Source organism: Drosophila rhopaloa, unplaced genomic scaffold (assembly GCF_018152115.1).
Source record: "Drosophila rhopaloa isolate 14029-0021.01 unplaced genomic scaffold, ASM1815211v1 contig_160, whole genome shotgun sequence".
Lineage (NCBI taxonomy): Eukaryota > Metazoa > Arthropoda > Insecta > Diptera > Drosophilidae > Drosophila > Drosophila rhopaloa.
The window spans coordinates 455,273-513,311 of NW_025335040.1; the positions used below are offsets into that span (position 1 = coordinate 455,273).

Below are 58,039 nucleotides of genomic sequence, written 5' to 3' on the forward strand. Positions count from 1 at the left end.
TTCGGCAGTCGGATTGGACGAGGGAAACGAAAGCAGCAAGGGCGGCACACTGCCAGTCAGGGGAATCCGGGGGAATCAGGGGATAAACCTAGTTATAATCAATTACTGTGTAATTCCCCACGACTTCTACTTTGGGCTGGGTCGGAATTCTCCTACAGCGACAAACCGTCATAAACTATTGAAAGATAATGATGGCAGTAAGAAGTGTACAGGATGCCATTCCAGATCACCAGTTTCGCGAGTAACACAGCACATTCTTGGAGCTTTCGAAAACAAGCAGTACAGTTCAGCAGTCTTTCTTGATGTCAAAGAAGCTTTTGATCGCGTTTGGCGCGATGGCCTGCTGTTTAAGTTAAAAACCCTCCTGCCAACCCTCCTATCTTCTCCTAAAATCATATCACTTAGAACAACATTTTATGGTGGATGTGAGAGGCGAAAGGTCGTCTATCAGATCCATTCGAGCTGGCGTACCTCAGGGTAGCATACTTGGTCCGGTTTTATACACCATATTTACCGCTTACCCTATTGGCTACATATGGTGATGATACAGCCTTTATTGCCAACTCCATGTGTCGAATTGGACATGTATAGCGAATGGACGAATCGATGGAACATTTCGATAAACAGGAATAAGTCCCTGCACTGCAACTTCTCTCTCTCAGTTATACCGCAATCTTCCCAGGCTCAGTACTTGGGCTTGATTTTGTACAAACGACTTACGTGGAAGCAGCACATAACGAAGGTAACAGCAGCCTGTCGTACTAAGCTTCGGAAACTAAATTGGATGCTTAAAGGAACAAGTAAACTCAGCCTCAGCAACAATATGTTGCTATTGCAGACTCAAATATCATCAGGGTCCGAAGAGTGCAAAACCGGGCGCTACGTATGGTTGGGAATGCACCGTGGTATGTAAAAAATTGTTACATTTTCTCATTTCTGTTATGTTTCATGTTATTTTTTTTTCATTGTTTTTCTATGCGTTTTTTAGCTATTACATAAATATTAGTACAAAAAAAAAAAAAGAAAGTAAGTGTCTGTAAATATGAGCGCAATTTTAAACTTCTGTTTTGTAGTCTTATACTTGTTTTATGTAACATTTCTATGGTAAAGCGTTTTCTGTAATGTTGTTCTTGTTCCAAAATAGTCGTTGCTTCAAAATTTGGGGAGTGACCGCTGGTGTTACAGTGGGCCATAAGTGCTGTTTTTTGTATATTAGCTTGGTGTCTTAATTTGAAGTCTGATCTGTGTTGTGATAATCGAGTTTTTAGTTTGGATTTAGTTGTTCTTACATATATGCTATCACATTTTTCACTTTTATCTCCATTGCATTGTTTTTATATACAGCATTGTTTTTGTCCAACATTTGTATTTTGGACTTGGTCTAGTTGAATATTGGTCGCAGGGTATTGTTGGGCTTATGTGCTATTGTTATTTTTCGTTTATTGTAACATTCTGACTTTTTAAGGCGTTCTGATAGTCTTGGTATATATGTTACGGACATGTATTGTGTAGGTTCTGTACATTTTGTCTTATGTTCTATGTTTGGGAAGTCGTTGTCTTTTAAAATCTTATTTCATCTTTGGTTTCTTCATAAAAAATTTTGTCCGAAACGGCTAGCATCCGTTTTATACAACCTATAGTTGTACTAATAATCATTCTTTTAATAATTCGTCGTGATGCTGTTGGTTTTTTATACCATTTTAGTTTTAGAATATTTTCCTGTCTATGAACCATTGATTCCAAATATGTCAGTCCTCCATCTTCTTCCTGTTCCAAAGTGAATTTTATATTTTTATTGAAAGAGTTTAAAGCGTCAAGTGTGTTTTGTATTTCGTCGTCTCTTACTATTGCGAATAAATCATCCACGGACTTCGTCAAAAGTCTTGGTTCAAAGTATTGTCTAATAGCTCTTCCATTACTATGTCTGCAATGATTGGTGAAGCACGTGATCCCATCGGCACTTCTTTTAGTTGTGTGTATATGTCGTCATTAAATTTAAAATATCTGTTATCCTGTATGCAAAATTGTGTTATGTCCATAAACGTTTTTTTCGGCATATTTGTATGTTCTTTTCTTTTTGTCCATTTTTCTATAATTGTGTCTAGTGCAAGGTATGCTGGGAAATAGTAAGACTACATGAAATGATATTAATTTTTCATCATCACAGATATACGTGTTGCTGATTTTTTCTTTAAATTCCACTGAGTTTTTGATGTTGTAGTTCGAGTCTTTGGAATGTAGTTCTTTAATGGGTTTGAATTGTATTTACAAAGTCCGTGTGATTGAGCATATAGGTCTTAAGGGAGTTCCTTCCTTGTGGATTTTATGTAGTCCGTAAATGCGTAGGGGTAATCCCGTTGTCGTGACTAACTTATTCCTTTCGCTCCGTGAAATAAGTCCTTTTGTGAATAAATTTTCCGCTAATTCATTGTTTTTTGTTTGAAGTAAAATCCGATATGTGTTCCTGTACTCCAAAATGTTATTCATTTTTTGATTGTAAGTATCCTTATCCATAGCAACTGCCTTGTTTCCTTTGTCAGAAGTTAAAATTAATATCTCGTCATTTTCCTTTAAACATTTTCGTGTCTGTCCCACTGTGTCTAGTATTGCGCGATCAGTTGCACTTTCTCGAACTGACGTCATGTGGACTCTAGTAAGGAAAGAGAATTTAGTGCGTGACTCTTCTTGTTGCTCTTTACCTGTAAGAGTTTGTACCAATTTCTCTCCGTCCACTACATACTTAAAGAGAGGGAAATACTTCTTTTCTATTGGTATGGCAAACTTTGGACCCTTTGCAAGAAGTGCTTACACGTCTGGAAAGAACTCCACATTCGTTTTGTTGACAAACCAATCGTTCGTTTTGTTGTTGTATGTGAATATATTATTCCGTTTCTTTTGTAGTTTTCTATACTTCCTCTCATGTCCCTCTTTCAATGTTGTTAGTTTATTCGCGACATTTCTCTCGCTCTTCAGTTGCCCTGAAGACGGTTGCCGAAGTGAATCTGAAATATATTGAAAAAAAATAATAAATAAAATTTAACAACTTTAGTTTTAAAATTTTTTTAATTGTGGACCTCGAGCTGGAAAAACTATTTTTATTAAATCGACTATATTTTTATAATTTAATGGAATTTTTATACCCTTGCAGAGGGTATTATAATTTCAGTCAAAAGTTTGCAACGCAGTGAAGGAGACATTTCTGACCCTATAAAGTATATATATTCTTGATCAGCATCACCAGGAGAGTCGATCTAGCCATGTCCGTCTGTCCGTCCGTCTGTCCGTCTGTCCGTCCGTCCGTTTCTACGCAAACTAGTCCCTCAGTTTTAAAGCTATCTGCTTGAAACTTTCCCAAAAGTTGTCTTTCTATTGCAGGTAGTATATAAGTCGGAACGAGCCGGATCGGGTGACTATATCATATAGCCGCCATATAACTGATTGATCGTAAATACCATAACTTTGGTGTTTGTAAAGTTAGGAAGTTGGAATTTTCTATGGGTTTTATTTTTGACCAATCAATCCGACCTACCAAATTTCATAAGGATCGGCCGACTATATCCTATAGCTGTCATATAACTGAACGATTGGAAATGCCATAAATTTGGTGTTTTTAAAGTTAGGAAGTTGGGATTTTTATGAGTATTAAGAATGCATCATATGAATAATTTTGGAGAATATAATCTACAGAGTATTCTGCAAGGGTATATCAACTTCGGCTCCGTCCGAAGTTAGCTTTCCTTTCTTGTTATACCCTTGCAGAGGGTATTATAATTTTGGTCAAAAGTGTGCAACGCAGTGAAGGAGACATCTCCGACCCTATAAAGTATATATATTCTTGATCAGGATCACCTCCTGAGTTGATATAGCCATGTCCGTGTCCTGTCTGTCCGTCTGTCTGTTTCTACGCGAACTAGTCTCTCAGTTTTAAAGATATCGAATTGAAACTTTGCACACACCCTTCTTTCCTTTGCACGCAGTATATAAGTCGGAACGGCCGGGATCGTACGACTATATCCTATAGCTGTCATATAACTGAACGATCGGAAATGCCATAACTTTGGTGTTTGTTAAGTTAGGAAGTTGGGATTTTCTATGGGTTTTATTTTTAGCCAATCAATCCGACCTATCAAATTTCATAAGGATCGGCCGACTATATCCTGCCATATAACTGAACGATTGGAAATGCCATAACTTTGGTGTTTTTAAAGTTAGGAAGTTGGGATTTTTTATGAGTATTAAGAATGCATCATATGGATAATTTTGGAGAATATAATTTACAGAGTATTCTGCAAGGGTATATCAACTTCGGCTCCGCCCGAAGTTAGCTTTCCTTTCTTGTTATACCCTTGCAGAGGGTATTATAATTTTGGTCAAAAGTGTGCAACGCAGTGAAGGAGACATCTCCGACCCTATAAAGTATATATATTCTTGATCAGGATGACCTCCTGAGTTGATATAGCCATGTCCGTCTGTCCGTCTGTCCGTCTGTCTGTCCGTCTGTCTGTCCGTCTGTCTGTTTCTACGCAAACTAGTCTCTCAGTTTTAAAGCTATCGAACTGAAACTTTGCACACACAGTTCTTTCCTTTGCACGCAGTATATAAGTCGGAACGGCCGAGATCGGCCGACTATATCCTATAGCTGCCATATAACTAATTGATCGGAAATGCCATAACTTTGCTGTTTGTAAAGTTAGGAAGTTGGGATTTTCTATGCGTGTTATATTTGGCCAATCAATCCGACCTACCAAATTTCATAAGGATCGGCCGACTATATCCTATAGCTGCCATATAACTGATTGATCGGAAATGCCATAACTTTGGTGTTTGTAAAGTTAGGAAGCTGGGATTTTCTATGGGTTTTATATTTGGTTAATCAATCCGACCTACCAAATTTCATAAGGATCGGCAGACTATATCGTATAGCTGCCATTTAACTGAACGATTGGAAATGCCATAACTTTGGTGTTTTTAAAGTTAGGAAGTTGGGATTTTTTATGAGTATTAAGAATGCATCATATGAATAATTTTGGAGAATATAATGTACATAATATTCTGCAAGGGTATATCAACTTCGGCTCCGCCCGAAGTTAGCTTTCCTTTCTTGTTTTAATTTAAGTCTGTTATTTTAATTTCTTTTTTGTCTAATGATACTGGTAAGCCTTTTGAATTGTTTTTGACATAATTATATGCTTTTGTTTTTTTTCCAGAAAGCTTTGAGCACAGGAACCGTAGATTTTGTCTCAGAAATGTACCTTTGCGATGCAGCTGGCGGTACTCTATTCCACCGTCTATGAATAAGTGCAAATGTATGTAAGACTGTGTAGCAGATCAGCAGAATAACAGCAGGAACAGCAGTAGTAGCAAGAACAGCAGGAGCAGCAGAACAGCAGAACAGGAGATTTACAGGGGGCATTCAGCGGAGACGACAGCAGCAGAACGGAAGCAGAAAAACGACGCAGAATAGAGCAGAATAGAGAAACTTCGCAGTAATCTTGTATTCTTCCACAATATACTTTTCATCTATACTTAATATTAATAATAAAAATTCAACAAAAGACTGGTTTGACGAAGCCAAGCTCGAACTGGTTGACTATAATAATAACCACAGCAAGCCCAGAGAATGGCCCGGCAGAGTCTGAAAGGATCCCTCAAATGCTGCGGATCGGAAGCCCGAACCTGTAATAGACGTCTACAAGGCGGGCTGGGAGTGAACTGGTGGAGGTGAGGAAATCCCTAGATGTGCACACGGACCTCACAAGAATGTGAAGGGGGATTCAATAACAGATTCAGACTACCGTGGTAGAGTGTCGACGGCAAGATGTCGTTAACAATCCTCATAGAAGATGTTCACGTTTATGAAACTCACTGGCTCTATTTTAACTTTGCCTTGATACAACCTTGCTCCCTCGCGTATATGGATTGGACCTCCTTATCTGAGGAGTTACGCACACCGCCATTTATCCTTAGGGATAAGCGAATGATCTCTGTGTGAACTTTTCTCTCAAGAGCGCTGCATTTTTGAATGCGCCTAAAATTCTCTGTGATTTTAAAACAAACTCGGCCGAAACATAATCAATGTTTATCCAAAAAATAAGTAGCGGAAAAAAGGATTCTAGATGTAGACAAGGACTAAGTGCAAACTTAGACAGCTATGGAAGAATTAGATGAGGTCAAACCGATCCTCTTTCAGATGGTCATATGTAAATTTATGTTATGTTATATTTGATTGCTACCGTTTTTCATATAGTTATCAAACGTCTAAAATTTCCATAACGTATATTACTTAATTATTTCTTCGTTTTAAAAGGTTAAAGTTAATAATAAAAAAACTAAAAGAATTTTTGAAGATTTTTAAATTTTCTGGAAACTAAAAGTAAATGTTTCATATTCATACACAAATGTATTTGTTTTTGTTTGTTGTAAAGGATGAAAAGTGATCGAATTATTTACACATTTTCTCTTTTTGACCTCACATTTGACTTAAATGATTTTAAGAACAAGATCGTATGTAACGAAATGATAGCTACTAGTAGCTATTACGTGCCGAGGGCGATTGGATAACATAGTTAATTGTCCAAGCTTAACAGTGATTCTGGGAAATTACATACCGAACCTACTCAGTGCTTCAGAGACAGTGGGTTAATTTGCTAGTGGAAAAAGGCCTCGTGGGTGGTGCCAACGTATTCATTCGCAAGAAAATCGATCCGTAAGTGATATGCGGTGGCCGTGAGCAGTTCCTCCAGCAAAAATTGGCTGCGGCGCAGGAAGTTAATCTGCAGGTCAAACGGGGCCGTTCCTTAATCAGAATGCGGTTGCCATTGGCAGTAGCGGGACTTACCACGGCTAAGTTCACACGTGCCGGGCTTACAGCGGGGTATAACCAGTGGGAGGGCAAGCTTTTATTACGATGAGTACACTCGACTTGACAAACCTACATATCCAGAAACCATAGAGATAACGAGAAGGGACATTCAAGACTCCCGTATATAATAATATAATATAATTAGGAGCTCCCAAAATTCTTTCCAGGCGAAAGACGAATTTTATTGCTCAAGCATACATTTTTAGCTAGGCGAGTCGTAGGCCTTTAAAAATAGTCAAAGATTTTTGAAACACCACTGATAAACACAGATTTACACTAAACATATATTTTATTGAATGAAATTACAAGATATTGTCTCTGAGCTTTCCTTTATATAGTTATTTTTTAAAATACCTAAGTACTAAAGTGGTCATAAAAAACAGAATCCAAGGGTCAGAAAATTTCTGTTAGCGTAGGCTCTCTGTCATTATGGGGGGTAGATGGTTTCCACAACGAGGAAAATTTTGTGGTACAGGAGGCAAATCATTAGTAGTACCTATTTGAAACACCAAGTTCATGCCTATTACAATATGGTATTGAAAATGACAGTGAAAAAGCCAAAATCCAGGATTATCTGCTCTAAATCGTAAAATAGCATATCCATTATTTGGTACAGCAACAGTATCCTTCAGGGAAGGTTTCAGGTACTGTCTTTCCAACAAGCCGCGTTGATCGAGGTCCAGAGCGTGTTTCAAATTCATGCGTTTAATATGCGTATCCGGGGAGCGTCCAAGTCCTAGTACATAAAAAGAAGTACCGTGCAAATGAAAGGGGTGGCTTATATTAATCTGTTGAACTTCATCCACAAGCACGACCTCGACTATTGCGTTAAGGGGTATATCGATTTTATGAGTACATTGACAGTTTTCGCCACAATCTACTGGTCGATTATCCCCATTACAGTAATAGTCTTGGGGAATGTCATTATATTGTGACAGCATCGGGGAAGGTGGCGATATGTATGATACCTCATCGATAAGTGATATGAGATGATCAGCGTCTGAAGCGACTATAAATTAAAAATATAATTATAATCGATTCGTTTTTATGTGTTATTGCTAATTAGTTTCTGTTTATAAGAAAGTTTGATTCATTTTGCTTGGGAGAATCATACACTTTAATCCTTGATCATTGCTATGAGAATGAAACATATTTTTTACAGCATTATTTTTTTTTTAAAAATTTTGCAGACACAAAATTTATTCATGATTAAATTAGGTTAAGCTAGGTAAAATGTTAATAAATAATAAAAACTAAGTTAAAAATTATACTACAGTTCTTACTATCTAAGTCAACGGACTAGAACCAAGTAACCGGCGGAACATGGTCGCCACATGTAGGAAATCGCGGCGGAACTGGTGGTAGGTCGGCTGGTGTTCCGATATGAAAGATGAGGTTCATGCCTATGACGATATGGAAAAGGAAGTGACAATGGAAAAGCCAATAACCTGGATTGTCTGCGCGAAACCGCATAACAACATAACCATTATTCGGTACGGCTATAGTATCTTTAAGAGGTGGATTAGAAAAATCACGCTCAAGCATGCCCATTCGGTCCAGCTCCAGAGCATGCTTTAAGTTGATTTTTTTTATAGACTTGTCCGGCGATCGACCCAGTCCAACCACATAGAAAGCAGTACCATGCAAATGAAATGGATGACTAAGATTCACCTGCTGGACTTCATCGACCAACACAACTTCAACAATAGCTCCAAGAGGTATGTCAACCATGTGTGTGCATTCACAGTTTGGCCCACAGTTTGGCGGCCGATTGTCCCCGTTGCAGAAGTATTCGGGCGGTATGTCATCGATTTGAGATAGAGGGGGTGCCGGTGGTGATATGTATGATATTTCATCGACCAAAGATGTCAGATGATCCCCACTAGGCACAACTATAAGTAGAGGAACGTGTTGATAGTGACGTGGAGTGGTTAATACCCATTAAGCAATTAAATACGAGTGCAAACATAAAAATAAATTGTTAATCACTGAAATGGTTAGTATTTTGGTCACCAACTTGAATGCACGTACCTAAAAATCGATTGTAAGTATTTGGTATAAATAGAGTTTTTGGCTCGTACACATAAAATCTGAAAGGTAAGAAGATTTTCACATCAGGGCGTTCAACCAAAACACCCTTGTCGACCCTTTTCGCATTCTTTAAGTTCGAAACGCAAACTGCATCTGGCCGTTTACGATCACAAATGGCATCCAAAGGGTTGAGAATCTGTGAATACGGCAGAACACTTTAGAATCACGGATCTATGGTTTGGATTGAAAGTTACATATGAATTAAATGAAGGGAAAAATCCGTGCATATTTATATAGCGTCATACTTATTATGTGCGATTGTAAAAATACATAAGCAAATATTAAATATGCGTAATTCATTACAAAATATCTGTGTTCTTCTATAAATGCTTTAAAACTATCAGATGCATAAGATATACACGATTGCATTTATTTTTTTAAAATTTATTGTAAGGATTATACATACAGACATACATACATATAAAATATATTGTTACCAGAAGTTAAAGAGTACAATTTACACATAGGAAAAAACAATGTATTTCGAGTTTGAATACCAAGGTTTTGTTAATTGACTTTTACCAGCTGCTGCTAGGTGTATCGACCAAGAAGTTATAAGTTCAGTTTGGCATTAGATATAAGAATATTTATTGAAGCAATTTAAAGTATATTAATAATTAATTGCTTTTTTTATTTTATATGTAAGCATATGTACATTTAACAATTATAAACAAATTTAGATGACAAAACAACCACATTTGAATCAAATGTGTATAACGAGAGTTGAACAACAAATTTAACCAGTAGCTGAAAATACTGAAATATATTTCACACAAATTTAGGTTTCACAAATTCAAAATCTAATCTCAAGAATAAAGCGCGCTCCGATTTTCGCAATCTTTTCTCAGTTGTTTTTTTTTATCGATCCAAAACAATATGTTTATGTTTTATCCAAAAAGTATAGTATAATTTTAGTAAGATGAAATTTGGCTTTCATAAACCACTGTGTTTAGATCGTAATCTTGATTTGTATTTGCAAATACCGAAGCTCGTATAAGAAGCTGAAAATATTTATTAAATTAACTATTTTAGGGTTTTATTTTTCTGTACAAAATATTAGATCAGTTCATACTTTGTGTTTTTAATATACTTTGAAAATAATGAAGCAGGCCTTTTATTTTAAATTTTTGTTTAAGTGGTGCGCGTATGGCAGTATCAAGAGTATGTTTCTAATTAAGTAGAATTTTTTTTGTTTCTGGTACCTAAAAAAAATGTTTAAAATATTCTGTATGCTAAGTAATAATTGTTCTTGAAATTGTTTTATCTCCAAATTTAATTTTCTTGTACTGTGCTGCAAATTTACTTTTAAACAAAAATATATCGTAAAAAATATCAATTGATTTTAAAATATTTTACATTATCCCGCTACTGTTATTTTGAACACAATATTATTGTAAATAAAAAAACTGTAAGTAAACGATGTTTACAAAGTTTACAATCTAGCCAACTCAAATTAATTTGCAGAAATATAATAAGAGTGATCGGTTGTTTGCAGTCAGTTTTTATATTACAGTGAAAAATTAACGTGTTTTTCATAAAATAAATTAATGTATTGAATTTGTAGTTTCTACAAATACACACATATTATTACATATATACATTTGATAGTACGCTCCTGGGTGATAAAGTCAAGGGAAATGGTCAATACTCCTCAGAATATTGCCGTCAATATACAATTGGAGGTTGGCAGTGTGCTCACTACTGGAAGGGGAAATTGTGCTTTGTGCTATTTTTACATAAATATATACAATCTTCGTAAATATATTGTGATTGATTAAGATTTTTACAAACTGTACAATCAGTATGTAGGTCTTTTTTAGTTCCTAAGAAATTTGTTTGCTCGTTTTCTAAATGCCTTGCCCTGTGGCTTCTTTTCGGAGTGTGTCGTCACGGTTTAGTCTTAGTTTATTGGTATGGGTGGAGTGTGGTCGCCACACGTTGGAAATCCTGGTGGCACGGGTGGCAGATCAGCGTTAGTGCCGACTTGCAAAATCAAATTCATTCCAATAACAATGTGGAATAGAAAATGACAGTGGAAGAGCCAGAATCCTGAAAACATAATGTTTAATAAGGTACACCAAAAAAAAAGTTAATTATATTTAAACTTACCGGGATTGTCAGCTCTAAAACGCAACACAACGTATCCATTGTTTGGCACTGCAATTGTATCCTTAGTCGGTGGCAAATTATACTGTCGATGTAAAAGTCCGCGCCTGTCTAGGTCCAATGCATGCTTTAAATTAATTTTCTTCACGGAAGAATCCGGTGATCGACCAATACCAATGACGCTAAACCCGTATCCATGCAAGTGGAAGGGATGCGACAAATTGGGCTGTTGAACTGCATAAAGAATAATTATTAAGTAAACTATTTATTTCTTTTAAGCTTCTGATAATTTTTTGTAAGAAACAATGGCATACAAGTTTAATTTTTATACCCTAGCAGAGGGTATTATAATATCAGTCAAAAGTTTGCAACGCAGTGAAGGAGACGTTTATATATATATATATTCTTGATCAGCATCACCAGGAGAGTCGATATAACCATGTCCGTCCGTCCGTCTGTCCATCCGTCCGTTTCTACGCAAGCTAGTCCCTCAGTTTTAGATCTATCTGCTTGAAACTTTCCCAAAAGTTGTCTTTCTATTGCAGGCAGTATATATGTCGGAACGAGCCGATCATATAGCTCCCATTGGAATAATCGGAAAAAAAATTCAAAAAATTGTAACTTTGTTGTATTTTTTTTTGTTTTTGAGATTTGATAATATTTAAATATTATGGAATTACGGTTTTGATTAAATTAAAATCGGATAGCAATATCATATCATGAAGCGCAAAATCGACATAGGTTAATTGATTTTAGTACTATAGGCATAGAAATCGAAATGTAGTCAATTTGTAATAACTGCAAGGGTATATAAACTTCGGCTTGCGACTCAAGGATCAATCACGGGCCCAATTCAAAAATTTTTCAAGTAATTTTATTCCCGTTGCTCTTAGATTAAAAGCGATTACAGCATGTTTAAAGGGAGTAACAGGTAAAATTATAGTAAAGCTTTTATAAATCAATGTAAGCTTTTCTAATAGATGTCGGTTTGCCGAATTTTAATCTGGCCATAAGGACTTTTACCATACTGTAGATTAATGAATGTGCAAAAAATTCCAATTTTGTAACTAAGTACACAATATAAAAAAATAACAGTTACCTTCATCTACTAAAACTACTTCCACAATTGCATTGAGTGGAATGTCAATTTTATGAGTACACATGCAGTTTGGTCCACAATCCGCAGGACGATTGTCTCCGTTACAAAATTGTTCTGGGTTAATATCATTGTACTGGGATGTCAGTGGCGCTGGTGCCGATAGGTACGAAATTTCATCAATAAGTGAAATTACATGGTCGCCGGTGGGTGCCACTGAAATATTTCGGATTAATGATTTTGTTTAAAAAAATGTATTTCATTACATACCTAAAAATCTGTTATATGTGTTCGGTTGGAATAAATCTTCGGCTCGATATACAAAGAAGCGGAACGGTAGGAAAATCTTCACATCTGGCTTCTCTGCCAATATTCCACGATCAATCTCAAGAGCGTTTTTGAGTTGGCTGACACATATTGCATCATTTCGTTGACGGTTGCATTGAGCGTCCAAAGGATTCATGACCTTTTTAATAGTTTTGTACGTTTTTGTCGGTCGTAAGACATAATCGTATTTTGTGTTTTTTATGTACAGGTGCGATTAATCAAAGTTTAAGTGGTTTGGTTGTGGTGATAATTTACATATTGGGGATTAAGAAAAATATAATACACAATAGTTGATTATAGTTATAAAAACTGTTGGGGGTTTTACAGATAGATTTTCATATACAAAATAATATAAAGTGATTCAAAAAGTATTAACCTTATTAAAAACGTATTTACAACACAGAACGCTATAGTCGTGTTTTGCGACTTTGAGGTACCCGTTACATAAACTCTATCGCACTACCCCCAAAAACAAGTGATGCATATTGGTTGTCGTTTTATTTATGTTCGGATTAAAAAATTGTTTGAATACGACGGTAGATATTTTTAATACAAAACTTATTTATGTGTTACATAAATCTCTTCCAAAAAAATTTTAACAAAAAATCTAATATCGGTTTCAGTGACACTACAGCTTAAGAAAATTCAGGCTTCGGGGTGGAAGTGTCGCTGCACTAATCCACTCATATCTATCAGACAGACATTGCAACGATTACAGTAGACCATATTAATCTACGAGTAACGAATATAAACGACACCAATCAATTAAATTATGTTAATAATGGATTTTTCTAATCACATCTGCCACTTCATTTATTTCCCTTTATTCATAATAATTTAATTCACAATAATTTAAACTTCTCGAGCATAATTTATACTTTAAATACTATAATTTAATACTTTGTTTATGACACATACCCTGCAAAAATTTAGTCAGCTATAAACTTTAATTATTAAATAATTACCAAAGAAATAAAAAAAAAACACTTTTAAATTTATATTTTAATGTGTTTTAATGACTTTGTACACCTGCAGAATCGTCTTGCCGAGGTACTTTACAATATCCTTAAGAAGCAATTTCCTGCATATAATTTTTTTTATTTTTAATGTTTGTCAACAAACCCAGCTGATTAACAGTACAATCGTAGCACACTCAGTTCTGACTAACTCTGAATTACTGTCACACTAGAAAGATTATAGTTTTTCCGCTGACGAATTTGTTTTTCAATCTGAGTACTAGACTTTATGCATTTAGACTTTACAGAGTACATTTAGTATATTTTGAGCGCATCAATAAAAAAAATTGTCATACACAACGAAATGAACAACTACGAGGGCAGTCCAATAAGTACTTAGCCTCATCGCTCGATGGCGTCACTACCGCAAAAATTGGTTTAACGAGTTTCAACGTGGTCGCACGTCGGTTTTTAATGAGCCACGCCCCGGTGCCCCGAAAACGGCTACCACGGAGGATAACGTGACAAAAATCCACGATCTCGTATAGGCAGACCGCCGATTGAAGATACGCGAGATAGCTGAGACAAAAGACCGCGTGGGTCATATCCTGCATGAAATTTTGGGCATAAGATAGCTGTTGGCGCGATGGGTGCCGCGTTTGCTCACTCAGGACAACAAACGCAACCGTGAGACCACTTCAGAGCAGTGTTGGACGCTGTTTAAGCGCAATCCAAAGGAATTTCTGCGTCGTTTCGTGACCGTCGACGAAACATGGATCCACTGGTACACACCAGAGACCAAGGAACAGTCGAAACAGTGGACTTCACCCGGCGTACCTGTTCCGAAGAAGGCGAAAACTGTCCCATCGGCCGGAAAGATGGTGGCCACCGTTTTTTGGGATTCACAAGGTGGGATCTATATCGACTACCTGGAAAAGGGCAAAAACGGTCACGGGGCTGTACTACGCCGAATTATTGTGCCGAGTCACCGCCGAAGTGCAGAAAATACGGCCCCATTTGGCGAAGGAAGAAGTGCTCTTCCATCATGACAACGCACCGACTCACACTTCCGGTCTCGCCAAGGCCAAATTAGTCGAATTGGACTACGAACTGCTACGCTATCCACCATATTCTCCAGATTTGGCCCCGTGTGACTTCTTTTTGTTTCCAAACTGGAAAAAGTCACTCGCTGGACAGAAATTTGCGTCGAATGAGGAGGTCGTCGCCGCCACAGAGGCCTATTTTGCAGACCTCGAGAAAACGTATTTTTCAGACGGGTTAAAGAAGTTGGAGCATCGCTGGGTCAAGTGTATCGAGTTAAACGGTGATTATGTTGAGAAATAAATCGCCACTTTTCCAAAATTTTCGTTTTTCTTTTGGAGGCTAAGTACTTATCGGACCACCCTCGTATGTATGTAAGTTAACGCAAATTGAATTAAATTAAAATGCCGGGTACTGGAGCAGGTAAATTTGTTTCGAATTTGTTGAAATTATAAAAAAAACAGCTCTCCACATATACAGTCTCAAAGCGTAAATGGATGGCTTGGTTATTCATCTGCAAGGTGAATACGTAGACGACTTAAGAGTTGTACCAGATGACCATGACAATGACGGAGCAGCAGTTTGTACAATGATGCAAATCCTCACACGGAAGAACAAGTGACCTCACCTAGACTACTGATTTCTTATTCATTTATATTATTTCGTTCAGAAACGCAATTACCGCTATATAATCATTGAAGAGACATAACTTAGTTACGAGAATAGCACAGGATCATGGTCATCTAGAATATGCAATAAGAAACACTTAAGGACCCTTGTATAAATAGTTGAATGTTAATTTGAAACATGTTATGGCCAATAATGGAAATGTAAGAATTTTTGATTTAATATGTATTTCTTTTAAAATATAAAGAAGATCTTAACAAACTTGATTTTCACCATCTTCCCATCGTTATACTCAAAATTAGTGCAATGTTATTAGGCAGTGTTGGGAAAGTTTCTAGATTTTTTGACATAGGTAAAGTATATATAAACTTAGATAAGTTAAAGGGTACATACTTTTCCAAGTATGTAAAAAAAATGTACAATAATATAAATTTATAAAAAAATGTTTATCGTTTGGGGTGAACAAGCTTTTCTCTAAGTTTCTGCTGTTTTTATACGGATATAAATAAAAATAGGTAAGGTAAAAGTTACCACATTTTGTTACCTAGGTACGAACCTAGGTATAACTATTTAGGTAGTGCCCAACACTGTTAATTCGCTTCCGTAATACGTTCCAGTAATCCCTGCGTTGTGTTTCCTATTTATTGATTTTTAACTGGATTATTCTGCCCACATTGGGCTAAGGCTGAGTCCACACAACGTCATTTTGTGGAATTATCGAGTTAAGAGTGAAACTCCGTTTCATTGCATAGGTCTAGCATAGGGAACTAGTGATTGGTAAAATTGGAGTTAGTTAGAGCGGCGTACGATTCTGTTAGTTTTTTTGGGCCATTATTCTACAATTGGTCGACAATATTCTGATACAAGTACAAATATAATTGTTGTTCTTGATACCAATTCTTTAAAAATACTCTTCGGCTGGTTTTCATATATTTACGGGTTTTCTTGGATCTGTCGAGATTACTATAGATAACGGAGCTAACGAAATGAAGCAAAACTACTGTTTACACTGTTTTCGGCTGCTCTTTGTTTTGATTTTCAAATAAAACTAACAAAATCAGGAAAAACAACACTAAGGCTAAACAAAAATAACATAGTATCATTATTAACAGCAAGGACAGCTGAATTGTATAAATGTATACCATTATTATAAAATATGCTATGGGTACTTGAAAGGGCTGAATTGAAGAGTCGGGTTTGAATTTCAGACAAAAGGCAATAGTTTCTATGCTGTAATATTTTAAGCGGGGCCATAAGTTAAGCAAAATTAGGATCATTCTATTTTTTAGATATTTTATATTCAAGTACCGTCATAGCCAAACAAGTAAAATTGTTACAGAGCCTATTATAGCTAAGCCGAAAATAAATCTGCAGATTTGGTTAGATAGATTGAGGGGACTGAATCCACTATTGGGAGAAAAATATCCACTTCCACGGTTCATGCTCTACTGCCGTCTTACCTAGTTTTCTTAAAGATGAGGTCATTCAGTTATAGGTGCTTACTATACATTTATACAAACATGGCCTATTCAATTATCAGTTAGCACCAAATACAGCTTACTCAATTTTATATATGGGGCATTCCACGCCAACGTATGACCCCCGCCCACATAATTGGTCTTAACGGAAAATGTAAAAAATGTGCTTGAATTCACTTAAAACTTCACTTAAAACTTTACTCAATGGTTTTAGGGTCGCTGAACACGAATCTGACATCAGATTTTTAATATTCCAAATGGCCGATCCAATATGGCGACTGATTTCGAAAATCATATCGAATTTTAATAAAACTTATTACATGGGATTTTTTTGTGCTCTTAAGCGATCCTAAAAACCCCCAGTGAAGTTTTAAGTGAATTCAAGCACATTTTTTTGCTTTTTCCGCCATATTGGATCCGCCATCTTGAATCTTTTATTTTGCAACTCAGAATATTAAAGTAGATGTAATTACCTAAATTAAGTACTCATACAACTATTTAAGACCAATTATGATGGCGGGGGGTGCTATTGGTGCTAAAAGTGTTGGTCATATTTGAACATTCAACGATTCAATTATAGAAAATATTAAACGCAGTATCGATTATTAACATAATAAAATTAGTAAGTATTTGCGTAAAAATCCACTGTGCCTGTGTTTATATTGGTGTTTATGCTGTTTTGAAGACATATTCTTTTCGTAATGATTTTATACAATAAGTTAAGAAAGAAACCTGAGCAAAATTGTGTTTTAAATTTTCGGTATAACTGTTGATTTATTTTTAGAAAACAGATTCATTTTTTTTATGTTATTGGTATTTTTAACCGAACTGATACTTACCACACCTTGTGGAATTCCCACATCATATGTTGGCGCCACGGAGGCAGGCTGATAAGGTCCTCGAGCGTACCGCAGAATAGCCAGTTGCTGAGCTCGACGAATACCACACTCACCAAGACCACGTAGCTGTATCCAATATGCACCAACAGGTTGATCCGCGGTTATAACGAAATCGTAGCGCTCACCTAAAATGTAAAGTAATTTCGTTTTGTTGTATAGTATAAAATGAATTAAGTCATACAAATTATTTGTTCATACACTTAGCAGGGGCTACTAAACTTTTCTTCAGAATTGTCTTTCAAAAATATTTTTACAAAATTTGGTAAGAACTCACTGCAATGCAGTGAAGGAGACATCTCCGACCCTATAAAATATATATATTCTTGATCAGGATCACTTCCTGAGTTGATATAGCCATGTCCGTCTGTCCGTCTGTCTGTCCGTCTGCCTGTTTCTACGCAAACTAGTCTCTCAGTTTTAAAGCTATCGAATTGAAACTTTGCACATACCCTTCTTTCCTTTGCACGAAGTATATATGTCGGAACGGGATCCGCCGACTATATCCTATAGCTGCCATATAACTGATTGATCGGAAATGCCATAACTTTGGTGTTTGTAAAGTTAGGAAGTTGGGAAGTATGGGTTTTATTTTTGGACAATCAATCCGACCTACCAAATTTCATAAGGATCGGCCGACTATATCTCATAGCTGCCATTTAACTGAATGATTGGAAGTGCCATAACTTTGGTGTTATTAAAGTTAGGAAGTTTGGATTTTTTATGAGTATTAAGAATGCATCATATGAATAATTTTGGAGAATATAATTTACAGAGTATTCTGCTCCGCCCGAAGTTAGCTTTCCTTTCTTGTCTTGCTTTGCTTTTATTTGAACGGTTTGTCGAGCTCACCATAACAGCTATCAGTTTTTCAAACTCTGATAACAAATAGTTTAAATAAATTGTTTTTTGCTGACATCAAGGAAACAGTAGCCGTATGTAATGAGTATTAAATGAAATGGAAATGAAATATTTGAAATTCAAATCGGCAGTATTTTGTTTGATTTCAAAAACAGCTAATGTTGAAATCAGAATCGGAAAACTGGGAACTCTGTATCTTTTACCGATATAAGTTCCTGTACCTTTTATGTGTAACTGTCTTTAAAGTGTGCGAAACATTATATATGTTAAAAGCTGTAAGAGTGTAAAACTAAGAAAATGACCAAGCGCAACATTGAACAACATTGATTGTTACGTTTTAAAAAGCATATTTATATAGTTGCCGATTGATGATTTTAAAATTTACCACTTACATATGACAACTATGATTATAGTTTACCCTTACTGCAGTAAAGCTAACCAAAATGACCTAATGGTATTTTATACGTTTCTTTGACCGAATGATCTATATCAGGGGTGCTCAAAATTGCCTTGCAGCAGTGCCCTTACCAACACGAATAAAAACAAAAAAGGAAAGCTAACTTCGGGCGGAGCCGAAGTTGATATACCCTTGCAGAATACTCTGTAAATTATATTCTCCAAAATTATTCATATGATGCATTCTTAATACTCATAAAAAATCCCAACTTTTCCGTTCAATCAGTTATATGGCGGCTATAGGATATAGTCGGCCTATCCTTATGAAATTTGGTAGGTCGGATTGATTGGCCAAATATAACACCCATAGAAAATCCCAACTTCCTAACTTTACAAACACCAAAGTTATGGCATTTCCGATCAATCAGTTATATGGCAGCTATAGGATATAGTCGGCCGATCCCAGCCGTTCCGACATATATACTGCGTGCAAAGGAAAGAAGGGTGTGTGCAAAGTTTCAATTCGATAGCTTTAAAACTGAGAGACTAGTTTGCGTAGAAACAGACAGACGGACAGACAGACGGACAGACGGACATGGCTATATCAACTCAGGAGATGATCCTGATCAATAATATATATACTTTATAGGGTCGGAGATGTCTCCTTCACTGTGTTGCACACTTTTGACCAAAATTATAATACCCTCTGCAAGGCCTTGCAAGGGTATAAAAACACGCAGACATGTATCGACGCCGTTTTATTGCTGCAAGATGAATACTGAGAGAAAGAAACACGTTTGATTCTAACAAATGATTTTATTTACAAAAAAAATGTTTTTTCGTGCAACATAACCTTGTGGCAAATAAGGCATTGATTTTTAAAATTTCAAATTTATTGCGAAGTAATCCAATGTATCATTAATTTTATCAACACTTATCAAACGAAATGAACGCGTCGCTGGTCCACAACCAAAATCAAAAGTTCTATCAAAAACGTAGCAAGGAAAGGTGTCAGTGAAGAGTCGAGAGCAAGACAACAACAATTTGCATTGTGAGTTGTTGGCTTAGCTCGCTCTCATCTGTTATAGACAGCGACACAAAGAAGAATCCACTAGTGCCCAATGTAAGATAGGCGAGTGACCGCAGGCATGCCTTCTGACAATACAAAAACAAAACAAAAACCCGCGTGCTTATGGGCTGAGCACCACTGCTGTTTTTCTATTTATCAAAATATTCCTTTGATATATAGTAATTATTTACTATATCAGAACTACGCTTTTAGTTTTGTCAAAATCGGACAACATGCCATAGAAACGATGGCAAAATGCAGCACAAAATTGGCAAAGCTTCATTGTTTTTAGAAATATAGGCATAGAAATCGAAATGTAGTCGTTTTGTAATAACAGCAAGGGTACATAAACCCTGGCTTGCCGAAGTTTGCTTCTCTTCTTGATTTTTATGTGTTTCTCTGAATGGTTCCGAATTAAAATACAACAAGAAATTAAGCAAACTTCGGCAAGCCGACTTTTATATACCTTGTAGTTATTACATAACGAGTGCATTTTAACTTGAATTGGCGATACAAAACAATATCTCACGACAAATCCGTGGTGCTAAATTCATTATATATTCTTGGAAGGGGCTTAATATCAGTAGAACACTATGTTTTTGTTTAAAATGGTACATACCTGAAAATGAAATAATTGTGTTGACATCAACCGGATGGACAGGCTCACCATCGGTTGCTATAACCGTCATGCCGTGACCCTCAATCGTTACTTGTGCTGGACACACTGAAGCAAATGCATTAATCATCCGGAAGCGGTATCGACGTCCTGGTGTAATTGTGAATATTTCTAGTGGTGTATTAGTCATAAAGCCTGTGTTTGGGTCGCGAAACTGGCCCTTGCCGTTGATCAGCATTGATTCTGGATCTTGGCCTGTGTTTACCGCCAGTCGTCCGGGATACCGCTCTGCAGCATCTTCGTGCAACCAGTCACTGATAAGCATGATATGAGTTGTTAAATCGAAATCATATAAGTGAGAATTTGGGTCCCTTGATGGTGGCTGGCGAACGACGACGCTACCGTAAAGTCCATCTAGTTTCTGAAGACCAGTATGAGCGTGCCAGAAGTGTGTCCCGGCGTTGCCTGTCCATTGGTAACGGAAGGTATTACCCTGCTGTATGGGGCACTGGGTAACGAAGGGTACACCATCGTAGTACTGCGAACCACGTTGCCATATACCGTGCCAGTGAATAGTTACTTCCATTCCCTCCATGTGGTTCTCCACATCAATGACAACTTTATCGTTTTCGCATACTTGAATACTCGGGCCGGGTATCATACGATTTGCAGTCAAAATTCCACGTTCAACGCCATCAGCTAATACACACTGGCAATGACTCCAAACCGTATTTGTTGCGTTTGGAGTGCATACTTGGCAAGCTCTGAATAAAAAAAAAATTAAATTGTTATAACAAATTTTCAAAATTGTTTCTTTTTTGTGTGTATACATTAAAATTAATATATTGACGTTTTATACGATCGTCTTATCACAATGAAGGCTCAAATTATATTTTTTTCCCTGATAACAAATAAAATCTCTCAAATTTAAAAATACAACAAAATTTTAGGACTTTTTTTATTATTTTTATTTAAATGATTTAATGCAATGAAATTGTAACTATCCGCTTCATTAAGAAAAATAATTCAAAATCGGAGCTGCCAGCTAAGTTTGTCCGTGCGTATGAACATGGAGATTCCGGGAGCTAAAAGAGTTGAGATTAAGCTTGCAAATGCTTATGATGCTTATGTACCCACAGATCTTGATAGTCTGTAGAGACATGGTAATTTTTTTAGCGGGATATCAATACACAAAAAAAAGAATTGCTTTATTTTTAATGACATTGGCTTACAGATTAATAGGTACCTGATTGTCGTCTTTAGAGGACAACTAATTTTTATCGGAATTGTTTCGGGTGTATTCTTTTCAAATATTAAGAAAATCTTTTTCACGCTCAGCGAACGAACGTGCGAAAGAGCAGTGCCGTGGTATTAGTTTAATTTCCTAGAACGCCAGAAAAATTGGCTAGCAGGGATATGGAGGTAGTAGACTCTGTGGCTTGACTTAAAATTGTGTCAAAAGTGATCGAACGCTCGCCGGCGAACAAAGGTTCGTCGCCTTCCACGCGCAGTTATCGCAGATCTGGGAACTTCTAAGAAAAAATTGGAGGTCAAAAACATCGCAGAAGTGTTGGCGGAACAGGGGCCTAGAATCTAAAAAAATTGCTAAACGTATAAAATCTCCGACACTAAACTGCGGAACTGCAAAACGCTGTGAAGGTATTGTCAACCAATATGGTATCTCTGCCGCATAAATTATATCTGCAATAAAAATGCCATTTATGTGGACTTGCCAGGAACAGTAAAAGTCCTGACAACTAAGGGAAAATAAGACTGATATACCAAAACCGGCAGAAAATGAATAAAACAAGAAAGAAAGCTAACTTTGGCAGGCCGATGTTGATATACCCCTGCTGCTGTTACACTTATTTCCTACCTGCAACGGAAGGAACCCTTTTGTCAAAGTTTCATCCAAATAGCTTTGAAACTAAGGGACTAGTTTGCGTAGAAATACCCTCTGCAAGAATATAAAAATATGCTTTAAGTGCCATTCAGATCTTTCTTCAAATAAAGATTAACCACTGTAAGGTTTCCGTACTTCTATCAAAGCAAAAAATGTAGACGTTGCAATTAAAAAAGCGCATATTATAAATTAAAATCTTTAACTTTGTAGAACAAAAAGTGAAAATGGACATTAAGCCTTAGCCTTTAAGAGGTAGAATCAGGGCTAGATAAGACCGAAAAACCTCTTTGAAAAAATCACACCGCCTGAAAGTCAAATAAATCTGACGGGAAAAGAGATATTTGAGAGCTTCGCAGCTCAAACTATATTGCCATTTGCTAGAGTTGGGGTGCCTTTATTGCTGACCCCACGACTGTGAGACTGTTTGGACTTGCTAAACATTTAATCTGGGAGATTACAACCTCTTTTCGAAAAGCAAGAAATAGTCCCTAACGGTTAATAAAGACCGGTCAGCGGAAGAGCGAGAATACCACATTGCAAACTATTTTAAAACAAGAGAGAACGCTAAAGTCGGGTGCCCCGACTATCAGATACCCGTTACTCAGGTAAAGGGAGTGCGAGGGAGATGGAGATAGAAACTTTGATCACGCATAACTTTTTAACGCATGGTCCGATTTGAAAAATTTCTTCTACATTTCGATAGGTATTGATAAAAACAATAAAACTGCATTTTTACTTTTACTAAATATTTAAATTTTTAAAATCGTATATTAGCGATTGTGGGCGTTAAAGGGGGCGTGGCACCTTTTTGAAACAAACTTGCGCTGCGTAGGAACTCCTAGAATCTGCATGCAAAATGCCAATCTTCTAGCTTTTATAGTTTCCGAGATCTCAGCGTTCATACGGACAGACAGACGGACAGACGGACATGGCTATATCGACTCGGCTAGTGACCCTGATCAAGAATATATATACTTTATAGGGTCGGAAACGCTTCCTTCTAGCTGTTACATACTTTTGCACGAATACAATATACCCTTTTACTCTACGAATAACGGGTATAACTATTATTCAAACATCGGGAACATATATGAAACATATCGGGAACAAAAAGAGAACAGAAGCTTGTGTAAGTTCCGTATGGTAAAGGGACTTCGCCATATGGAGGCCAAGAACGTCGTTTCGGTAAACTTTAGCTTTGTATACGCATGCTGACGATTTATGATCATGGCTGTTGCTCTAAGAGACAGTCCAAGAAGCCGTTCTAGGACTAGCCGTTTAGAAAAAGGAAGAAAGAATGAAGACTACTATGACTCAATGAAACATAGGAATAAAATATTCCTCACTACCGGGGAAAACTCACCACCCTTCCAGGTGATCAGAAGAGTTATAAGTATAAGATCAGGTTTTGATAAATACAATTTTTTTTATCTAGTAAAAATATCAAACCGTTTTTAATTTTTTTCCTTTTGTTCAAATTGTTTGTTCGTTTTTACAATGCAAAGAAATTTGTTCTGGGGCTCCTTTAAAAAGATCGGGGAAAACATTTATTAAACAGAAAGAATATAACTCGAAGGGCAGCCAACTAAACCTAACTAGCATAATTAAAACAAGAAAGGAAAGCTAACTTCGGCCGGAGCCGAAGTTGATATACCCTTGCAGAATACTCTGTAAATTATATTCTCCAAAATTATTCATATGATGCATTCTTAATACTCATAAAAAATCCCAACTTCCTAACTTTAAAAACACCAAAGTTATAGCATTTCCAATCGTTCAGTTATATGGCAGCTATAAGATATAGTCGGCCGATCCTTATGAACTTTGGTAGGTCGGATTGATTGGTCAAAAATAAAACCCATAGAAAATCCCAACTTCCTAACTTAACAAACACCAAAGTTATGGCATTTCAGATCAATCAGTTATATGGCAGCTATAGGATATAGTCGGCCAATCCTTATGAACTTTGGTAGGTCGGATTGATTGGCCAAAAATAAAACCCATAGAAAATCCCAACTTCCTAACTTAACAAACATCAAAGTTATGGCATTTCAGATCAATCAGTTATATGGCGGCTATAGGATATAGTCGGCCGATCCTTATGAAATTTGGTAGGTCGGATTGATTGGCCAAATATAAAACCGATAGAAAATCCCAACTTCCTAACTTTACAAACACCAAAGTTATGGCATTTCCGATCAATCAGTTATATGGCAGCTATAAGATATAGTCGGCCGATCCTTATGAAATTTAGTAGGTCGGATTGATTGGCCAAATATAAAATCCATAGAAAATTCCAACTTCCTAACTTTACAAACACCAAAGTTATGGCATTTCCGATCAATCAGTTATATGGCAGCTATAGGATATAGTCGGCCGATCCCGGCCGTTCCGACATATATACTGCGTGCAAAGGAAAGAAGGGTGTGTGCAAAGTTTCAACTCGATAGCTTTAAAACTGAGAGACTAATTTGCGTAGAAACAGACAGACGGACAGACGGACATGGCTATATCAACTCAGGAGGTGATCCTGATCAAGAATATATATACTTTATAGGGTCGGAGATGTCTCCTTCAGTGCGTTGCACACTTTTGACCAAAATTATAATACCCTCTGCAAGGGTATAAAAAGAACTAATCGCTTATTACTTTTCTGCAGGCTATGTAAAACTTTTTTTAACCGTCAAGAAATTTCCATTTTGTAATTAGAAGGTAGAATTTTTATTTTGCCAACTTGTACTTTTGTCCTTGTCTAACACCAGCCACTACAGAATTGTTTTTTTCACTTTGTATGTAATTGCCAACCGAACCGAAAACAATGTTTTTAAAACGTTTTAATCAAAGAAAAGGCTTAAAAACGCATTAGTTTAAAATAAAAAAAAAAATACGAAATGTTTCTTCGAATGGTTATTTTTATTTTTGTGCACAAATTTCAATAGACTGCTGTTATATAATATATTTAAAAGGTTCCTAAACGTCTCAAAATTTTTAAAAATTAATTGTATTTGGCTACTGTATCAAAATATATTTTTCGTGTTAAAAAAATGCAGATTGTTTCATATGGAATCACTTAGGTCATTTCTAGTTTTCCTTCGGAAGTGGACTTGATAAATATTGGAACTAAAGTTTATGTTGCTAGCTATAAGAAGCTGCACCGAAAAGGACATAAAGTTAAAAGGACATTAAGTTTAAATACTAAGACATTGTAAAAATCTAGAGAAGAAAAATGTAGAACGAAGTTTTGTTTGTAGTTTTGTAACGAACGTAAATTATTTTTCAGCGAAACAAAGAATATGTGGCCCTGTTGTGATATCCAAACACATCAAGGAACCTCTAAGCGATTGGAAGCTTTTTAAAAAGACTTCACTCTGATTTCCAACACTTATCCAAGTTGGATCTCCTACTCAGCTAATAGAATGGCCGATATGCAACAAATGCTTAATTCATTCAATTCATCTTTTGATGAGAATGCCACTAAAATATCGTCAAAAAATATATATGATATTTATATAACACGAGACTTACTGAAAAACGAAGTAAAGGCTAGTCGATGGATCCAGTTTGGAATTATATTCTCTGCCGCTTTGCTATAAGTCATAAAGCGACTTCTTCAGCCTTAGAACTTTACTCGGTTCGCCAACTCTAGTGAAGCCCTCCTATTGGTTCATGAAAACTTGCTCAAACAAAGCATTTTTTAATTTCGCAAATGGGACATACATTTGATGCAGGAACCACTTATACATCACTTCAAGCGCCAATATCATCTTGACAGAAGAGTATCTGACTACCGCAAAAAACGTTTCAAGGCAATCGATTCCAATCAACTGCGCGCTACATGTCGCAACTAACCTGGGTTTAAATGGTTTACAATAGCCGTGTTTTTCTAGTTTTACTCCGAAAACCCATTTAAAACCAATTCAAACTCATCCAAGAATTTGGCGCTTCCTTTATATTAGCAGGTATTCCTGTGAAGCAGCTTGATAGTGCGCAGGGACCTACGAATCATAACTTATTTTCAACGTCACTTATTACCTGAGTTACATGAAGAATCAGCAAAGTATTGATAAACGTTCTCAGAAGCTTTCCATTACTTTTCTTGACTTTGGAAAATATTATCTATATATCCTTGCTATTAGTAAGTAGCCTACCATGATACACTAGTCAGACTCATCATGGCCGGAATGCATATAACATGCAGGCTGAGTGGCATGCTTTGCTGAGGAGTAAAGGACACCGACATTTGTCGTTTAATCAAAAATGTATCGAAGAGTTTGTCTTTCTGATTCCGCCTTTCTGATTTGTCTTGGCTGATTCCGGATAACAGCAAAATTATCATGATGTCTTCACATGTAATTTTGAACGCTTCACGCTTCCTATGGGAGCTATATAATATAGTCGCCCGATCCGGCTCGTTCCGACTTATATACTACCTGCAATATACTACCAGAAAGACAACTTTTGGAAAAGTTTCAAGCAGAGAGCTTTAAAAGTGAGGGACTAGTTTGCGTAGAAACGGACAGACTGACGGACAGACGGGCAGACGGACAGATGGACAGACGGACGGACGGACATGGCTAGACCGACTCTCCTACTAATGCTGATCAAGAATAGGGTCGGAAATGTCTCTTTCTCTGCGTTGCAAACTTTTGAATGAAATTATAATACCCTCTGCAAGGGTATAATAAAAATTATTTAGCAAATGATTATAATTATTTCTAATTAGTTGTACCAAAAATGGTAAGGGAGCATTTTTTTAAATTATATTTAGGAAACTAGTGTTCTAAAATGTTGTCTTTTGTTCGAAAATATAAGGTAATTTTATACTTACGCGCCCAATACGGTGTAGTACTCCAACGTAAAGTGATAATAGCAAATTCTCGGAGGCTCGCCCTCGCGACAAGCACGAGCACATTCATCCGGAGCAGATAGGGCAGGATTGCGACGCAGCTCAGCAGTTGCGCTGGTTGAGAAGTCTAAGTGACGAAATGGAGACTTTGGATTGGGTTCAACCACGGTGCCTGTGACCTTATTAGCTGGATAACGAGCAGAGGTTGGCAGACTTCCGCGTGAGTTTAGGTACCCGCTACCAGCGGTCAAGGATGGCTTACTACCAGCAATGCTTGAGGCTGGAATGCCAGTCCCAAGACTATTACTGTTTAGAGGAGCGGCGCCGGGATTGCTCGCACTTATTGAGGGGTGAGTCTGGACAAGGCCGTGTGTTGCCGAATAAAAAGGTGAATCGAATGGAGTTGAACTACTGGGAGTAGCCACATGTTGCTGCCAAAAGGACCCCGATGGTGTTAGATCCGGTTGATTTTCTGGATAAATAAACGATGAGAAATCCAAATATTAATTAAGGCAACAGAACCTTTATAAAATAAATGAGCCTAGCGCGCTTGGTATCGCTGTAATGTGAACGCCATCAGATAACATTTTAAGATATGATGAACTACAGATAGTGCAGATTTAAATGTGATTAGCATGATTGAAATCAAAATCATAGAGAGCGATGTGATAAACAAAATATCCGAACATTTATATGCAAATCGACAAAGTTTCTTTATTTTTTTATATGTACAACTAGTAATATAGTTTTCTTTCGATTGCAAAAATACTCTTTTAAGCTTATAAAAATTGATAAGCTTAATCACAAAATGTATGGAAAAATCGAAATCGAATAACTCCGCTTGAATTTTATAAAGGATCAGTTGAAATAACGGAATTTTTAATAACTCCAACATACATAACATCCACTTAAATTCAAGGGGATACATTTCGACTTTTAATTAGAAATTTCGATGACTATTATTAAATCGTAATAACAAGTGTAAGGGCATCGCAGCTTAAGTCGGGGGTTTCTGATAGAAACTTCATTTCTTTTTTGTTAATTTTCTTCTGCGCGTTTAATTCCTTTGGAATTTCACGGAGATACTAACTAATTTATTCACGATGTATAAGTCGTCCGAGGCTTATCGTTTAATAATAGACGTAACATGCCAGAACATGGCTCGATCAACTTACCTAGTGATTCTGATCAAGAATATACATATATACCTTTTAGGGTCAAAAAGTCTCATTCACGGTGCTGCAAACTGTGCACTGAAAACTTTGAAATATATTGTTTTACACACTTTTATACCCTTGCATAGGGTATTAATTTCAGTCAAAAGTTTGCAACGCAGTGAAGGAGACGGTTGCGACCCTATAAAGTATTTATATTCTTGATCAGCATCACAGGGGGGACCGTCCGTCCGTCCGTCTGTCCGTCTGCCCGTCCGTCCGTCCGTTTCTACACAAACTAGTCCTCCGTTTTAAAGCTTGAAACTTTCCCAAAAGTTGTCTTTTTATTGAAGATAGTATATAAGTCGGAACTTTGCACACACCCTTCGTTCCTTTGCACGCAGTATATAAGTCGGAACGGCCGGGATCGGCTGACTATATCTGACTATATCTGACTTCCTACTATTTTGTTTCTCAACATTTTCACTATTCTTTTTAAAGTTTGCTTTTTAGTGGTCCAATTTTCCAGATTAAAAGTTCACTAGTGTTTGTTTAAGGTGAACAGATTTTAAAATAATATCTTTAAAGCTCTGCCATGCTACGCATGCTAGAGGCACAAAAGAATGACTGCAGAGCACAACTTCTTAGTGTGCCAATTTTAAAATTGAACCGTATATTTTTTTTTATTTTGTTTTCGTTCCTTGTTATAATAAAAGAATATAAGCCATCCTCGTCCTTTAGTTTTGATTTTGGTGACTGCTTGGGAGTTGGGTTCCTTTTAAAGGGAGAATATGGAACTGTCCACGTATGATTGCCTATACGAAACACTCTGAAACACTCTTTTAAAAATGCTAAGCAAAGAGAGAGACCTTTTTTAGTCTTTTACCACGCGAGCGGATAAGACGTCGACGGAAACTGCCTTTATTGGAATGTGTTAAAGGCCCTTAGACAGACGGGTTATGTCAGAAAAGGCGTAGAAAGTCAAAAGTGAGCGGAAAAATCGACTAGAAAAAAATGAAAAGGCGTTCAATACAATGTACGATAAGCAGCAAATACAATAAGCGGCTAACCGACTCAAAGCCATACAAGAGCCCTCGTCTGCCTAATATACCCCAGTTTAAAGTGTGTGCCCTTTAATTTTTTCGTTTGTGGCCGTTGGAAAGTTATTTCGAATGTGCAACGCAGGTTAAGAAAGCTGCCGAAAATTGTGTTATTCGAGACGTGAACCGGAGAGAGAGGTTCCATAATGGTCTGCTCGGGTGATGGGGAAAAAAGCATAGCTTAGAATAGTTGGAACAGAGATCGATGACGGGGAGTTGTTAATGCCGACAAGAGCAGATGGGAAAGCTATAGAGGATAGGGTAGAAGGGCCGTCATTTCAGGAGCGGACCTCAACTAATCTAATATTTTTTTGCATGTCTCTTATAATTTTTCCAGTCATACAAAATGAAATGTAAGGAATGGAAAAGAGGGAAAGTTCCGTTAGTTTTAGAGTGCTACTTGTTATTTTTGGTTCCTGAAAAAACACCATAAAACCATTATACACTGATCTAAGCATCATGATTGTGGGACTGATTCCGTCCATCTTTTAAAAAACATAATGCTACCATATATGCCAATTGGGAAATGTCCTTTAAGTGAATGTTCCGACAAAATAACAATCCCAAGCATCCAAAAATATCGATGTAATGTCATGGGCAGCTCAATCCCCGGACTAAAAACCGATCGAAAACTTATAATGGGATGTCAAGAGAGCTGTAATTGTAAAACCAGGGATCAAATCTCAGCTTTGGCAAGTGGTTTTGCAAGCTTGAAATGAAATTCCTATACAGCGGTAACAGAATCTTATCGATTCTATGCCACGCCGCGATGCAAAATAAAGGATATGCTAATAATAGGGTCAAAAAGTCTCATTCACGGTGCTGCAAACTGTGCACTGAAAACTTTGAAATATATTGTTTTACACACTTTTATACCCTTGCATAGGGTATTAATTTCAGTCAAAAGTTTGCAACGCAGTGAAGGAGAAGAAGAAGATATAATATATTTAATATGTTTTTAAATTTAAAGTAGCCACTGTTATTTTAAGGAACGGCCAAAATGATGAGATTTTTCTGTTATGAGCCCTGTAGTGCAAATCTTTATAAAGAAGTACTAAAAAATTTTCTGAGCTGTTAATAATAAATTTATATATTCTAATTTTCATGATTTGGTTAAAATACATTGTGCTTATCAATTGCTAAGTCTACTACTATTTTTAATGACCGCAGCTGAATAAATCTCTCCTTCCGCTTTTTACCTTGTAATAGATGGATACCGAAGTTTGCTTCCTTTCTTGTTATTATTTCATTTTTGTATTTGTCCCAATAATGCTTTTTTTTTTAATGTCAATGTTATTGTTTTATATTGTATTAATGTGGTTTAATCAATAGTGTTGCCCTCTTTTTGGATTTTAAAGATTGCTAAAATACAAGATCAGTACTAAAAGTTTACTCAAATTTTTTGCTCAGTACGGACTATTGACTATTGGCACCACGTGACACCACGGAAATTAAGCTAAATTCACTAAGACAAATTTATTTTATACAAATGAAATATTTTCTTGGTTTTCTAAATTTTACACTACTGTATAGATTTCATTGTATTTATATAATTTAACCTGTGTTCCTATAGCCCTATATTGTTCGTGTCATATAATAAATAGTGTGGAGAAGGTCTACTTAAAGGCAGATTGGAATAAAACCAGTAAAATATACACAATTCGTGTGACGCTTTGCAGCAAAGTGAAAGTTAAGACAATGGACCGCACCTCGCTGCCGAGTGAAACAGCCAAAAAAATTAAAAAGGTGTGGCGAACATAATTTGACCTTCAAAGGCTACTTAATAAGAAATACTGCGCCAATAACGAAATCATAAATATCTGCGTACGCATACATATAATACACAAGACACTATTGTGTTTCAATCCGAACAGCTTAGTTCAAAACCAGAACGCCTTAATATTATTAAGTTAATACTCAGCTCGCCGTGAAAATTTCGTAAAGTTTGTACGCAAAAGTAACTGTAAAAAGGGTTTGATCATACATTGAATGCCTTGTTAACGAACTTTCCGAACTTTAAACATTTCAAAGGTAATGATTGAGGTCAGCCACTCACATAAAAAATACATTTGTATGCGAAAATGATTTGAAAGTACCCATTGAGGCTCCGTTCACACTGTTACTATTGTTTGTCCGATTATTAAATACATGTTCAAAAACGACTCCACCCAGATGACCTTACTTTCTTTTAAGAATTAAACACTACACTTTTTCATATTTTAGTAGATCTTATAGTAGAGTGCGCAAGGAGACTTTTACATTTATATAACCGCCGAATTGATCATCCAAAATGCTAGGCTAGGCTTTTGTAAGGAACATTTGTTTATACGAATACTAGTGAAACTACAAAATTAAAGCTTTTGCGCTATAAAAAAATCTCTGCTTTATTTGATCCCTTTAAATATTGTGTAAAAAGACAGATTTTCTGCAATCATAACGGCCCTTTCTATAAATTTATATCCGTTTGTCTAATTCAATTATATTAACTTGCTCTTGAAATTTTAGCAATCTTGTGCCCAGACACTTCAAACTTAAAAATCACCGATTTTGCCTTTATAATTCCCTAATTGTTCTAAAGCTATGCACCATAGGCCCACTTGTTACACACAGAAAATTTCTTGTAAAGGATATTTTCTAGAGAAAGTCCTAAAATAATTTTACACTAGCTGAAAGTCAAGTGAAACATCTTTAAGTAATGTAGGATGAATTTACTTTTGGAAATGTTAAGGTTATAGTTAATATAACTAATTCACCTTTTTTTAGTTAAATTACTATTTTATTTACAACTTTCGTAATCGAAGCCATATATAAACATGGGTTGGGGATTTTTCACTATGAATTGTTTTGTAAGTAGAAAAAAGTGAAAGCAAAACCCTTCGAAGTACATTTACATTTTTAGGCATGGAATGCCTTTGTCTCGTAAAATCTTAACTTACGCAATAAAAGTTATATAACATAAAATGTATTTTCACTAGATCTACATTTTTTTAAAAAGGGTGTTATTTTGGGTAATAACAAGAAAAATCGTTGGCATTGTGCTTCTTTTTTTTAAGAACTTCCACCTAATTCTTCTTAATCAGCGCCTTAAAATACATGCATTCTAAAAATTTTAAAATTGTTGGAGGTCAGCCCTTTTCGGAAGCTTATTAGTTACTTTCATATATGTGCCGTAGATACAGTTTTCTCCTTTTACCTATTCAAAATAGCTTTCTATTTCGTGGTTTCGCTTAAGAAATCTTAGTCCCTGAGTACTTCTTAAAAAAAAATGTGAGTATCGTGGTATCGACCAATACTTTTATTTGCGAAGGTCTTAACAAACTTTATGTTTAATATTCAAATACAAATATTTATTTTTTTTGGTAAAACAAATTAAAATAAAAATCTTTAGTTTGCGAATGGGACAAAAAACCCTATCATTTCAAACAATGAAAGCTATCTTACCTTATAAAAGCCCTCCCTAAAGTACATTTGTATACTCAACGTATAGACTAAAGATATCTGGCCCAGTTGTCTCCATAAGTCGCGAGTTAGATTGTCTTTTATTTTCTTTGGTTCGTATGCTTACTTAGTCTGTGGCTTTGCTTTTCAGTCGGTTTGATATTGTTAATTTCTTGCAAAAACGTTCCGGCACAACTACATACATATGTAGCAAAATTAGTAGTTTTCTTGTCGGCTGTCGTCAACTAGTTTTTCTGTTCCATTTCGTTGAGCTGCAAAGAGAGCTTGATACAGAGCACGGGCACTTAATACACTTAAAAGTTTCTGTATGTACACTGATATGAATTACATATGTATACAGTTTCAGAGTTAACCAGAAAACTTGCTCCTCAACTAAGTCTCGTTTTGTAAGTTATTTTGACTGTTTCTTTTTTTGACCTAGATTGTCAAGATTCAATACGAGCTAAATTAGAGGTAGAGAATATTTTTGAAAAAAAAAACATTATATTTATATCTGCTTAAGTCGCTTATCATTTTATTTACATACATATGTACATACTTAAGTACGGAAATATTGGCGTACACAAAAAACAAAAATAATGATTTTTTTTAATTTGTCATAACATTTTTGAGCAGATATAAGGCGCATTTATTTGTCAAATAAAACCAGCTAAAATGACGTTTATATACCCCTGAAGCTATAAAATATTTATCTATGAAAGGACAATAAATAGATAGATACGTAAATGAAACAACGATGGTTACCGATTTTCCAATAAATTGTTCGATCGTTTCCATGTCAGCTATGTGATTCGATATTTTGAAAATTAAAAATGTACTTTTGAAACGTAAATGAAACAAAGATGGTAAGATTTCCCAATAAATTTTTGATCGTTCCCAAATCAGCTATGTAACTGATTCGATATTTAGAAAATTAAAAATGTATTTTTGAAACCGTAATAATATGTATTTCTCTTGTTATATGCGTAAGTGCTAGAAAACCCTATTTTGGAAATTAAAAAAATAGCCCTGAGTATATGCGTACATTATAAAAAAGGGAAGCTGTTTGCTTTCAAAAAATTTTTGTTGATTATTGAAATTATAGCTATATAATATAGCCTTCCGATCTGGCCCGTTCCGACTACTACCTGTAATAGAAAGCATTCTTTTGGTAAAGCATGATTCAGATATGTACCTAAGTTAAATAAACACATAGAAACGGACGGTCGGACGGATATAAATTGTATGTCTCCTTCACTGCGTTGCAAACTTTTGGCTAAGACTAAAAAAAAACCCTCTGCAACAATATAAAAGTTGTTTTTCGACATATATATACAAAACAAATTTAACATACATGCAAACATTGTACATACATATGTATACTTTTAAAAAAATAGTTTGACTTATCCGACAGGTATTGACACACTTTTCGGGTTTGCAAACACAAAATTCGAACTCGTTGTTTTATTTTGTGAGAGGAGCTCCTGAAACTTTTTTACTTTGATCATACAAACATAGTCACATTTGTTTTGCAAGCATTTACCAATGTACTTAAATATGTAGAATATTCACAAACATATACATACGTGTATTAACTTAAAGTTTAATTTGTGGGACTAACTTTTTCTTTTTCTGTCTTGCATATGTACATATATTAGTATTCAAATTTGTAGCTTAAAGTTGCCTTGAATCAGTCATACTTTTAAGCTGGACATTTTATACCCGTTGCAGACCGGTTTTAAACTTGATAAATCTGAAGAAATATTTTTATGGGGTGGAAGTTATTTAATTTTACCTTTTCATTTTATTTGAAAATGTCATTCATGTTGTTTACTAACTTCGGACCATCTAGAGTAAGATAATTTAGGACGATATGTACATACACACAGTGGACGACAGGCGTCTACATAAGACCCATATTTTGCAATCTATCAGAATCAATTGTTATTTTTTAAAAACTTATGATGCAGTTTGGTAACTTCGGAAACACGAAAACAAATTTGTATTTAAATAAAAACCTTGAGAAATGAATGCATTCGACGCACAGTGGCACAATAGTACAAAAAAACTTAAAAAAATAAAACTTTTGACCTTTCCTACAAATTTTTAAAAAAGTGTAAAATCTATATGGTTGTAAGGCAAACATCCTTGGTAATTTTAAGACTTCTATGTTTAAAAATATACTTGGTAACCCGTTACCACGTTAATATTGTAAAATTTTAAAGATTTTAATTTAAAAGATTGAAATTGGCCAAAGTCTGCTTCCAATATTCAGGTACAAATACAGGATGTATAATTAAACAACTGTTTTAGGTTATCAGCTTAAAAATATAAATGACACAAAAAAAGGCGTAGAAAAATGTTAACTTATTCTCGCCACAGAGAGGTACTAATATTTAAATTCTTCCACCTACAAAACACCTTAAGCTCCGAATTACCAAAAAAAAATATATCCCAACAGTCCATAAAATATTGGCGCATTTTTGTTTTAAAGCCTCCGTCTTCCTCTAAAAGTACATGGAAAAGCGCTGTAAGATACCAGTAACTCAGTTGGGCAATTTCGAAATAAAGATTAACTGCACTCGTAGCAAAGAGCGAGCAGCACCACGTCTCCTCTCCACTATCACTTCTTTCGCTCTCTTCCGCTAAAAACTAGTCCACAATCCACCAATTTTAAAAAAAAATGTTTTTTAAATTAAAAAAAAAAACTTTTTGATTTTAAAACATTATACTGGGAAATAAGGGAAATATTTTCAAACTAAATGAGATATGATGAGTTTATAAGAAGGTGTTTTAAGTTTTTTTTTAGTTTTTACAAATTATATCTAAATTGCGATACGAATATAAACTTCCTTACTGATCACTGATCTTTAATTTTAGTTGAATATAAAATTGGAAATACAATATTTTTATCGAATTCTGTTCAGATTTTGTAAGACGACCAGGTGTTACAACAAGTCTTAAGGTAGAGAAGTTTGTATTTATTTTCGAAAATCAGAAATTGCTAAATAAGATTACAGGTCACTTGAACTATATTGATTATAATCTGAACGTTTTCTGCAAGTTGGAAAAAAATATTATATACCAAGTACAAGAAATCCGTGTTCCGTTAATTCTGTTAATTTTGTATACAAAATTGCTAGACAGGTATTAATGTCTACAATGTCTTGGTAACATGTTTCTTAGTCAAAAAAACTATTTTCTTGAAATTTATTTTAAACAAAGTTTGTTGGATTTTATTTAGCCGTTGCATCGGATGTATTATATCAGCAGATCATAAGCTGCGTCAATGCAAAATGGATTCCGATGTTATTTACTTTAAACTTTTTGAGCACTTTGACTAAACTTAAACATGGCTTCAATACATTTTAGCAAATACGTTTTAAGCATACTTCGTCTTATAAAATTAGTTTGCAGCCCTTACAAAAATTTAACGTTTGAAAACTAAGTGAAGGGTGTCTAAGCACATAAATTAAATTACTGGACCAATATAAGTTTATGCAATTTTCACAGTATTGTAGTGAAACTTAAATTATAAAAAGAAAACGTTGTTTATAGATGTATTAGTTTGGCACACAAAGTTTATGCGTAAAACAGCCGTTTACGGTTATATGCATGAAGCAAAGCTTTTATTTTGGATTTCTTTGTTTTTTTAATGTTGGTACATGTAAGTACATTAACATTTTATATGAGTTTATTAATTATTATCGGCTAAATACATAAATAGATCTTACACAAAATGAAAAGTAGGAGTAGTAGATACAATTTCGGTAAATCCTAATAAATTGTTCACAATAATGAACTCTTGAAGCTGTTAATCACACATAACTTTACTAAAAAGGTTTATTTATTAGTTTTCATATTAAAATTAAGTGACTATCAATTGTTATATTAATCAACAGTCAAACAAATTTCACATTTGGCTAATAGCGGATGTAAGCTAGCTTCCAAATGCTTGGAGAACTACCGGTTTTTAAAGCTTAACGAAACGAAAACTCAATACTCGTATGTGTTAACATCTATAAGTCTTTCAACAAGTACGATATAAACATTCATCAACGATACTCTGAGATGCAAAATTAAAAATAATATTGGTTATATTAACGATCTCTGTCTGATACATTTTTTATTACGTCAATGTAAAAGAAGAACAAGAAATTTACATAAATATGCTTTTCTTTTAACAATTTGAAAAACTAAATTTAATCTGATGTTTACAGGGTACTTAAGGTCTTGGGAGACATTGATCGTACTCCTTTTTTGTATTTTGTAACTATGTACCGGTTTTTATGTCGAGCTGTCTTAATTGTAGCATTCTCTCAACTAGTCGCCAAAGTGAATGTAAGCTTGCCATAGTAATTTACCTATTAAGTCATTCATATTTCAAAAGCTTACAAACATATGCGCCATGAATTTTGAACTCTTTTTTGAAATATTTTACAGCGGAGGTATCTCATTTTGAGGAGGGACGGGCAAATAATTCTTAAACGTTTTTCAGTGTTTGATGATGAGAGCAACATATTATCAACATAAAATAAAATAAATATAGTAATATTACAAATATCGTGCATATATCTACATAGGAAATTCAATAAGCAGCAACGAAACTTGCCATTGAACATTAGGTATAAAAAATTGATTTATCTTTTCGGATTTGTAAAAAAAAATAAGTTAAAAAGAGAAAGCAAAAAAAATATGAACTTAAAACTATTAAATAATTGCTTATTCCTTTTTTCAACAGTTGTTGATAGTTGTCTGTTTTTTACCTTTTATTCGTTGTTTTAGTTGAGAGCTGCCAACGCGTACTGCAGATGTTTCAGGAAAGTTATAAAATATAGCTAGGAACAAAATTAAAGTCTGATAAAGTCCCTTGCGCTCCATGGCCTGCAGTTCAATTTTCACAATTTTTTCACTGAATTTCTTTGCGTTGCGAAATATGTTGGAATGTGCAATTATATTTGGGGCAGGATAATCACAACATAAGTCAATATTTTCTCTTATATGTAAGTATATATACTAAACGATAGCTGCAACAGCCTGAACTAATTTCGGCCTTATGAAGTACGCGCAACGCGTTTAAGCACCAAACTGAAGCAGTAGCTACATACGTAAGACTATATAAAATGTTTAAAACAGAAAAGTCACTGCAAAACGAGCTTACGAACGAGTCAGGGAAAGGAATGGCTGAGTGAATCATGACATGGCTCAGAGAGCGCAAGAAATTGCAGCAGCCAACTTGATCACGATCTCAGAGCAAGTTCGCCGAGTTTAGAGCTATCACAGCTCACTAAAGCTTTACAAAGCACAAATAGAAAAAATGAAGAAACGAAATAAAACGCGCATTTATTATGTTTTTGTTGCTAAAAACAAGTCATGAGAGTGTTTTAAAGTAGAGTCCAATAGATCTGAATTATTATTATATATTATTTTTATGGCAAAACCTATTGGAGTCCGTAAAATAATATATACCCACTAGTTATGTTATAATGCACTTTTATATTTATATTTAGTTTATTTATGTATTTAAAAGGTGTTTTAAAAGGTAATGCTTATTGAATTATTTTATTTAGCTTAAAGGATTAGTTATTGGAAATAACTTAAGTAAAGAACATATTCCGGTATTTCAGATAAACCAATCCAAACCAAATTAGCTGGAATATATGATGTATGTATGTACCTACCAATTTCGATTGAAGGAGTTTTAATTTACACCCCGATATTACTATACTACATCTGAAAAAGATAAAAGCATTTTCCAGAAATTTCAGCACAAGCACAAGCTACTTATTCTTTAAATTCTTATTTAAACTTTTCTAAATGGCAGCATAATAAGCTGCAACGTTGCAGTTTTATTTTTAAACCATTTTCTAGGGCGGATAACTAGCTAAGAAAATGAATAGTATACAACTAGCTAATAGCAGATTTAAATGGCTGCGATTGTATTTAGTTTGGATTAGATAGGGAAAACAAACAGTCTCTGCCACTTATAGGACAAACTAGTCAAATTAGCATTGTTTTGGAAAAAACGCACAGTCGATTAAGGAGTTTTCTGGAAAATTGAAATAGCCTTAGAAAAATCTCGAATATGATTGTTGTGTCGTAGCGATTGAACCTTCAACTTTTTGAAATTTTTAACAATAATTGTATCTATGGGTAATCAGTACAATTTTATTTTTGTATAAACGGCAGCTATATGATATAGTTGACTGATCTAGCCTGTTCCTGCTTAAATACTTTCTGCAAAAAAAAGACTTCCATATAAATAGCTTTTAATCTGAAAGACTAGTTTGCGTACACAAATAAAAAAAATGTCTAAAACCAATAAATGGTATTGAATCAAGACAAAGTGGTCAAAATAGTTTAAATTAATACCTCGCATTCTACACAAAAACTCTAAAGGAAACCATCTTCAAAAAGCTTAATTTTATCTATCGTTGCAGCTATAACACAAAATTAAAACAACAATTTGACGAGATGTCAAAGCTTGGTTTTCCGGTGCAGTTGGACTCCCTGATACTTCAAATTCTGTTGTCTTATCATTTTATTAAATTAATTCATTAATTTGGAAGATAAAGTTCGACAAAATTTGAAAAGGTAAAAAAAATGAAGCTGCCCCCATAAATTGCACTTTAAAAATTCACGCATAAAAAGAAAAATTAATTTAATCGTCTATACTCAAAGACTGAAAATTTGGAGCTATAACAGATATTTAGTCTTCTACATATTTCGCCAATTGCGATTTCACATGACTCCATAATTTTTTTTAATTGGATTGATATCCGGAGATTGTGGTGGCCACTTCTTGGACTGAAATTCTTGTTTTAAAAATACAATTTTTTACCAAAAGAGACGTATGCATTGGGTCATTGTCTTGCTAAAAAATGCCTTTTTCAACAGAAACACCCGTATTCCGGATGACTTCTGGAAGATTTTATTTTAAAATGCTCCGCACATTACTTGGTGACTGGATTGTGGGATCTTTAGTCCAATACCAGGCGCGACCATCTGACTCAAATCGATTAATTTTTGTTTCGTCCGACCATGTAACCTTGAAAACCAAACAATTTTGGAATAGTTTACATTTTTAGATGGACTAGTAATACTTGTTTAATATTTTCTCGTATAAGCAAGTCTGTAAGCTAGTTTAAAACGTGATCTTATATTTTAAGCCTTTACCATCCAATTTCAGGGTTTCGCTCGCGACATTCTGGCTATTTTTATAATTTCGATCACGACGAAAAGTCTGGGAATCTGGTTGGCCAGTTTGTACCTTTTTTTCCAGATACCCACAAGGTATAAAACTATCTTTTGTTGCTAAGCTTTTAGTTTATTGCTTTTGTTTTAGAAATTAAAAAATTAATACTTGGGAATAGAAATGCTCTTTGTGTTGCCGCGCAAGCTGTGTGGCTTTACCATCCCCTTGCCTAAAGACGATCCGTTTATAACTATAAAGATGTAATTTGTTTCTAAAATTGCAGATAAGAATCAAGATCGATTTATATATGCAAACTTTGTTTGACAGTGCTTATCTCTCGGAGACAGGAGCCACGACATCTTGGCTGCCTTTGAAAACACTGACTGCTTGATCATTGTTGTTTCTCTGGCCAAGATCACACCAGATCAGGGCGAAGCATATGTAACAATGCAGTAGTTTTTTCGCAAATGTGACACAAGCGCATTTGCTGCAATTAATGCCTATGTTCCATTCTGTGGTCCACTTTTCGAAACACATATTCTTGTAATCCTGATATTGCAATGCCTTTTCTATGCCATGTATAGAGTATAGAGCGAGTATAGAGTCGGGCCTAGTACACTAGTACGTTTGGACGATTTTTCTCCGTCGACGACCACACTAAATACCTAAGTGATAGATAAGGATAAAAATCTGGGGCGTTACTAGAGTCTTTGTTTTGCTCAGAAGATCATCATGCCATAACCTGTCAAAGGCTTGTTGTATATCCATGACTACAGCGACTGTATACATTTTGTGTTCCATAGCTTCCAAGGCGAAGTTTACAACTCAGTGACCCATTGTTTTTTCTGAAACCAAACTACTACTTTAGAATAGCTTTATAGTTTTTTGCTTTTAGCTTTCTGATGGACCTCTTCTAGTATGACTGGGCTCATGGGTAGAGCCAATTGAAAACGCCAGTCTAGGTGCATTTGAACTAGACCTCGATTTTTTTTATCGGAGTGGGGTGTAATAGCTTTAATCTTTCCCCTAAGCTGTTTGCAAAGATAGCAGATTTTGTTGACTAGTTGCACGATCCACCAGCCGAATTTCTATTGGGAGCCTTCGAAATGACCTGTTGTCTATATCGACTCGTGGGCTCCCATAAAAAATAGTTTGTATATGCGTATGGACTTGCATTTTCCAGCATATTTTCAAACTGGTCTTGTTTGTTTTTCGGCAAGACCTTACTTAGTCGATTTGAGAGTCTTTTGTAGATATTGTATACACAGACATCACCTGAAGAGGGCTTCCTCTAATCTGGCTAAAAAATTTGTCAGATTTGAATTAATGTATGTACGGCATCTTCGATATCCTCTGTACTACATATTTAAATATTCAGATTAATGCTTTTGTTCATAGCATCCATACATTTTTTGATGGAGGACCTGGGCGGTAGTATGGTTTTTCTCATGGATTTATATTGGGCTGTATGGCTTAGTGTTGCAATAACCGGCAGGTGATCAGATCACGGTTCATATTTTGTTTGGATTGACAGTTTGTTGATTAAAACCGTTGATGCCGTTGATGTTAAATGAGAAAAAGGTGGGTTCACTAGTAGCAAGAACTTGACAAGAGCTAGATACTTTTGCTTCTTGTACACGTTTTCCTTGACAACATGCTGATTGCCCCACCATTGATGTTTCGTATTGTAGTCACCTCCAGCTAAATACCCGGAACCCAGAGTGCTTAGAAGTTGGTCAAAGTCGTTTTTTGATTACGGCTGGTTGGGAGCAAGATACAACCAAGGTATTCTGATGACCCAACTACAATAAGAACTTGTACTAGATCACGAAAAGCCTTGTTCGATTCTATCGTTTCTGTTTTGCAGCCTTTAAAACTGGCAGCGTGATTTTCTCTGCAGTTAGCACAAATGCATTGGTTGAAGGGTTAGAAGGGTGCACACCTTCACAGTTCCCACACAAAGTCTTTATGAAACAATTATTTCGTGTATGACCAAAATTATGGCATTTATAGGATTGAACGAGATCCTTCTTCGATTCGGAAACATTCCGAGTCTGCTTAAGATTGACATAAAATAAATTTTGCCTTGTTTTTACATTTAAAACTTCTTCGTTATCATTATTATCCACAGTATTTTCTCGCCAACTAGGATTCCATGGGCAATATATATTAATAACGACAAATCTCTTATCTGTAAAGCAACGCTCTTTTTCCTCCCTAGGGACAGTAGGTTTATCCTCTCGGAGCTAATGATGCCAAACCTCGCAGTTTAAAGCAGTCATGCTACGGACTAACTTTCTGAAAGCTTCCACATTAGCAGTGAATACGCAAGAAATGCTCTGCAGAGATAATCTGATTAATGGTACTCCCAGCGTTACCATTTTATTTACATATTGGTGGAGGTTTCGGATTAGCCAACTGAGTTGATCTCTGACCCTAGAGAGAATTGGGTTCAGCGGTCTCTTCGAAGAAGTTATTCTCTTCAACTAGTTGTGCAAAGCGGTTATTGCCCAGACCATATGACGTCGAGGCTTAACTTGCGTTACCATTAAGTACCTTGTATTTGTTACCTTGATGTATCTGAACAGACACAGGTAACAGTAATTGTGTTGGTAACTGGTGTGGCGGAAGTAGTTTAAACAGATCAGGTCGGTGGATTCCATTTGTCGTAAGGCCAAGTCTTTTGCAAGCTTAGCTCCTAACTCCGCTGGAGATTGATTAGCGATTTCCTTTATCTTCTCAGTTTCAGACACTTATCTCGAGTGCGACGGATAAGAATGCTTGCTATTATCCATTTAATAATTTACTATATTTTTCGGTTAGGAAAATAATAGAAATAATATTCGTTGACATCAAAATATAAACCCAAAAGAGAGCAGAGTCGAACATAACGTTAAAACTTTTGATCTAGTGTTCAATGTTTTTGCATGCTTGGTAGAGACACCGGTGCGCCGGGCGCTGTCTAAAAAAGGATTGCCAAGAGCACAAACAAGTTGAAGATCCGGGTAAAGATGGATTCTGCCGAATGGTTAAATAAGATCGAACATCATATGTGGATGGATGCGTATTCGAGGTAGATCGGCCGACCTCCCTGTTTAAATTAGGATTCCTATATTTATTTACTAATTATTGAAAGGCAGCCCCATTTCTGACTATTATTTAAAAAAAGATTTTAGCTCATATGCCCTACCATTCTTGTCTAAGCTTATTCAGAATTTAACGGCCTTTTAGGTAACTCAGCACATGAAGTCTCACAGGCCACTCTGGACTTAGGGAAGACAGAAGATGTACTACTGCATTATTAAATGTTGTAGAAGATTTAAGGAAAAGTATGGATTAAAGAAACATAAATAGGTTATTTACTTTCGATACATCCTCCGGCTGCAGTGAAGGCTCTACTTGATTTACCTTATGTCGAGGGAAATCTCCCAAAGAGTGTTTGCTTGGTCATGGGCAATGTCGAAAGCACATACGGGAAATACGTCTCCCGTTCACAGTCCAAAATATATGCCTGACTATATGTTGTGCAATTATGTGAAAGCAGGTTTAGCTGTTTGATGTCCATTTTGGACATGACTTTTTTTATTTTTTGCTTGCGCCAGCACCGGTTAGTGCTAAGTAAGAGAAGAATGTTTTACTATCAAGGCGCCCCACACTCAGAAATCAAAATATCCACAAGATGAAAATGGCATTAACTAATGTGGGGAATGCAAGGTTTTCTGGAGAAACAGTTTAGATCACAAAGATAGGCTAGATACATTAATATTTAAATTTGTTGTAGTAAAATATCCCATTTGTTGGGAAAAGATGAAGTCAAAAAAACATTTTTTTAAAAGAAAATAATGTTAAGACCAAACCTATTGGATATCACTGCACAATCCAATGGTATTCAAGGCCATGTGATTATAAATAAACGGAAAAACCGAATAAAGGCATCGAAAACGGTCTTAAAGGGTATACTCATGCATACAGATAAAATTAATTGCAATGACAAAAAGACTCAAAGTTTAAGTTTTGATGGCAATGCATTGAGCAAGGGTGTTCAAAATAGTATTTCGGGAAATAAAATAAAGGGAATAATAGAATTTTACAGGGGGTTAAGTACAAACTACACTTCCAGACCAATAAAACCTTCAAAAAATAGGGGAAAACAACACATCAAAGCTATTGCAGATTTTTTAGATTTAACAAGAAAGTAAGCATACTTCGGCAAGTCGAAGTGTATATACCCTTGCAGTTATTACATTTCAATTTCTACGCCTTTATTACTAAAAACAATGAAGCTATGTCGATTTTGCGCTGCATTTTGTCTCGTTTCTATGGCAGCTATATGATATTGCTGTCCGATTTTAATATAATTAAAACAGTATTTCCATACTATTTAAATATTACCAAATCCCAAAGAACAAAACCAAAAATTTTTAAACCAACAAAGTTGAAATTTTTTTGCATTTTTTTTTCTACTGTTCCTATGTGAGCTAGATGATATAGTCGCCCGATCCTGCTCGTTCCGACTTATATACTACCTGCAATAGAAAGACAACTTTTGGGATGCAGATAGCTTTAAAACTGAGGGACTAGTTTGCGTAGAAACGGACGGACAGACGGGCGGACGGACAGACGGACGGACGGACAGACAGACGGACGGACGGACGCACATCGTCATGCTGATCAAGAATATATATACTTTATAGGGTCGGAAATGTCTTCTTCACTGCGTTGCTAGCTTTTGACTTAAATTATAATACCCTCTGCATGGGTATAAAAAGAAAACGAGTTCTATATTATGAGCCATTATATATGTTAAGTTTATATACCCCACAAAAATATTAAAAAAGGCATTAGGTCGTTCAGAAAAACTATTAAAAAGCAGTTTGCTTCAATAACTAACGAATAATTTTGGAAATTCCAAGAACAAGTGATGCAAAAAGTAGGATAGTAGTGGCATTTTATGAATAATTTTCAGACGAGTACAGGCGTTATACTAAATCCAAAAACTATTGAAAAAAATTGGCTCCTTAGAAATATATATTAACACGTTGACATTAAAAACAAAAACATATTTCGAAAGAGGAGCCAAATAAATCACCGTTTATTTTATGAAGCCTGCATGCTTGGCGGTAAATCTTTATCTTTGCGTAACAAACCTAGTTCTAAAGTGTTTGTTTTCTATTACAACAAACGGTCCCTTGAACTAAGAATCGAATTTCGTTTGATGCCGTTCCTCACTTCTGAGCAAGACATGATCGCCACAATTTTTGCCTTATTTGGATCAACTTTACTTTTATCATATTTTGCATTTTTATCCATATTCTCTTTAGCCCTAGCTTCCTTACAATCTGTCTTAGGTTCACCTATTATAGGTAACATGCCCAAAGGTCTTGCCTGCTTCCCTATTAATAATTTTAAGGGGCTGAAATTAGTCACCCTATTACTAGTACAATTCATAGCTAATAGGACGTCCATCAATGCGTCCTGCCAAGAGCGTTCGGTTGTGTCAACTGCTGTCAACATTCCTTTCAACGTGCTCATCACGCGCTCCACTTGGCCGTTTGCCCTCCTTGCCCCTGTTGCAATTAAATGTAACTGAATTTTATTTGATGAACAAAAGTCACGGAATCGACCACTAGCAAAGCTCCTACCTTGATTCGAATGATACGGCTAGGAACTCCAAAAAGTGATATACCTGTCTTTACTGCGTTGTACTAAAACATATAATATTCATTTTTGCCGCTCAGCTTCCCAGTAATACATATTGATGTTCCGTATGCCAGGGAATTTCTACCTTTAGAATGGGGTGCAGTTCCATTTGTACCTTGCCTGTTGAGGGTTTGGAGAGCTTTCAGGTTATACAGTTTTCCACAAATTTTCTGACGTATTTTGACGTAACCAATATTGTTAGATAGACTATGTTAAGAGTCTTCTGCCATCCAAGATGCACATAGCCTCGTGCACATGACTAATGACCGATCACCTAAAGGCTCTCGGAATCACTGGTAAGCAACGAGTATTGCCACTTCTTTGAATTATGCGATACAACGATCCGGCTCTAATTTCCATTTAATTGCGTCATGATATCAACTATAACTAAGTCCCTCTGTTGTTCAACGATTATCGAATTATCCGTTATTACTGCCAAGTCAACGCGAACCTCAACTACTTTGCTTATCGATTTCGAGGCTTTTGGAATAGGATTTAGTAAGAGGAAGTCTACGTGTGCCATTTGAGTTCCCTTTCTATACTGTACGCTAAAATCGAATGCCTGCAAGAACGCCCACTATCGGTGTACACGTGGTGTCAGTTCTGCCTTGGTGCGACTCGCTTTTTAAGAATTACAGTCAGTATGAACGACGAACTTTTTACCATGCAGATAATGTCAAAAATGTTTTACAGCATTATACACAGATAAGGTCTCTAGCTCATATGAATGATATTTTGATTCTGAATCCGATGTACACTTGCTAAAATATTATATTTACTAAACCTGTTGTTATACGGCTGTGTGGCATGCCAGTAATGAATCGATAGTTTTTAATATTAACTTATAATTATCAGCTAATTCCAAATTATCGTTAATCTGATTTTCTAAGATACTTATCGAAGTTTCATTATACACTACATTGACAATTTTATTCATATACTTTGTGAATTTGTTAGCATCAATCTCGACCAATTATAATATCGTACTTATGGTAATTATCCATTTCTACATGAAAAAGGACATCCACATTAAATTCGGAAATATTTACTGTTGCCAATATTTGTAAGTTACCCTTAACAATGTTATCACCTATTCCTCTCAGCACTACCGTATTATATATCCTTTTTCCAGGCAGCTTGTTGCAAAGTTTTTCCTTGACCAGAGAGCATTCGGCACCCGAATCGAAGAAGAAGATAAAACTCTCACCCATTTGCTTCATAATACCAGTTGGGTCCAACACTGCACACATGTCGACTCGCCTCTCGTTGTTGTAGGTGCTCGCCGAAGTCGCTCCCTTAGTACATGCAGATGCAATGTGACCAGGATTGCCACACTTAAAGCAAGTAAGTCCTGACCTCTCCCGTCCATCCAAGGATTTGCCAGTATGATGATTTGGTTTTGCGTCTCCAAAATTGCCTACAACACGCTGGCGATGGCGAGGGGGATCCCACTTCTGATGTCCGAGGGTCTCTTAGCCGCTTCGCGAGTGGTTTTGTCCGTCGCAATTGCTTGTGTTGCCCGTTCGAAGGTTCCCAAAAGAATGAATTCTGAAAACTCCACTACTCTGCACAACTCTATCGTGTTCTTGTCATTCTGTAGTCACTTGTCATTTTTATTTATTGCAACAACAATTGCGCCGCACTCGGTTAAGTTGAGTTGCCACCTAGCCACGCTCTTGAAACCCTCTCTCAACTCATTATTTCTAGTGACATTGTAGATTAATTATTATTATTATTATTAATTCTCTCGACATATATAACTTGTTCTTAAATTCCACCACAATATGAGTTCCCAATTTATGCGAATCAGCTTACCCAATCCATTTCAAATAAAATATCACATAGATTTCAGTTGGTAGTGTTAGGTGATTTTAGTATACCTAGTGTGTTTTGGTTCGAATCCAGAAGGCGTTTGTCTTTTAAGATCGTCCCCACCCACGTAACTGGAATATCTTTATCACACAACTCTAAAGCAGACTGTAGATGCAGAAACAGAGTTGAACGGTATGGAGAAAGGATCTGCTGCTATGGTAAGGCAAACGTTCATCGGTTTAATACTTTTATATATGTCTATGACTGTTCCTGTTTTTGTCGGAGTTTAAGAGAAAGTTCACTTCTCTTGGATCACAAAGTTAAAGAATACAATTCACTGCCCAAATTATTTACCTTATTTTTGGAAACTTCCCACTTTTTTTGAAAGAGTCATTTGTTATTTCCCTTCGTAAGAATCAAATACAAGCAATTACAGAGATACAGATATTCAAGTTGTCCGCTTTGCCAAAGCTAATGTTTTTACACCCTACTTGCAAAATCTTTGTTGATTAATTATTTTATTTATTATACCCGTTACTCGTAGAGTAAAAGGGTATGTTGTATTCGTGCAAAAGTATGTAATAGGTAGAAGGAAGCGTTTCCGACCCTATAAAGTATATATATTCTTGTTCAGGATCACTAGCCGAGTCGATCTAGCCATGTCCGTCTGTCCGTCTGTCTGTCCGTCTGTCTGTCTGTCCGTATGAACGCTGAGATCTCGGAAACTATAAAAGCTAGAAGAATTGGCATTTTGCATGTAGATTTTAGGAGTTCCTACGCAGCGCAAGTTTGTTTCAAAATGGTGCCACGCCCTCTGACGCCCACAAGCCACAAGCTGTGGCCACTGTTTTGATGCTATTATGAAAATTTTAATTGATATGTATTTGTTTCGTCAATACCTATCGATTGGCCTAATAAAAGTTTGCCACGCCCACTCTAACGCCCAAAAACCCATTAAACGCTTAAGCCTGGCTAGCGCGGTACCAATGTCTTGGGGTAGATGGCGCAATAAAATACAGCTGGAACAGCTGGCCAAGGTGCTCAACAGAGTCAACGTTAATTCTCGATAAGGATTTCTATTAAAGGAAATTGCGATGGTTTTCATTTGTCAATACCGAACTATATCCCAAGAACTATGCAAATCAAATCAAGTTAGCCAAATTGGAGGTCTGAGTCAAACAATGGCGTATGTGTGTATGTATGTAAGCATATACATATGTATGTATTTACATTGTACACCGTTGCAATTGCCCGGCAATTATAATATTAAGTTGTTTAGCTGAGAAACGGGTATCTTATAGTCGAGGTACTCGACTATAGCGTTCTCTCTTGTTATACCCTTGCAGAGGGTATTATAATTTTGGTCAAAAGTGTGCAACGCAGTGAAGGAGACATCTCCGACCCTATAAAGTATATATATTCTTGATCAGGATCACCTCCTGAGTTGATATAGCCATGTCCGTCTGTCTGTTTCTACGCAAACTAGTCTCTCAGTTTTAAAGCTATCGAGTTCAAACTTTGCACACACCCTTCTTTCCTTTGCACGCAGTATATATGTCGGAACGGCCGGAATCGGCCGACTATATCCTATAGCTGCCATATAACTGATTGATCGGAAATGCTATAACTTTGGTGTTTGTAAAGTTAGGAAGTTGGGATTTTCTATGGGTTTTATTTTTGGCCAGTGAATCCTACCAAATTTCATAAGAATCGGCCGACTATATCCTATAGCTGCCATATAACTGAACGATTGGAAATGCAATAACTTTGGTGTTTTTAAAGTTAGGAAGTTGGGATTTTTATGAGTATTAAGAATGCATCATATGAATAATTTTTGAGAATATAATTTACAGAGTAATCTGCAAGGGTATATCAACTTCGGCTCCGCCCGAAGTTAGCTTTCCTTTCTTGTTTTTAATTTATAAAGAGTTGACTATTAATTTAAATTAAGAGCTCAGCTCAGGTTTTGGAGTATATTTATTATTTTCTTATTTGTGTCTAGTAGAGGTATTCTAGTTAGAGGTAAAATATAAGGTGGTATAGATTAGCGATTTTAAGGAATTTTAAAATGTTTTATATGTTTGATGGTATTGGATTTGAAAGGAGATATATTGGGTTATTATTTTTAAAAATATTGCTTCTACGACCCTGTAAAGTAGATAGTAACATACCTACACCCACATATCTACCATATAAATATATTTACACTACGCATTTGCCACACCCAAAATCATCGGCTCCCAAGAGTCGCCAATTAATATAAACATCCTCTTCAGTTATAAACAAATGAAAATTGCAGACGCAGCTCAAACCTAGATCGCTCTCATGCTCAGTGCTCTCAATTTGGACACTCTCAATTTATCATTCGCGTTCTCTCTCCCAATCGAAGGTTTGATAAGCTTGATAAGTTTGAGTTTTAAGTTGACCTAAGCAGACCTATATCTCCCGGTTCGCGTTTACACTATTTTGATAAATAAAAAATATATTTTTTTCAAAGTGTTAAGTCCCGAATTTGTTATTATATATATTATTGATCTGGATCGCGTCCTGAGTTGATATAAGCATGTCCGTCTGTCCGTCTGTCTGTTTCTACGCGAACTAGTCCCTGAAACTTTGCACACACCCTTTTGTCCTTTGCACGCTGTATATAAGTCGGAATGGCCGAGATCGGCCGAAAATATGCTGCCATATAACTGAATGGTCGAAAATGCCATAACTTTGGTTTTTGTAAAGTTAGGAAGTTGGGATTTTCCATGGGTTTTATTTTTGGCCAATCAATTTGACCTACCAAATTTCATAAGGATCGGACGATTATATCCTTTAGCAGCCATATAACTGAACGATCAGAAATGCCATAACTTTGGTGTTTTTTAAGTAAGGAAGTTGGAATTTTTATGAGTATTAAGAATGCATCATATGAATAATTTTTGAGAATATAATTTACAGAATATTCTGCAACGCAAACGGCGTTTCCCGGCTCAAAAACGAACTCGTACAGTTCCTAAACAGCCACAATATCGATATCATGCTACTTTCTGAAACCCATCTAACTAATAAAAACTTCTTCCATATCATCGGATATATATTTCCAGCGACCAACCACCCGGGCGGTAAAGCACACGGAGGTACCGGTATACTCATAAAACAACGCATAAGTCATCATCCCTTGGAGATATTCACTACTAACTACCTGCAGGCCACATCCCTACGTATAAACCTAATTGGCGGCCCACTTACCCTATCCGCCATATATTGCCCCCCACGCTTCAGTATTGCAGAAAATGAGTTTATGAATTTCTACAATTGAATTTCTGTTTGGGGGAAGACAACAAAAATGCCACACTTAGGTTATGTAATAATAACGCTTTTAATTTTATAAGTTTATGTTACGTGTCGTGTTTGTTCTGCCAGTCGAATCTGCACTGCTGCAGCCGAAAGCCTAGCTTCATATTTTAATTCGGGTTTTACAAATGTAGTCGCTGAATAGGTAGCGCGACAGCTTAGCGAGATAAGGCAAATATAAAGAGGAGAGCGCAAGAGCGCTGCAGGTTCAGCCATACACCTATGCGCACTAGACTAGGCGCTGGCGGGCTGCTCCGAACATACTCCCCCCGTTGGAGGAGGTAGGGCTCCAACTAAATGGGAATCGATAGGAACGGCTAACTTGGCGACGGCTCTCTTGACTAGACCCGTAGCTGTACGGACCATAGCTACTCTGACGACACCGTCCTCGCCTGGAACGACTCCTTGGATGCACCCCAGCTGCCATTTCAAGGGTGGAAGGTTGTCCTCCTTCAGCAACACGATGCTTCCGACCTTGATGTTGGATGTTTCGACGCGCCACTTACTCCTTTCTTGGAGCAAGGATAAATTCTCGCTGCTCCACCGCTTCCAGAATTGCTGCTGCATCTGTGTCACCCTTTGCCATCTGCTGAGGCGGCCTTCTCGGAGATGCGTGATATCAGGCTCAGGAAACCTTGTGTAGCTGGAGCCTTTCAGAAAATGGGCTGGCGTTAGCACCTCAAGACTTTCAGCGTTTTCTGAAATTGGACAGAGTGGACGGGAGTTAAGGATGGCAGAAATCTCATAAGCGATAGTTCTCAATTCATCGAGGCCCAATATGGAAGCTTCGACGACTCTATAAAAGTGAAAATTGGCCGATTTAACAGCCGCCTCCCATAAACCACCGAAATGTGGGGCACGCGGAGTTATGAACTTCCAATCAATCCCATCAGCTAAGCAGGAGGAAGCTATCGCAGCCGTGTGGGGTTCGCTCAGAAATAGATTCCTCAGCTCGGTTAGCTCGCTCTTAGCGCCGACAAAATTCGTCGCATTGTCACTCCAAATAGTGCGCGGAGTGCCTCTCAGGCTGGTGAATCCGTTGTGAGATCCTGGACGACTTCCAAATGCGTGGCCTTCGTAGAGAAGCAGACAAAGACGGCGATGTAGCACTTGTAAGGCGCCTTGTTGCGGCCCTCTGCCTTATGATAAAATGGTCCACAATAATCCACTCCCGTGGTATGAAATGCTGCCCATAACGTGCTTCCAAGTGACAGGCTTCATCCGAAAACCTCTAACGCATTTGTTGATGACGGCAGCTATGAACTTTCGTCCTCCAATTGGCCAATACCTTTGCCTTAATGTGGCAAGTAACGCTTGCAATCCTGCGTGCAAGTAATTTCTTTGAAAATATACGATGATTGCCTTGGTAACTGGATGATCCTTGGGTAACAATATCGGATGCTGAGTATCTTAGTCCAGGCTTGCATTCTGAAGTCTTCCACCAACGCGAAGTAATCCATCGGAGCCAATTATTGGTCTCAGCGAAATCAGCTTGCTCTTCTGTGGACACGGCCTGTCCTGGCTAAGACATCCATATTCCTTGGTTAAATTAACCTGTTGGATGCTCCTCAGAAGAAGTACGGTCCCCGAATTGAGCTCCTCAACGGTAACACTGTTCCTTGAAGGTGAAGATTTTCCTCTGCAATTCGAAATGAACCGATAAATGTACGCAAATACACGCTGCAACTTATGAAAGGAGTTAAGGAATTTGCAGTTCATCGAAATGTCAGTGCAAACAGTTCCAACTAGCGCTGCGGAACGACGTTCTGGAAGATCCTTAACTGCATTTGAAAGAGAGGGCCTGCAATAGAAAGACAACTTTTGGGATGCAGATAGCTTTAAAACTGAGGGACTAGTTTGCGTAGAAACGGACGGACAGACGGGCGGACGGACAGACGGACGGACGGACGGACAGACGGACGGACGGACGCACATCGTCATGCTGATCAAGAATATATATACTTTATAGGGTCGGAAATGTCTTCTTCACTGCGTTGCTAGCTTTTGACTTAAATTATAATACCCTCTGCATGGGTATAAAAAGAAAACGAGTTCTATATTATGAGCCATTATATATGTTAAGTTTATATACCCCACAAAAATATTAAAAAAGGCATTAGGTCGTTCAGAAAAACTATTAAAAAGCAGTTTGCTTCAATAACTAACGAATAATTTTGGAAATTCCAAGAACAAGTGATGCAAAAAGTAGGATAGTAGTGGCATTTTATGAATAATTTTCAGACGAGTACAGGCGTTATACTAAATCCAAAAACTATTGAAAAAAATTGGCTCCTTAGAAATATATATTAACACGTTGACATTAAAAACAAAAACATATTTCGAAAGAGGAGCCAAATAAATCACCGTTTATTTTATGAAGCCTGCATGCTTGGCGGTAAATCTTTATCTTTGCGTAACAAACCTAGTTCTAAAGTGTTTGTTTTCTATTACAACAAACGGTCCCTTGAACTAAGAATCGAATTTCGTTTGATGCCGTTCCTCACTTCTGAGCAAGACATGATCGCCACAATTTTTGCCTTATTTGGATCAACTTTACTTTTATCATATTTTGCATTTTTATCCATATTCTCTTTAGCCCTAGCTTCCTTTCAATCTATCTTAGGTTCACCTATTATAGGTAACATGCCCAAAGGTCTTGCCTGCTTCCCTATTAATAATTTTAAGGGGCTGAAATTAGTCACCCTATTACTAGTACAATTCATAGCTAATAGGACGTCCATCAATGCGTCCTGCCAAGAGCGTTCGGTTGTGTCAACTGCTGTCAACATTCCTTTCAACGTGCTCATCACGCGCTCCACTTGGCCGTTTGCCCTCCTTGCCCCTGTTGCAATTAAATGTAACTGAATTTTATTTGATGAACAAAAGTCACGGAATCGACCACTAGCAAAGCTCCTACCTTGATTCGAATGATACGGCTAGGAACTCCAAAAAGTGATATACCTGTCTTTACTGCGTTGTACTAAAACATATAATATTCATTTTTGCCGCTCAGCTTCCCACTAATACATATTGATGTTCCGTATGCCAGGGAATTTCTACCTTTAGAATGGGGTGCAGTTCCATTTGTACCTTGCCTGTTGAGGGTTTGGAGAGCTTTCAGGTTATACAGTTTTCCACAAATTTTCTGACGTATTTTGACGTAACCAATATTGTTAGATAGACTATGTTAAGAGTCTTCTGCCATCCAAGATGCACATAGCCTCGTGCACATGACTAATGACCGATCACCTAAAGGCTCTCGGAATCACTGGTAAGCAACGAGTATTGCCACTTCTTTGAATTATGCGATACAACAATCCGGCTCTAATTTCCATTTAATTGCGTCATGATATCAACTATAACTAAGTCCCTCTGTTGTTCAACGATTATCGAATTATCCGTTATTACTGCCAAGTCAACGCGAACCTCAACTACTTTGCTTATCGATTTCGAGGCTTTTGGAATAGGATTTAGTAAGAGGAAGTCTACGTGTGCCATTTGAGTTCCCTTTCTATACTGTACGCTAAAATCGAATGCCTGCAAGAACGCCCACTATCGGTGTACACGTGGTGTCAGTTCTGCCTTGGTGCGACTCGCTTTTTAAGAATTACAGTCAGTATGAACGACGAACTTTTTACCATGCAGATAATGTCAAAAATGTTTTACAGCATTATACACAGATAAGGTCTCTAGCTCATATGAATGATATTTTGATTCTGAATCCGATGTACACTTGCTAAAATATTATATTTACTAAACCTGTTGTTATACGGCTGTGTGGCATGCCAGTAATGAATCGATAGTTCTTAATATTAACTTATCATTATTAGCTAATTCCAAATTATCGTTAATCAGATTTTCTAAGATGGTTATCGAAGTTTCATTATTCACTACATTGACAATTTGATTCATATACATTGTGAATTGGTTAGCATCAATCATGACACCAAAACCTAGCTGCAATATTTTTCGACCAATTATAATATCGTACTTAAGATAATTATACACTACTACATAAAAAAGGACTTCCACATTAAATTCGGAAATATTTACAGTTGTCAATATTTGTAAGCTACTTTTAACAATGTTATCACCTATTCTTCTCAGTTCTACCGTATTATATATCCTTTTCCAGCCGGCTTGTTGCACAGTTTTCTTTGTCCAAAGATCATTCGGCACCCGAATCGAAGAAGAAGATAAAACTCTCACCCATTCGCTTCATAATACCAGTTGGCTCCAACACTGCACACATGTCGACTCGCTTCCCGTTGTTGCAGTTGTTCGCGGAAGTCGTTCGCTTTGTACATGGAGATGCAATGTGACCAGGATTGCCACACTTGAAGCAAGTAACTCCTGACCTCTCCCGTCCAGCCAAGGGTTTGCCAGTATGATGATTTGGTTTTGCGTCTCCAAAATTGCCTACAACACGCTGGCGATGGCGAGGGGGATCCCACTTCTGATGTCCGAGGGTCTCTTAGCCGCTTCGCGAGTGGTTTTGTCCGTCGCAATTGCTTGTGTTGCCCGTTCGAAGGTTCCCAAAAGAATGAATTCTGAAAACTCCACTACTCTGCACAACTCTATCGTGTTCTTGTCATTCTGTAGTCACTTGTCATTTTTATTTATTGCAACAACAATTGCGCCGCACTCGGCTAAGTTGAGTTGCCACCTAGCCACGCTCTTGAAACCCTCTCTCAACTCATTATTTCTAGTGACATTGTAGATTAATTATTATTATTATTATTAATTCTCTCGACATATATAACTTGTTCTTAAATTCCACCACAATATGAGTTCCCAATTTATGCGAATCAGCTTACCCAATCCATTTCAAATAAAATATCACATAGATTTCAGTTGGTAGTGTTAGGTGATTTTAGTATACCTAGTGTGTTTTGGTTCGAATCCAGAAGGCGTTTGTCTTTTAAGATCGTCCCCACCCACGTAACTGGAATATCTTTATCACACAACTCTAAAGCAGACTGTAGATGCAGAAACAGAGTTGAACGGTATGGAGAAAGGATCTGCTGCTATGGTAAGGCAAACGTTCATCGGTTTAATACTTTTATATATGTCTATGACTGTTCCTGTTTTTGTCGGAGTTTAAGAGAAAGTTCACTTCTCTTGGATCACAAAGTTAAAGAATACAATTCACTGCCCAAATTATTTACCTTATTTTTGGAAACTTCCCACTTTTTTTGAAAGAGTCATTTGTTATTTCCCTTCGTAAGAATCAAATACAAGCAATTACAGAGATACAGATATTCAAGTTGTCCGCTTTGCCAAAGCTAATGTTTTTACACCCTACTTGCAAAATCTTTGTTGATTAATTATTTTATTTATTATACCCGTTACTCGTAGAGTAAAAGGGTATATTGTATTCGTGCAAAAGTATGTAATAGGTAGAAGGAAGCGTTTCCGACCCTATAAAGTATATATTCTTGTTCAGGATCACTAGCCGAGTCGATCTAGCCATGTCCGTCTGTCCGTCTGTCTGTCCGTCTGTCTGTCTGTCCGTATGAACGCTGAGATCTCGGAAACTATAAAAGCTAGAAGAATTGGCATTTTGCATGTAGATTTTAGGAGTTCCTACGCAGCGCAAGTTTGTTTCAAAATGGTGCCACGCCCCTCTGACGCCCACAAGCCACAAGCAGTGGCCACTGTTTTGATGCTATTATGAAAATTTTAATTGATATGTATTTGTTTCGTCAATACCTATCGATTGGCCTAATAAAAGTTTACCACGCCCACTCTAACGCCCAAAAACCCATTAAACGCTTAAGCCTGGCTAGCGCGGTACCAATGTCTTGGGGTAGATGGCGCAATAAAATACAGCTGGAACAGCTGGCCAAGGTGCTCAACAGAGTCAACGTTAATTCTCGATAAGGATTTCTATTAAAGGAAATTGCGATGGTTTTCATTTGTCAATACCGAACTATATCCCAAGAACTATGCAAATCAAATCAAGTTAGCCAAATTGGAGGTCTGAGTCAAACAATGGCGTATGTGTGTATGTATGTAGCATATACATATGTATGTATTTACATTGTACACCGTTGCAATTGCCCGGCAATTATAATATTAAGTTGTTTAGCTGAGTAACGGGTATCTTATAGTCGAGGTACTCGACTATAGCGTTCTCTCTTGTTATACCCTTGCAGAGGGTATTATAATTTTGGTCAAAAGTGTGCAACGCAGTGAAGGAGACATCTCCGACCCTATAAAGTATATATATTCTTGATCAGGATCACCTCCTGAGTTGATATAGCCATGTCCGTCTGTCTGTTTCTACGCAAACTAGTCTCTCAGTTTTAAAGCTATCGAGTTCAAACTTTGCACACACCCTTCTTTCCTTTGCACGCAGTATATATGTCGGAACGGCCGGAATCGGCCGACTATATCCTATAGCTGCCATATAACTGATTGATCGGAAATGCTATAACTTTGGTGTTTGTAAAGTTAGGAAGTTGGGATTTTCTATGGGTTTTATTTTTGGCCAGTCAATCCTACCAAATTTCATAAGAATCGGCCGACTATATCCTATAGCTGCCATATAACTGAACGATTGGAAATGCAATAACTTTGGTGTTTGTAAAGTTAGGAAGTTGGGATTTTTTATGAGTATTAAGAATGCATCATATGAATAATTTTTGAGAATATAATTTACAGAGTATTCTGCAAGGGTATATCAACTTCGGCTCCGCCCGAAGTTAGCTTTCCTTTCTTGTTTTTAATTTATAAAGAGTTGACTATTAATTTAAATTAAGAGCTCAGCTCAGGTTTTGGAGTATATTTATTATTTTCTTATTTGTGTCTAGTAGAGGTATTCTAGTTAGAGGTAAAATATAAGGTGGTATAGATTAGCGATTTTAAGGAATTTTAAAATGTTTTATATGTTTGATGGTATTGGATTTGAAAGGAGATATATTGGGTTATTATTTTTAAAAATATTGCTTCTGCGACCCTGTAAAGTAGATAGTAACATACCTACACCCACATATCTACCATATAAATATATTTACACTACGCATTTGCCACACCCAAAATCATCGGCTCCCAAGAGTCGCCAATTAATATAAACATCCTCTTCAGTTATAAACAAATGAAAATTGCAGACGCAGCTCAATCCT

At 36.4% G+C, this 58,039-nt stretch overlaps 3 protein-coding genes across 3 annotated transcripts; all 3 read right to left on the reverse strand.

Moving 5' to 3' along the window:
- Positions 1 to 7,784: 7,784 nt before the first annotated feature.
- On the reverse strand, positions 7,785 to 9,180 carry LOC108039033 (laccase-21-like). Its single transcript, XM_044457500.1, has 3 exons — positions 9,148 to 9,180; positions 8,894 to 9,089; positions 7,785 to 8,754 (listed from the first exon to the last, which is right to left on the reverse strand). Exons 1-3 carry the CDS (start codon positions 9,178 to 9,180, stop codon positions 8,162 to 8,164), a joined length of 822 nt encoding a protein of 273 aa, XP_044313435.1. The 3' UTR covers positions 7,785 to 8,161.
- Positions 9,181 to 9,321: 141 nt separating this feature from the next.
- Positions 9,322 to 37,962, reverse strand: LOC108039034 (laccase-5). The gene is made up of 8 exons (XM_044457498.1): positions 37,630 to 37,962; positions 27,154 to 27,643; positions 20,426 to 21,186; positions 17,424 to 17,608; positions 12,426 to 12,621; positions 12,159 to 12,371; positions 11,063 to 11,293; positions 9,322 to 11,002 (listed from the first exon to the last, which is right to left on the reverse strand). The coding sequence occupies exons 1-8, from the start codon at positions 37,742 to 37,744 to the stop codon at positions 10,854 to 10,856; spliced, it is 2,340 nt and encodes a 779-aa protein (XP_044313433.1). The 5' UTR covers positions 37,745 to 37,962; the 3' UTR covers positions 9,322 to 10,853.
- Positions 37,963 to 51,146: 13,184 nt separating this feature from the next.
- LOC123037359 lies at positions 51,147 to 52,106 on the reverse strand. The gene is made up of 2 exons (XM_044457501.1): positions 52,082 to 52,106; positions 51,147 to 51,985 (listed from the first exon to the last, which is right to left on the reverse strand). The coding sequence occupies exons 1-2, from the start codon at positions 52,104 to 52,106 to the stop codon at positions 51,147 to 51,149; spliced, it is 864 nt and encodes a 287-aa protein (XP_044313436.1).
- Between the last annotated feature and the right edge of the window lie 5,933 nt (positions 52,107 to 58,039).

What these genes read in the sequence shown, in the direction of transcription:
- LOC108039033 (XM_044457500.1), bottom strand. Translation starts at nt 9,180, where the DNA reads ATGCACGGATTTTTCCCTTCATTTAATTCATAT. An exon ending in TCCCTTCATTTAATTCATAT is followed by an intron (nt 9,090 to 9,147) that starts GTAACTTTCAAT and finishes CCGTATTCACAG; the next exon opens with ATTCTCAACCCTTTGGATGC. An exon ending in TACTTACAATCGATTTTTAG is followed by an intron (nt 8,755 to 8,893) that starts GTACGTGCATTC and finishes CTCTACTTATAG; the next exon opens with TTGTGCCTAGTGGGGATCAT.
- LOC108039034 (XM_044457498.1), bottom strand. Translation starts at nt 37,744, where the DNA reads ATGGAGCGCAAGGGACTTTATCAGACTTTAATTTTGTTCCTAGCTATA. An exon ending in TACTACACCGTATTGGGCGC is followed by an intron (nt 21,187 to 27,153) that starts GTAAGTATAAAA and finishes TTTTTTATTCAG; the next exon opens with AGCTTGCCAAGTATGCACTC. An exon ending in TGGGAATTCCACAAGGTGTG is followed by an intron (nt 12,622 to 17,423) that starts GTAAGTATCAGT and finishes ACTATTAAAAAG; the next exon opens with GTCATGAATCCTTTGGACGC.
- LOC123037359 (XM_044457501.1), bottom strand. Translation starts at nt 52,106, where the DNA reads ATGGGCAGCATTTCATACCACGGGA. An exon ending in CAGCATTTCATACCACGGGA is followed by an intron (nt 51,986 to 52,081) that starts GTGGATTATTGT and finishes TTCTCTACGAAG; the next exon opens with GCCACGCATTTGGAAGTCGT.